Below are 72,089 nucleotides of genomic sequence, written 5' to 3'. Positions count from 1 at the left end.
ACGAGCATTCGAAGCCGTCCTGGGCCTCCCCTAGGACGACGCAGCCTCAAATGAGTACCTGGTGCGATGCATAAACAATTGCCACTTGGGAGACAAAAGCGGCCGAGCGTGGTGCTGGCCACCCACCCCCTCGAACTTCGTAGACGCCACTCGCTGAGATCAATTGCCCTAAGAGTCTGTTACGGCTATACGGGTGGGATCTTTGCCTTTGCATGAGTTAGTGGGAGCTGGTTAACGCCTGTACTGTATATGTTAATGCGCGTGCGTGTTGTAGAGAGCGGTGGTGCAGTGAGATTTTTTTTGCACGCTGCAAAAAACAAAAAAAACCTCCAACCACATAAGTTCAATTCCCGACTACGGCTGACAACAGTGGTGAGGGGACTGGTGGCCCTCTTTATTGACTTCTCGATCTAGATTTAAAAGAGCTATGCACTGTTAAATCGAGATCGAGAACTAATTTCTCAAGAACTGTTTTTTTGTGTGTGTGTGTGTTTCGTGTTTTGTCCTTCCACCCGCACCTCCGATTAGCACGGTTGGTTACGTACGGTGCGAAAGATGTTCGACGTATATATGCATGAGTATAGGTCTCTGTGGATTTCTGTGGGTCTCTATGGTTTTATATGTCTCTGGATCTCTGTAGGTAGCTATGGGTCTCTTCCTTCTGATATTAGGAAGCCGCTGGAACTATGCACTTTCAAATCAAGATTGAAAACTCATGAATTTGTTTTTTTGCATTTCCGTAAAAAAAAAAATTGTCCTTCCCCGCACAAACGATTAGCGCGATTGGCTACGTACGGTGGAAAGGAAGTTCAACATCAATACGCGTGTTGAACTTCTTTCGTACCATACGTACAAAAGCCCACCCACCCCCCTCATCCCAGACTTGAACGCGAGGAGAGGCCGGCTCAGGCACGATTGGACTTGAACGTGACGGCATTCGGCTGTGATGGAGGACCAAACAGGCGCACACACATAGACAAAATGAAGACAAATATCCCCCGTATAGTCTTAACAGACTGTAGGGGCAAGTGCTGTTAGCAAGCTGCACCTATGAAGGCCGGCACGGCACACGAGGGGGTGGGTGGCCAACACCACGCCCGGCCGCCTTTGTCTCCCCAGTGGCGATGTTGACACATCGCACCGAGGTTCTCATTTAAAGCTGAGTCTACCTAGGGGAGGCCCAGGACCGGTTCAGATAATCGTCACCGGTGTTGGCCGTGAATGAGAATCGAACCCGGTTCGCCAAGTTCATAACGCAACGCGCTAACCGCTACACAACCGCTCCCCACAACACAGACACACATACAGACACACACACGTAGACACACAACAACAACAACCGCCATTCGCCACTAAGTGGCGGTGACGTCACCACGACGCTTGTGCCAGGCCATGTGCACCTTGAGGCCACGTGAAGTGTCGAACGCTCGCTGGCAGGAGGTCACGGGGCAGACCCAGGTGCCACGGGTCGACTGACTGAGATGACTGGCTGATACACCACCTGTGCCCCCTACTGTGCCAACCTGTTGTGCTTTAGCAACCCGGCGCTCCGCTCGTTGTGAGCGTCGCTCCTCTGCCCTCCGTTGCTGTTGGAGTGCGACTGCCTCCAACTGCCCAGTAGCGTTCTTCACGAGCCTCCTACACAGAGGCCGATCTTGACACCGCTGGTACCAGTCATCGGCAAGTCCACTCAGCTCCACGTCCTCCTGTACCACATCACTCCATCTCTTCTCTAGTCCGTCCCGCGCCCGTTTAGCCCCCTCGATCCGGCCGAACAAAAGCTGTTCCGACAAGCGGTGGCTGGGCATGCGGGCTACATGACCCAGCCAACGCAGCCTTGCCTGCTCACCGATGAGACCTTGCCCAGATCTTTCAAGGATTTGTGAGCTTCTCACACAATCCAGCCTGGTTAAACCCAGGATGGATTGTAGGCAGGCCAGCCTAAATGTTTCTAGCCGGCGAAGATGTTCCATTAGGGGGGTCCACGTTTCGCAAGCGTAGAGAAGGGAGGGAATGACCGTGGCCGAGAAGACCTGAAGCTTAGTGCGGAGCGACAGACCAGGTAGCTTCCACACAGCGTTACGCAACCGATGAAAAGATATTGCCGCTCGACTGATTCGGAGTGAGACCTCTGCTGTTAAACTGGAGCCGGTCATAAGCACACTGCCCAGGTATGGGAAACTCTCCACTCTCTCCACAACTGCCCCATCACCGATTGGGAGTTGTGGGGGTGGAGTGTCCGATGGTACAAAATACCAGGCAGGTGCTTAGTTTTAGTGGGGCTGATGGTAAGGCCCCATCTCTTAGTAGCACGCTCCAGTCTCAGCAGCAGCGTCTCCAACTCCTCCTCCGAATGAGCAGCTATTACCAAATCATCGGCATACATAACGTGGTTGAGCAATAGGGAGCCATCCCTTGACCGCACCCGGACATCGATCAACCTCCCATTATATCTGTACCATATCGAGATTCCCCCGGTACAGCTATTGAAGGCTTCACGAACTACGTGGTCAAAATAGATGTTAAATAATGTGGGAGCCAGAGGACATCCCTGTCGCACCCCAAGGTGTACAGGGAATGGCTCTGACTCCCGGCCACGTAGTCATACCCGGGCCCGCTCACCATCATGAAGGTCCTTAATGATCGTGAGCAGAGGGTCAGGTACTCCAAAAGCACGAAGAACAACCCAGAGCCCAGGCCTACTGATGGTATCATAGGCCTTGATCAGGTCAATAAAGCAGAGATGAAGGTCTTGCTGGAATTTCCTACACCTCTGCTGTAGCAGACGAACAGAAAATATGGCATCTGTGCAGGACTGCCCTTTCCTGAAACCGCATTGGGGCTCCGCAAGCCTCTCCTCAGCGTGCCTGGCAAGGCGATGTTGAATAATCCTTGCCAGGACCTTTCCCGGCACACTGAAGAGTGAGATGCCCCTGTAGTTGTTACAGTCTGTGCGGTCCCCCTTCTTAAAAAGGGGGACCACCAGGGCATCCTTCCAATCCTGCGGAACCCGTCCAGTGGTCCAGACTGTTGTTATGATGTCATATAGGGCAGTCTGTGCACAAACGCCACCCTCCCTCAGCATTTCGCTTGGGAGATCATCTCTGCCCACTGCCTTTCCTGGTCTCAGACTCCGGATCGCCTTCAGTACTTCCTCAACAGATGGCACCTCAGCCAGCCACTCACAGGGGGTGACTTCTTCCAATATTTGAGGAACCGCAGCCTCAGCAGGGTAATCCTCACTTTGTGCCACGATGTTTTCCTGGCTGAGAGATTTTCCCTCCCCCAGGACCTCACAGAAATGCTCAGAAAATCTGCAAACCTGTTCCTGGGGGTCGGAGATTGGATCACCGTTTTTTCCCCTAATGATGGTAATAGGTGTGGCGCTGCAGGTTACTTTTTTGATGGAGTTAAATAGAGATTTGTGATCGCGGGCCACTGAGGCAGACTCCATCTCCTCAGCAACCCGCGACCACCACCCATCCTTGCAGCGCCTCACGGCTCTCCGAACCTCCGAGCAAAGGCTGCGGTAAGCCTCCTCATTCTCTGACGTGGGATTCTGTAGCCGATGACAGTGGGCCTGTCGCTTTTTCTCAACCATCCTGAACACCTCCTCTGTCAGCCAGGGTCTCTGGGGAGGTCTGGACCGCGTACCCAAAGCAGCCATTGCAGCTGCATGAGTCACAGTCCTAAACCTCGCCCATTTACCCTCGACATCAGGAGGAGTCGGGGACGATGCCAATCCCAGCCGAAAGCGATGATGAAATTCTCGCTTGCAATTTTCATCAGATAACTGAGACTAGGCCACTTTAGGTTGGAATGGGGTCCTGGGTGTACACCCACCACCGGAGTGGAAGAATGGCAGGCGCATCTTACAGATGACTAGTCGATGGTCAGAGGGCAGATCAGCTCCACGGTAGGTCCTGGTGTCAAGGACATGGGCTCGCATCCGCTGGTCCATCACTACGTAGTTCAGCAGATGTTCTTGCTTGGACCCGGCATGCATCCATGATGTTGTGTGGATGCGCCGATGCCGGAACAGCGTGTTGGTAATTACAAGCCCATGGGCTGCACAAAAATCTAGCAGCCTCCTACCGTTGTTATTGAGCTGATCTGGCCCAGTTAAACTGAAATATGTAACAGACACACAGACACACACACAGACACACACACACACAGACACACACAGACACACACACAGACACACACACGCGGGCTGTGTTGCTGGGGGTCGATAAACAGAACGCGCGATTGGTGGGCGGGCATCAGGGTTAAGTGCGTGCCCGTTACACCAGCCCCATACACACACACAGACACACACACACACACGTACACACACACAGACGCGTATACACACATGCACACACGTACACACACATGCACACACGTACACATGTACACACACATGCACACACACAGACACGTACACGTACACACACGTACACACACATACACAGACATGTACACACGTACACACACATGCACATACACAGACACGCACACACACGTACACACACATGCACACACGCGCTCGGTATGTGGCAGTTAAATAAATGACGACGTGAAACAAAGAAGTGACCACCACCACCACCATCCACCCCGCCCCATTCCTCACTCTCAACGCCACCATCATCGCCTCTTCCTGCTCCTCCTCCTCTCGCTTTCACTGTACCGCTGTGTGTGTGTGTTCACGTGTGTGTGTTCACGTGTGTGTGTGTTCACGTGTGTGTTCACGTGTGTGCTCACGTGTGCGTTCACGTGTGTGTTCACGTGTGTGTGTTCACGTGTGTGTGTGTTCACGTGTGTGTGTTCACGTGTGTGTGTTCACGTGTGTGTTCACGTGTGTGTGCTCACGTGTGTGTGTTCACGTGTGTTCCCGTGTGTATGTTCACGTGTGTGTGTTCACGTGTATGTCCCCCGTGTGTGTGTTCACGTGTGTGTGTGTTCACGTGTGTTCACGTGTGTTCCCGTGTGTGTTCACGTGTGTGTCCCCGTGTATGTGTTCACGTGTGTTCCCGTGTGTGTGTTCACGTGTGTGTTCACGTGTATGTGTTCACGTGTGTTCACGTGTGTGTGTTCACGTGTGTGTTCACGCGTGTGTGTGCACGTGTGTGTTCACGTGTGTGTGCTCACGTGTGTGTGCTCACGTGTGTGTGTTCACGTGTGTTCCCGTGTGTGTGTTCACGTGTGTGTTCACGTGTATGTCCCCCGTGTGTGTGTTCACGTGTGTTCCCGTGTGTGTGTTCACGTGTGTGTGTCCCCGTGTATGTGTTCACGTGTGTTCACGTGTGTGTTTACGTGTTTGTTCACGTGTGTGTGTGTTCACGTGTGTGTGTTCACGTGTGTGTGTTCGTGTGCCGTGCCGGCCTTCATAGGTGCTCGCGAGCAGCACTTGGCCCAGCAGTCTGTGAAGGCTATAGGGGGATCTTTGCATGCCTGTATATATCTGCATGTGCGTGCATGCATGTGCGTGTATGTGCATGTGCGTGCATGCATGTGCGTGTATGTGCATGTGTGCGTGCGTGTGCATGTGCGTGTATGTGCATGTGTGCGTGTGCATGTGCGCGCGTGTGTGCATATGCGTGTGTGTATGCATATGCGCGTGTGTGCATGTGCGCGCGTGTGTGCACGTGCATGTGCGTGTGCATGCGTGCATGTGTGTGCGTGTGTGCATGTGTGTGCGTGTGTGTGCATGTGCACGTGCGTTTGCATGTGTGTGCGTATGTGTGCATTGCGCGTGCGTGTGCATGTGTGTGCGTGTGTGCATTGCGCGTACGTGTGTGTGCATGTGTGCGTGCGTGTGCATGTGTGCGTGCGCGTGTGTGTTCTTCCTCCAGAGGCTTTGAAGTTTACTATCACTCCGCAGTAAAAGTTCCGGGCCCTGCACGCCTCTGTGTCTGACCGCAGGGGGGCGGTATTCATTCGCGTCGCCGAACCACCCGGAGCCGGAACTACTTCCCGTGCGTCGTTCCATCCATCCCCTCCTTGTTGTTACAAATCGGTGGCGGGGGGGGGGGTCAAAGGTTGTACTGTAGCCTCGGCTATTGCAAGTTCAAAGACATCACAATACGTTGAAAGTGTCCTTCCGCGGAAAGTTAGGAACTATTTTTCCCCCTTTTTTTACACAGGATTTTTTTTAAACGATGATTTGGACGACGCTATTTTTTTCTTTCTCGCAGAGAGAGAGAGTGAGTGAAAGAGAGAGAGAGAGAGAAAAAAAATAGGCGGTAAGCCCCGTGCGGTTTCAGTCAATTTGACTCGAGGTTGCTCGTGAAAGATTGCGTTGATAGAGTTTGGGGTGTTGGTGTCAAACTGAAAAAAAATAATTCTCTATTGTCAAGGAGCAACTGTCGGAGGAAGAGCCGCATGCATCAATTTTACTACGTCCCCTCTCTCTCCTGTCCTCGTCTAGACAACTTAATGACAGCAGCAGCAGCACCACCACCCCACCCCTTCTCTATCGTAGTAAACAACTTGAACATGCACTTAAGTGTTTTTTTACAATTTGCTTTGGTGTACCCCACCCCCCTCTCCCCCTTTTGTTTGTGTTTGAAAGAGGAAGAAATTGCAAAATATGTAAACAAAAAAATATATATTTTTTAAACCCTTTCGAAATTTACGTTACTCTCGCTGCTTTATTATTCGATAGTGATATAATAGGTGTCATTTACAATGGAATTATTTAACCGGTTCAGGATTGCCACCTCCACCCCCGTGACCAGCGTGGTGAAGTATGGCCAGGCAACGACCCACGTCCATGAGCGAGACGCCACTTGGGGAGGCCTTCATCCAGCGGTGGATAAAAAAAATGTTATTATTGGGATTCTTAAATATTGAACACACGCTCATAATCGTAGAGATATATGTATCAGGCCAAAATATGACTTTATTCACGTAAAACTCTGATACAGATCACACACACTGACAAAGACAAAGATTTCCCTATAGTCTCAACAGATTGTTTGGGCAAGTGCTGTTAGCGAGCACATATGAAAGGCGGCACGGCACACGAGGGCGTGAGTGCAAAACACCACGCCCGGCCGCCTTTGTCTCACCAGTCTCGATTCTTACTACACACCACACCAGGTACTCATTTGAGGCTGAGTCGACTTAGCGGAGGCCCACCACAGACACACACACAACACACCACATACACACCATATGCACACACACCAGTCACACACAACACACCACAGACACACACACCACACACACAACACCCCACAGACACACACACACATAACACACCACAGACACACCACAGACACACGCACTAACAACAACCGCCAATCGCCACTAAGTAGCGGTGAAAGTCGCGACGGTGCTTGTGCCAGGCTAGGTGCACTGTGGCCCACAGGACGGGTTCCGCAGGATTGGAAAGATGCCCTGGTGGTCGCCCCCTTTAAGAAAGGGGGCCGAGCTGATTGTAACAACTACCGGGGCATCTCCCTCCTCAGTGTGAGGCCAGGAAAGGTCCTGGCAGGGGTTATTCAACACACTGACACACAAAACAAAGATCCCCCGTATAGCCTTAACACACCGTTGGGGAAAAGTGCAACAAGCACTTTGCCCCAACGCAAAGTGCATCTAAGTTGCACGGCACACGAGGCGATGTTTACACCCCGCACCAGGTGCAGATTTGAGGCTGAGTAGACCTAGGGGAGGCCCAGGACCGGTTCAGATATTCGTCACTGTGGTGTTGGTGGCCGTGAGCGGGGACTCGAACTCGTGTGTGACGGGTTTTGTAGCGCAGCGCGCTAATCGCTTCACCACCGCTCCCCCACACCGACACACACACACCGACACACTTCCTATTTGACAAAGACGCCCAGGAACTTGGCCGAATCCCATAATTTTTGTCGTGCTATCTACCCAGCACCACCACCACCACCCCCACGCGCTCGCTCCCACCCCCACCCCCGTTTGCCAGTCGTCTCGTTGTGTCGTTTCGAGACACAGCTTTTTATGGCGCTTGTCTAGACAGTTCAAGTTGGGCTGCAATCAGAGAACGCGACACGCCGGGCTTCGGCGGAGAGGGCTCGGCACCACCGATCGAGACACCTACCACGATCCATACCCGCACGGGGGAAGGGTCGGTGGGTGGGGGGGCCCTGTCATATTTGTTCGAGCAATTACGGCCGCATGACGTTTAATGTGGCGGTGCCCGTCCACGTGTGTGTGCCTCTCTCTCTCCTGTCGATGTGTGCGGTGTGCTGTGTGGTGTATGCGTGCTGTGTATGGCCACGGCACAATGCGTCTCACATTGATTTGCTGTAATCGCTGGCTTTCCTTGGCTTGGCTGGCTTTTTTTGGGGGGTGGGCGGGGTAGGCTGGCCGAGCGAAGGGGGCTCAATGTGTGGCTGCCTTAGGCTGGGATCTCATGCGTGGGCCTGTTTCAAGTTGATTGGTGAATTCGTGAATTTATCTTTGATATGGTTTGTATATACTGTATAGATTTTGTTTGTGGGTACTGTAGAGATATTGTTTGTGCGGATATCCGTTGTCTTTGTACTGCACCACTGGACAATTGATTTGAAGCTTTCGTGTGTTCTGTGTTTATCTGTGCGTCTGTCTGTGGGGGGGGGTACGCTTCGATACGAACCCGGCCACCCGAATTCGATTCCTGCCCACGGTCACCAACACCGGTGATGATTGTCTGAACCGTTCCTCTGCCTCGCCTAGGTCGACTCAGCCTCAAATGAGTACCTGGTGCGGTGTTGTAAACATCGCCACTGGGGAGACAAAGTCGGCCAAGCGTGGTGCTGGCCACCCACCCCTCGTGTGTCGTGCCGGCCTTTATAGGTTCTGTTCGTTAACAGCACTTGCCCTAACAGTCTGTGAAGGCTATACGGGGGATCTTTGTCTGTGTGTGTGTGTGAGAGAGAGAGAGAGACATGGGGATGTTTTATTTTGGCTTGCGTTCCAAACGTTTGTGCGACTTCAGCTTCCTGTACCGTGGCAAGACATTCATTTCCAGCGCATTGATGATGTAAGTGTGGCATAATGCACTTCATCGCATTTTATACAATACAATATAGCAACATTAACATACCATGCATATATTCGATCTATATACTGTACATACAAATTCACTCAAGCTCGAGGAGCAGTCTTACCAGATGGAAACTCAATGCACGTCAATCACACTGCCGTGGCCTGAGACAGGGAGATATATATAGGCGACGTTGCACACCGCACGTGGCGCTGCGTGCCGTGAAGAAGGGACGTTGCCCGAAACGTCGCCTCGTATATAGCCTTAATTGAAAGGCCACACGCACAGTGTTGTTCCTGACGATCTTTAAGGGTGAATGCCCACCACGAAATCAACGCAGCAGCAGCATCACCACCGCCAAAATAACTCATGATCATCGTCATATTTGCCCGTCAGTTAAACTTGAATAGATAACCAATACGGATGGGTGCGGTGTGAATTTTAATTCGATGCAAGTGCCAGCGTTCAGCGTGTCACCACACACACACACGTGTCACCACGCACACACGTGTCACCACACACACACACGTGTCACCCCCCACACACACATGTCACCACACACACACGTGTCACCACACACACGTGTCACCACACACACAAACACGTGTCACCACACACACATACGTGTCACCACACACACACGTGTCACCACACACACACACGTGTCACCACACACACACGTGTCACCCCACACACACACACGTGTCACCACACACACACACGTGTCACCCCCCACACACACATGTCACCACACACACACGTGTCACCACACACACGTGTCACCACACACACACATGTCACCACACACACACGTGTCACCACACACACACGTGTCACCCCACACACAAACACGTGTCACCACACACACATACGTGTCACCACACACACACGTGTCACCACACACACACACGTGTCACCACACACACACGTGTCACCCCACACACACACACGTGTCACCACACACAAACACGTGTCACCACACACACACACGTGTCACCACACACGCACGTGTCACTGAGAACTGTCGCATCATTTTGCTTTTGCTTCTCGAGTGCTCCGTGCTGCCTGCCCGTCGTCCCTCTAGCCCGCGACGCGAGGTCGTCGTTTGTCTCGCTCGTGTGTGTAGCCAAGGCGGTGGTTTTTACTCAGCGATGTAAATGACATTTTGTTGCATTTGACGCGACGCGTTGCTGCTGCATGCGACGTTGTAGCCCTCTGTTTGAGTGCTTCTTCGTGAGCTCCTGCATATGGAGAGCGCGCGTGTGTGTGTGTAGGTGGATGAGTGTGTGTGTGTAGGTGGATGAGTGTGTGTAGGTGGATGAGTGTGTGTAGGTGGATGTGTGTGTAGCTGTATGAGTGTGTGTGTGTAGGTGGATGAGTGTGTGTGTGTAGGTGGGTGAGTGAGTGTGTCTAGATGGATGAGTGTGTGTGTGTAGGTGGATGTGTGTGTATGTAGGTGGATGAGTGTGTGTGTAGGTGGATGAGTGTGTGTAGGTGGATGAGTGTGTGTAGGTGGATGAGTGTGTGTAGGTGGATGAGTGTGTGTGTAGGTGGATGAGTGTGTGTAGGTGTATGAGTGTGTGTGTAGGTGGATGTGTGTGTATGTAGGTGGATGAGTGTGTGTGTAGGTGGATGAGTGTGTGTAGGTGGATGAGTGTGTGTAGGTGGATGAGTGTGTGTAGGTGGATGAGTGTGTGTGTAGGTGGATGAGTGTGTGTGTAGGTGGATGAGTGTGTGTGTGGATAGATGGATGAGTGAGTGTGTGTAGGTGGATGAGTGAGTGTGTGTAGGTGGATGAGTGTGTGTTTAGGTGGATGAGTGAGTGTGTGTAGATGGATGAGTGCGTGTGTAGGTGGATGAGTGTGTGTGTAGGTGGATGTGTGTGTAGGTGTATGAGTGTGTGTGTAGGTGGATGAGTGTGTGTGTAGGTGGATGAGTGTGTGTGTAGGTGGATGTGTGTGTGTAGGTGGATGTGTGTGTGTGTAGGTGGATAAGTGTGTGTGTGTAGATGGATGAGTGTGTGTGTGTGTAGGTGGATGTGTGTGTAGGTGATTGAGTGTGTGTGTGTAGAGACTGCCCTATATGACATCATAACAACAGTCTGGACCACTGGACGGGTTCCGTAGCATTGGAAGGATGCGCTGGTGGTCCCACTCTTTAAGAAGGGGGACCGCACAGACTGTAACAACTACAGGGGCATCTCACTCTTCAGTGTGCCGGGAAAGGTCCTGGCAAGGATTATTCAACATCGCCTTGCCAGGCACGCTGAGGAGAGGCTTGCGGAGCCCCAATGCGGTTTCAGGAAAGGGCGGTCCTGCACAGATACCATATTTTCTGTCCGTCTGCTACATCAGAGGTGTAGGGAATTCCAACAAGACCTACATCTCTGCTTTATTGACCTGGTCAAGGCCTATGATACCGTCAGTAGGCCTGGGCTCTGGGTTGTTCTTCGTGCTTTTGGAGTACCTGACGCTCTGCTCACGATCATTAAGGACCTTCATGATGGTGAGCGGGCCCGGGTATGACTACGTGGCCCGGGAGTCAGAGCCATTCCCTGTACACCTTGGGGTGCGACAGGGATGTCCTCTGGCTCCCACATTATTTAACATCTATTTTGACCACGTAGTTCGTGAAGCCTTCAATAGCTGTACCGGGGGAATCTCCATATGGTGCAGATATAATGGGAGGCTGATCGATGCCCGGGTGCGGTCAAGGGATGGCTCCCTATTGCTCAACCACGTTATGTATGCCGATGACTTGGTAATAGCTGCTCATTCAGAGGAGGAGTTGGAGACGTTACTGCTGAGACTGGAGCGTGCCGCTAAGACATGGGGCCTTACCATCAGCCCCACCAAAACTAAGCACCTGCCTGGGTATTTTGTACCATCGGACACTCCACCCCCACAACTCCCAATCGGTGATGGGGCAGTTGTGGAGAGAGTGGAGAGTTTCCCATACCTGGGCAGTGTGCTTATGACCGGCTCCAGTTTAACAGCAGAGGTCTCACTCCGAATCAGTCGAGCGGCAATATATTTTCATCGGTTGCGTAACGCTGTGTGGAAGCTACCTGGTCTGTCGCTCCGCACTAAGCTTCAGGTCTTCTCGGCCATGGTCATTTCCTCCCTTCTCTACGCTTGTGAAACGTGGACCCCCCTAATGGAACATCTTCGCCGGTTAGAAACATTTAGACTAGCCTGCCTACGATCCATCCTGGGTTTAACCAGGCTGGATTGTGTGAGGAGCTCACAAATCTTTGAAAGATCTGGGCAAGGTCCCATCGGTGAGCTCCTCCGGCAGGCAAGGCTGCGTTGGCTGGCCCATGTAGCCTGCATGGCCAGCCACCGCATGCCGAAACAGCTTTTGTTCGGCCGGATCGAGGGGGCTAAACGGGTGCGGCACGGGCTAGAGAAGAGATGGAGTGATGTGGTACAGGAGGACGTGGAGCTGAGTGGACTTGCCGATGACTGGTACCAGCGGTGTCAAGATCGGACTCTGTGGAGGAGGCTCGTGAAGGACGCTACTGGGCAGTTGGAGGTAGTCGCCCTCCAACAACAACGGAGGGCGGAGGAGCAATGCTCATAACAACGAGCGGAGCGCCGGGTGGCTAAAGCACAGCAGGTTGGCATAGTAGGGGGCACAGGTGGTGCATCAGCCAGTCACATCAGTCATCTTAGTCAGTCGACCCGTGGCACTTGGGTCTGCCCCGTGATCTCCTGCCCGCGGGCGTTCGACACTTCACGTGGCCTCAAGGTGCACATGGCCTGGCACAAGCGTCGTGGTGACGTCACCGCCACTTAGTGGCGAATAGCGGTTGTTGTTGTGTGTAGGTGGATGTGTGTGTAGGTGGATGAGTGTGTGTGTGTACGTGGATGAGTGTGTGTGTGTATGCTGATGACTTGGTAATAGCTGCTCAGTCAGAGGAGAAGTTGGAGACGCTGCTGCTGAGACTGGAGTGTGCCACTAAGAGGTGGGGCCTTACCATCAGCCCCACCAAAACTAAGCACCTGCCTGGGTATTTTGTACCATCGGACACTCCACCCCCACAACTCCCAATCGGTGATGGGGCAGTTGTGGAGAGAGTGGAGAGTTTCCCATACCTGGGCAGTGTGCTTATGACTGGCTCCAGTTTAACAGCAGAGGTCTCACTCCGAATCAGTCGAGCGGCAATATCTTTTCATCGGTTGCGTAACGCTGTGTGGAAGCTACCTGGTCTGTCGCTCCGCACTAAGCTTCAGGTCTTCTCGGCCACGGTCATTCCCTCCCTTCTCTACGCTTGCGAAACGTGGACCCCCCTAATGGAACATCTTCGCCGGTTAGAAACATTTAGGCTGGCCTGCCTACGATCCATCCTGGGTTTAACCAGACTGGATTGTGTGAGGAGCTCACAAATCCTTGAAAGATCTGGGCAGGGTCCCATCGGTGAGCTCCTCCGGCAGGCAAGGCTGCGATGGCTGGGTCATGTAGCCCGCATGCCCAGCCACCGCATGCCGAAACAGCTTTTGTTTGGCCGGATTGAGGGGGCTAAGCGGGCGCGGCACGGGCTAGAGAAGAGATGGAGTGATGTGGTACAGGAGGACGTGGAGCTGAGTGGACTTGCCGATGACTGGTACCAGCGGTGTCAAGATCGGCCTCTGTGGAGGAGGCTCGTGAAGGATGCTACTGGGCAGTTGGAGGCAGTCGCCCTCCAACAACAACGGAGGGCGGAGGAGTGACGCTCACAACAGCGAGCGGAGCGCCGGGTGGCTAAAGCACAGCAGGTTGGCACAGTAGGGGGCACAGGTGGTGCATCAGCCAGTCATCTCAGTCAGTCGACCCGTGGCACCTGGGTCTGCCCCGTGACCTCCTGCCAGCGGGCGTTCGACACTTCACGTGGCCTCAGGGTGCACATAGCCTGGCACAAGCGTCGTGGTGACGTCACCGCCACTTAGTGGCGAATGGCGGTTGTTGTTGTTGTTGTGTGTAGATGGATGAGTGTGTGTGTGTGTAGGTGGATGAGTGTGTGTGTGTAGGTGGATGGGTGAGTGAGTTTGTTGTGGTGACCTGCAGCGTGGTGAGTGAGTGGGTGAGCGAGTTGGTGGTTGAGTGAGTGCGTTGTGGTGACCTGCAGTGTGGTGAGTTGGTGAGTTTGTTGTTGTGACCTGCAGCGTGGTGAGTGGGTGGGTGAGCGTGTGGGTAGATGGGTGAGCTATTGTGACCTTCAGTGTGGTGAGTGGGTGGGTGAGCGAGTGGGTAGATGGGTGAGCTATTGTGACCTTCAGTGTGGTGAGTGGTGTTACACACAGCGTGAACGATATAACACAGTCTGTTTGCTTGACATAGTCCTCAACGTGGTACATCTGTGTGTGTACTCGTGTGGGGAGCAGTAACGATTATCTGAACCGGTCCTAAGCCTAGATCGACTCAGTCTCAATTGAGTACCTGGTGCAATGTGTAAACATCACCACTGGGGAGACAAAGGCGGTCGGGCGTGGTGTTCGCCGTGCCGGCCTTTATGGGTGCTCCTCGCGAGCAGCACTTGCCGCAACGGGCTCTTAAGGCTATACGGGGGGGATCTTTGTCTTTGTGCTCGTGTACGCTTACGTACCTTATTTATACACACGGCGTCATCATTGTCGTCATCAATGTCGTCATCATCGTCGTCATCATCGTCGTCATAATCAACACGCGTCCTATACTCGACGCCTCGCGCGTTATTTCAGGAAGTCGTCGACCATGTTGCTGCAGACTTGGCAATGCGACGATCGTAGGCCACAGCGTCCGTCCCAGCCACAGCCCCATCATTCTTTCCTTGAGATGCAGTTGATGAGACGTTCGGCGATTTCTCCCACGTCTGTGCTGTTGGTGTAAGGTGGGCGGGGTGGGGTGGGTTGAAGGGATAGATTTTTTTACTTAAAGCTTTCGTTACTGCAGGAATTCATATTTTTTGGGTCTTTCGGTAAAGTCACGTAGGTAGGTTCAAATTAATGAAATAAAAATACTGCGATGTTTCGATCACAACACAAGCGATCGTCATCGAAACGTCGTAGTTTTATTTTTTATTTGTATTAATTTGAACCTATCTACGTGACTTTACTGAAAGACCCCAAGAATATCGATTGATTGTGGATAAGCGCTGACGAGTTGGGGTTAGACTTTAGAAGGTTATGCATAGCGCCGAGGTTAAGAGTTGGAATTTAAATAAAAATAACAATTCAAGGGTATATGTAAGGGTGTTATAATTATAGTTAATATTTAGGGCTTAGGAGCTAAGGGTTCCTCTTTCAGATTACGGTTTCGGGATTTGAGTTTAGGGTTTGGGTGCATGATTATGGTTTAGGGTTCTGGCTGTGGGTTCAGGTTTAGAATTAAGGGGTTAGGGATTGGAGTGTATGGGTTAGGAATTCGGGATAGATTTTAGGGTCAATGTTTATGGGTTATGGTTTTTAGAGTTAAGAGTTACGGGGAAGAGCTTATGGTTTAAGGGATATGGCCAGCGATTAGTGTTAGGAGTTCCGATTTAGATTTCAGAGTTTAGGGATAATGTTTTGAAAGTATGTATGTTGAATTGCATTCGCGCCGTATGAAGCCAACCATGCTAATCGGAGAAGCAGTGTTGAGTCGATGGTCGTGTTGAGTCTATAGGTAGTTGTTAGTCTATGGGCTGTATGGTTGAACTTCCTTCGCGTCGTATGAAGCCAACCTTGCTAATCAGAGGTGCGGGGGGGAGACAACAATACTAAAGACAAAAAGCATTTCGAAAGAAACGAGTTTTCGACGTAGTTTTTTTGTAGGTTTGAGGTTATAAGTTATGGGGTAGGACTTAGGGCCTATGGTTTGAGGATTAGGAGTCATGGCCAGGAGTTAGTAGAGTTACGAGTTAGACTTGAGATTCAGGGGTTAGGGTCTATGTTTAAAGGGTTAGGGTTATGGCCAGGAGTTAGTAGAGTTGCGAGTTAGGCTTGAGATTCAGGGGTTAGGGTCTATGTTTAAAGGGTTAGGGTTATGGCCACGACTTCGTACGGATAGTGTGCAATATTTACACGTTGTAGGCTCAGTTTAACAGTTCTCTCTTGCATTGTCTACTGCACTAGTTGAATGTCTGTGAAGAGTCTGGGACATCGTGCGGCGGCATTGAGTTCCGAGCTGATGGACAGCTGAGTAGATAAGTGGGTGAGTGAGTAGGTGAGTGAGTGGGTGAGTAGGTGAGTGAGTGGGTAAGTGAGTTCCAGGCCGATGGAGTGCTAAGAAAGGTGAGTGGGTGGTGAGTAGATGAGTGAGTGGGTAGGTGAGTTCCAGGCTGATGGACCGCCGAGTAGGTGAGTAGATGGGTGAGTGGGTGGGTGAGTTCCAGGCTAATGGACCGCTGAGTGGGAGAGTAGGTGAGTAGGTGAGTGGGTAGATGAGTTCCAGGCCGATGGACCGCCGAGTAGGTGAGTAGGTGGGTGGGTGAGTAGGTGAATGAGTGGGCGGGTGAGTTCCAGGCTGATGGACCGTTGAGTATGTAAGTGGGTGAGTAGGTGAGTAAACGGGTGGGTGAGTAGGCGAGTGAGTGGGAAAGTGAGCTCCAGGCCGACCGCTGTACGAGTGCGTGGAACCATCAGCGTCGCCATGAGCGAAGATCGGAGTTAGGGTTAAGGGGTTAGGGCCTACGGTGGTGAGGGTCTAGGGCCCCAGAGTTCAAGGGTTAGAGGCTGGGAACAGTTGGAAGTTTGAGGACCACTTCTCTCATCCAGAGAACAGGAGTCTCGCCAATTCTGGCGAATCGCCTGATGTAGCTAGCTGTTGCAATCACCAGCATAACGTCACAGGACCGTACTGTAATTGTAAATGTTGTGGGTTTTACTCTCCAACACACAACCGGTTAGTTTGAAGTGCAGTAGTCACTAATTGTACACGCTTTGTTCATGCGACAAACCTTTCCTCATTGGCTGTGTCGGGTGGTGGTGGGCTTAACGACACATTTATATTTACGCGATCTAACCCACCCCAACATTTTTGTTGTATGCTGTTGTTTGTTGTATGTTGTTGTTGTTGGTTATTTGTTGTGTATTTGTTGTTGGATGTTTGTTGTTTTCTGGTGTTGTTTGATTTGTCGTTGGTCGTTGTTGTTTGTTATTGTTGGTTGATGTTTTTTGTGTTGGTTATTGGTGTTGGTTCTTCTTTTATGTTTGTTGTTGTTGGTTTTTGTTGTTTATTATTGTTGTTTTTGTTGTTGTTTGTCGTCATCACCGCCAAACAGCGAGGCAGCAGACCGGACCCGGGGGGCTTCTTTGGTACCGTTTAATGAGCCATCGAACCCGGGACGATTCACGAGCGAAACGTAACACTCGCGTCCCGTGCAACAACAAACAAAAAGAGAAATCTCTTTACAAACAATCGGTCACGAACAGTTTCGAGCGATGGAACAACACCCCCACCCACCACCCCCACCTCTCTATTGGACGCTCCAGAGGCCCGCAGATAATTGTATTGACAAATACGCGCTCGGGTTTTGAAAGTAATGATTCAGAGCGACAAGCAGAGATCTTCAGCATGGAGAAAACGGCTGAAGCGCGGACGGTCAATTCGTTTATATATTGTAAAAAAAAAAGGTGTAAATAATTAATAGTAATAACGTAAACAAATAATTTACGGTCCTTTGTGGCTACTGGAGGTTGGCACGAGCCATATTACTTCACCGCGCTGGTAACGCCTAGCGTGCAGGTTGGGCGACCCGGCTTTCTTTAAGATAATTAATAATCACTCGCCATCGATGTCAGTAGAATCGAACTTCCAAGCAGGCCCCCGGGGTTCAGCGTCACTGGAGCGTCGTTGCAACAGTGCGCTAACCACTGCGCCACTCCTCCGTAGCACCAGAGTAAGAATAATAATAGTCGTCAGTCGTCACTAACGACGAGGATATTTTTTTTGTTATTTTACAAACAATTAAAAATAGCTTATAATAACTCGTTAAAACTCGGGACTATATTCATCGGAGTTATCCATGCACATTTGTCGACTCACGTTTGTACATTTAAGAACACAACTGCGTCTTCGCGTGTGCAGTGTCTGTGGTCGCATCTAGGGTCAAATCAATGGTGAAAAATGCACGTGTCGCGTTTGTCTTGTGAGTATTCTGCATCTTGCAGACAGTCGCTCGTACGTATATGTACTGCTTTAAACCACAGATAAGATGTGGAGATGCGCAGACGTACAGAAAGAGACGGAAGTTTTTTTTTTTTTAAAGAGACTTAGGTCCCATGTATAGCCTTGACAGCCTGTCGGGGCAAGTGCTGTCTATGAAGCCCGTCACTGGACACACGGGGGGGTGGATGGCCAGCACCACTCCCGGCCGCCTTTGTCTCACCAGTTGCGATGTTTACTGCACATCGTGCCCAGGTACACACTTGAGGCTGAGTCGCCCGAGGGGGAAACCCCAGGATTGGTTCAGATCATCGTCACTCGCGGCGGCTACCCACCAACGTAGCGCAGTGCGCTAACCACTGCGCCACCGCTCCCCGCACAAACGACAAATACAAAGATCTCCCGGATAGCCTTAACAGACTGTAGGGGCGAGTGCTGTCAGCGAGCACCTCACACACACGCGCGCGCGCACACATGCTTGGCCTTTGTACACGACACCGAGAACGAACACACAGACAGAAACACAGCCATACGCATAAACACGGGCACACACGTGCACGTGGAAACACACAGACACTCAAAGACAAAGAACCCCCGTATAGCCTTTGACAGGCTTTTGGGACAAGTTCTGTAAGCGAGCAGCTATGAAGGCCGGGAGGGCCCGGCCGCCTTTGTCTCCCTAGTGGCAATGTTTACACACCGCACCAGGTACTGTACTAATTTTGAGGCTGAGTTGACCTAGGTCGGCACAGACACCCACACACACAGACACCGACATAGACACATGAAAAAAAGGAAAAGACAAAGATCTCCCCGTATAGCCTTAACATGTTGGGGCAAGTGCTGTTTGCGAACACATACACATATACACAGACTCACACGCACACAGACCCACGTACATAGACCGACACATAAAACACAAAGACCACCGCATAACCTTTAAAAGGCTGTTGGGGCAAGTGCTGTTGATATAGACACACAAAGACAAATATCCGTCATAGGACCATGCCAGACTATTGGGGCAAGTGGCGATGTTGGCACATTGCACCAGGTACTCATTTGCACAGACACACACCAACATACATACACACACACACGCCGCGACTTACACAAACAACAGATTCACACACACACGCAAATTTACATCAACCAGTCCCAAGATGGTTCTGAAAGATAGCGGCCTATGCTTTTAATGTAAGCGTTTCCATGGACACAACATCACAGCCGCTGTCTCATTAAAATCCAAAGCACTCACACACACACGTTCACACGTAGATGTGTGTGTGTGTCACTGTACAACCGCAGTATCCGTCAGTGAACGCGTATTTGTACATAGACTACAATATACAGCATCTTGTGAACGAAACGTGTGCATAAGAAATATACGTGCGTGTTGATATGAAGTGTGTGTGTATATATATCAGGGGTGCAGACCCGTTTCCTTAAAGACGAGAAAATGACTTTCATATATTGTACCATTGACCGGCAACCTCACGTAAGACAAAGATCCCCCGTACAGCCTTTCATAGATCGCTGGGGCAAGTGCTGTTTGCGAGCACCTCTGAAGGCCGGCACGGCAAAGCACACGAGGGGATGGTGTGGTCGGTACACAGAGCCACTCCCGACCGCCTTTGTCACCCCCAGTTGGCGATGTTTACACACCGCACCGAGTACTCATTTGAGGCTGAGTCGACCTAGGGGAGGCCCGGGACCGGTTCAGATAATCGTTACCGGTGTTGGTCACATGTGTCACTGCAAGTTGGCCTTGCAGTGATAAAAATATAAAATCTGTGAATTTAGCACAGCGCTAAACATCAGAGACGCCGGTAGAGAATGTCGCCCTCGAACGCCGCATCAGTGCGGACAAGCGGGGTGGTGGTGGTGCTGGTGGTGGTGCTGGTGGTGCCTTTGCAGTGACTGATGAAGCGCGGTTTTGTGCGTCGTTTCGAAGTTGTGGCCTTCCTTGTGGCCGCGGGTCCGTCTCGATTTAAGTCGACGATTCCTTACCCCCTGCTCTGTGTGTGTATATATACACGGTATATAATGCCGTGTATATGTGTGTGTGTTTGAACGATTCATAATGTCAATGGTTTGCGATACACAGACTCACGCAACCTCAAATATTGATTGTCCACATTCTCCACCGGTGGCAGTGCTGAGCCAGAGGTTGGAAATTCCACATTACCACGGCGGGAGCAAAGTTAATTCGCGGAACAACCGCTGTTAGTAAAGTATATACAGTACATAAAATGAAACTCGTTACGCGCTGCAGTGGAGGGTCATTGGCAATTGAATAAATATATACCTTCGTTCCTTATCTCGACGTACATAGAATTTAGTCCAGCAACCCTCGGTGGCCTTCCACGAAGCTCGCAATTCACCCTAAACCGCATCCGCACAAACCATGGCTGCAGTAGACGCCAATGATACACTATTGGAACATTTAAAACAAGAAAACAACCCTCCCGTAAATTTTGATGTAAAGCTTTCGTGACTGCAGGGATCCATATTCTTGGTTCTTTCGGTAAAGTCACGTAGAAGGGAAACAATAAAATAATAAAAATATAAAACGATAACATTCTCACGACGTTTCGACTGCAACACAAGTAATCATCAGATCATCAGGTGATGATTTTTTTGTGTTGCAGTCAAGAATGTTATTGTTTTATATTTTTATTATTTTATTGTTTCCCTTCTACGTGACTTTACCGAAAGAACCAAGAATACATAACCCTCCAGTAGTGGTAGTGTGCGACTGTGTGTGTCATCCAGAATAGAGACCGTGACAAACGTATTGCGACGACGCGAGTAAGCCCCCGATGCACAAATTGCGAAGGCCGACGTCGGAGCCATACACCTAATTCAGCCGCTCACGCTGGCTGTGGGTATGTCTGGGCTTGACCACCTCAATTGTGCGATCACAGTTGTCGCTCTGCGTTCTACATCGTACGGAAGCGGACTTCCAGCCCCTTTTGATGAACCGGTCACCATTTGTTTAAAACACGCATGCTTCTCGATGGGGTTTCCACCTTCCTGGACTCATCAGGATTGTTAGAAGAAGAAAAAAAAACGCTCTGCATCTGTCACCGAATGTTATTTGGTAAGGGCACTTACTCGCTCTCTGTACGTCTAGGTAGCGACTAAGCTGCTGCTGCTGCTGCCGAGAGAAAAACAATGTCTGAATTACGATAACACCGTTCGTGACTTTGCCACAGCATCATGAAACGAGGGATTTGTTTTTTTTTACACCGTACGTAGCTAACCGTGTTCGTCGGCGGTGTCGTGTTGAGTCTATGGGTAGTGTTGAGTCTATGGGGCAGTGTTAAGTCTATGGGGTAGTGTTAAGTCTATGGGGTAGTGTTGAGTCTATGGGGTAGTGTTAAGTCTATGGGGTAGTGTTGAGTCTACGGGGCAGTGTTAAGTCTATGGGCAGTGTTGAGTCTATGGGGTAGTGCTAAGTCTATGGGTAGTGTTGAGTCTATGGGCAGTGTTAAGTCTATGGGTAGTGTTGAGTCTATGGGGTAGTGCTCATCGGGGGTGTGTTTGCAGAAATGAACGCAGCGGGCGATTTATGTTTGATGATTTTACCTTGAGTCCATTAAATGTGTTCATTTTATATTTGCGAATGAGTACGGAAAAATAATTTGATGCCTTCAATAAGCATATTTTTTTTTGCAAAATGTAGAACACATAACTTGGGCCCCTCCCTTTACCTACTAGACCGAGGCCTCTCATCGCCTTAAATCCGGCCGTGATAATTCATCAACCGCGATCGATCCACTGCTGGACGTCTCCTTCGGCCGGACGTCACCATACGGGCGTATTCCAAGCCCCCCACCTTGTCCAAAAACCTCGTGGGGCTGTATCGGACGAGCCGATGGGCACCAAATCGGGTTCGAAGGTCGGCCAAAGATTTAAAAGCGGTTGCAGAAAAAAAATTGACGGTGTGTGTAAGAGGGTTATTAGGTCGATGGACTAAAACATATTTTTTTGTATCCACGTGGCGATACATAACGGAGGTTTACTTATTCGTCGTTCATTTATATATATGCAGTCCATATAATGGGTAAACATTATATATTGTGTGGATATATATAGAGACACAGATCCCCCGTTTAGCGTTTTAACAGACTTCTGTGGGCAAGTGCTGTTAGCGAGCATCTATTAAAGGCCGGAGCGACAGACACCCACACACACAGACAACAGAAATTTGGTATGGCCATCCCTAAGCCTGCCCCGACCCCGCCTTTGTATCCCCCCCACCGCCCCCAGTGCTGATGCTTCGTTTAAAACACCGCACCACGTACTCGTTTAAGGCTGAGTCGACCTAGGCGTTTAGTGCCGTTGTTTATAAGACTGCTACTGCTTATAGCGCACGTGCTGTAAATTGCACACGAGAGGATAATCTTAGTAAACACACAACTAAAATAATCTTCACTATCTCCCCCCATTGATATTTCTCTCTCGTTCCCCGCCCACCATCTCTCGCTCTCTAGTCCCTGTGAAATGCCTTTAGCGTTTAGAATAGCTGTGATACTAAGCCTAGATGTGAGGTTGGGGTAAAAAAGTTAACTCGTTGCGCGCGTGTATAGGAGCCGTAATCTGTGAAGTCGTTTTTGTGTTTATTGGTATCGTATTTATCTGCTCAAACTCACTCGCCTAAAAGTGCTCGACACATTTAGCAGAGGTAATACACACACATACACACACATTGTATTATACAAAGACACACACATGTACACGCGCGTGCGTGCACAGTATAGCAAAAGCGGAAAATTGCAATGTATCAGCATTCTTTGCATTTCAAGATGTTATCGAGATTACTTCGCAATATGTACATTGATTTTTTTGCAGTGCGAAAGGATTTTAACACCCCCCCACTCCCCCCACACCTCTATTTGTCTCGTCCCCATCGGAAAATCAATACATTGTCACGATTCGATTAAAGAATCGATTACGATCATTATTACTACTACGATGTGTAACATTGCGGTGGTATGTTACGTAAACAATTTCGTAACGAGGACAACAAAAAATGCCAATCGAAAAGAACAATCGATAGCGAGTCGATTAATCGATTCAACTCTTAAAGGCTCTATTCATAATGTCGGTTGCACTTGATGCCAAGTTATTATGTACAAAAATTCAACTTACACGCAAAACGAATAGCGCGATGCTTGGGCCTTATTCAATCCCCTCCTATAAACACTTCCGACTATGACTATAAGTTCTTGTTGTTGTTTACCCGATGCTTAATGTTGTCTTGGTTGTTGTCATGGAATCCATGGGGGCCGTCCGTCCAAATGTGGCGGAACGCTCCTGAAAACCAAATAGTCTCGAGGCTTACCTATGTCAATAAAGGCCATTGCAATTATAATGCTAATGATTATTACCGAATGCGTATAATTTACGCGACCCATATGCATTTGCACCGAGCTCAGTTACGAAATGCTCTGGAGAGATGATGTATGCGGCACTCCACAATGTGTCTCCTTATACAGCGGTGGTTCTTCTCAGCGTGGGGTGCATCACGCCACCCTCTGGGGATGCGAGATGCCCTTTCTGGGGGGGTGCGAGACACACGGGCAGAGTTTATTTTGTAGGAGGTAAATAATCGAAGCACACTCGTTAAGCACGCGGGCACGTGAGTAAAACTTGCCTTGTTTCATCATACCCTACGCAAGTATAAACGTTATACTTTTGTAACGATTGAAAACCACAGCGAAGGTGAAGAACCGCTGACTTACAGTATATATAGAGACTGCATGTATGATACGTACGTTATGATACGTAATTACATTTGTTTCGGTGATTGATCTCGCCACGTTTCTTCGTCGTCAAAAGCCTCTGCCGCCCAACGTAGCCCGAACTCAAGCACACACGTGGCAATTCGTTCGGTAGCGTCGGGTGGTGCGGGGTTTGATGACAACAATGACTAGCACGCGCACACACACACGAAAAAAATAAAATATTTCTAGTCATAGTATTGGCGGCTAAAAATCTATACGCGCTAAGGTTACACGTCAGTTATGCGCTGTGTACATGTATACATCGTAATACATGTACGCAGTATTGCATGTGTATACCGCATATAACACAATGTGTATGAGAACACAAGTGCAATACGCGTGTGTGCTCCGAGAAAAAAAATGCAGTATATAATTACTGTGTTTATACATATACAGTACACACACAACCTGTACACACACACATTGTGTATACAAGGACACGTTGCAGCAGTCACTGCGCCCGTGCGTTTCAAACACAGATTCACATTACACACGCGTGTACTGCATAAACATTCAGTACATGCTCTCTGTGAATGTATATAACAGTAGTGCGCATAATACTACAAGGCCTGGATTGTGTGAGCTGTGACAGAACTACTGCAGCAGCCGATGTTATTGTTCCAAGTGCTGCATACACTTTCTGCGATGTAATCTATAATCGCTGCTCATAAGAGGGGGTTTGTTTTTTTGGGTTCGATCGCGTAAATACTTGAATGTGTGTCGTTAAAAACCCGCCACCACCCGACACAGCCAACTAGTAAGGGTTGTCACGTAAACAGAACGTGGCCAATTCGTCATTAGTACAGCGCACCGGTGTGTTGGAGAGCCAAGCCACAACATTTACAAACGCCGTATTGTATCGTTCGCCATCCAGCAGACGATACAATAAACAATTAGCGGCGCGTTCCGCGTGGCGGTTCAAAATGTTGTTGCTTTTGGCCACGCTGGGTAGAGTTGGAGGGGATTTGACGACATAATCACGGTGGGTCTAACCATCGAAATAAATAATGAATCGTCGTTAAATTCTTCCACCGGCATGTGTTTCACTTCAACGGCACACACACACATATATGTAAATATCTCCAGAGTTTCATTTCATCTGGGGTCGGCAAGCAGTAACACATTTCCACACCCGATACACGGCATCCATCATTCCTCTCTCGCTGTCGTTGCTATACACGTGCCACCTACCCCAGTCAACCAGCGACCTGGTACATACGCATGAAGTCCTGTGTGTGTCTGTATATATATTGATACGTGCATACACGTGAACATAATGTACACATACGCACGCACACGAATTAACACACATACCATAAACACTAACAGATGCACACATTATGAACGCACACATGAACACACACGTATGCACAGAGGCAGACACATATATAAATATGCACACAAACAAGAGTCAGACACAGGAACACATGGATACATACACAACACGAATGAGCACACAAAAAGATATAGCCTTAACAGACTGTAGGGGCAAGTGCTGTTAACACCGATGAAGGCCGGAACGGCACACGAGTTGGTGGGTTGCCAGCACCACGCCCGACCGCCTTTGTCTCCCCAGTAGCGATGTTTATACACCGCACCGGGTACTCATTTGAGGCTGAGTCGACCTAGGGGAGACCCACGACCGGTTCAGATAATCGTCACTGGTGTTGGCCGTGAGCGGGAATCCGAACCCGGGTCGCCGGGTTCATAGCACAGTGCGCTAACCTCTGCGCCATCGCTCCCCAGCAAACACACGCTAATATAACCGCATACACAAGACATAAAGACATACACACAAATACACAGCCGCACACAAAGATGCAGACAGAGGGACGCATACACACAAAGACATATATACACAGACATACACACTGAAACACACGAACCATCAAGCTCAAAGGTCTGTGGCCACTCCACATTACCACGACGGGGACCAATCTATCCATAAGTCAAACCACCCTTGCCCAAGTACACACACAGCAAGGACAAAGATCCCCCATATAGCATACACAGGCAGTTGGAGCAAGTGCTACCGTTGTCTCCTCGGTGCTGATTGATGTTCGCCTACAGCGCCGCCGGTTCCTAGACACCCCCCTCCGCCGCTGAGATTGACCGTGGCCCGGGCACAAACTTAGGTATCGCGGTTTCGCAGTGCGCTAAAACCACTACGCCGCACGCACGCTGCAGCAGGTCTCCTTAAAAAGACAAAGATCTGTCCACCCCGTATACCCTTTCGAGCAAACTGTGCAGAGCAAGTGCTGTTTGCGAGCACCTATGAAGGCCGGTAACGGGCGCACGATTGGTTGCGCGAGTGGCTGGGATAGCCAACAATCACGGCCCCCTTTGTATCCCCCGCGCCGACGTTTTACACACCGGCACACGGGGTGCTCATTGCAAGGTTGAGTGGAACCATACTCGACTCACTAACTCATACAAAGAGACAAAGATTCCCTCGTATATATTATAGCCTTTAGCAGGCTGTCGTGGGGGCAAGTGCTGTTAGCGAGCAACTATGAAGGCCGGCACGGGTTGGGGGTGGGGGGCAGCACCACGGCCACCTACCTCGGGTTCGTAGTGCCAGTGCGCTAACCACTGCTCCACCGTTCCCCACACACACACGCGCGCTCGCGCGCACGTGCACACGAAAACAGCAAAGCCACGCACGTCCATGATATCAATCTCGCCGGCGTCTTGACGCCGTACAAAGAAGTCACAGTGCCTTTCGTAAACATACACGGTCCTCGTTAATGAAGTGCGTTGACGAATAACAACAGCGGGTACTTATTGACACTGATAGTTGTTTATGCAGCAGGTCTTTTTTTCAGAAGGGTCCCGCTACATTGAGGTTTTTTTTCTAAAATTTTATTTAGTACCAAGATGCTTTCAGCCAATTAATGAGTATTTAAAATAATGATATGATAATTATAATAATCATTATGATTATACGAGAGGGGGAAACTGGAGAACATCCGGAAACACTCCCCCCCCCCCCCCCACTGCGCGAGGGAGCAACACTATATCCCCATACACAAACAGATGGCCGATTAGTCCCTCTCGCTATATACCTCCTTCTTCTGGCGAGCCAGAAGGGGGGGGGGGCAAGAAGTGGAGGCACGGCAAACCTCACCAAAGCCCACCCACAAATCCACACGACTTCGGGGAAGCTTCAAAGCGACATCTGTGCTGGATAACAGGCACCACGTGGAGCAGCACAGCAACGTCAACCACGGCGCTCGTGCCAGGCTGGGTGCACTTGGAGTCCACGCGAAGGAGTCGATGCATCACCACCACCACACTGTGCCCGCTGTTCAGGAAGGTTCACGGAACAGACGCACGTGTCATGAGTTGACTTGAGATGAGATGACTGGCAGATGCACCAGCGCTGTGCCGAACCCCCTCTCTGCATGTTAACCGCCCGGCGCTACGCTTGTTGTAGTTACAACCAGTACTGTCCATAGTTAAGGGGGGGGGGGGGGGTTGCGGGGCCCGGGCCCCCCCCCCCCCCACCACCACAACAACCCAACGCCTTTAAACTCCCCCCCCAAAGCGCGGGGCCCGGGGCGAACGCCCCAATTTGCCGTGCGCTAGAGACGGCTCTGAGTACAGCCACCAACACCACCAACAGCGGTGGCGAGGAAGCGATCAGCCCCTGGCCGACCACTCACACCACCCACACCACTCCCCTTGCTCCCTCTATAAAAATGGGTTCCCTGCGTAGTACTGCAGACGGTCCCGGTTCAGCTTCTTCTCCTTCATCCGCCGGTTCTGGAACCAGATCTTGACCTGTCGGTCGGTGAGGTTGAGGAGGCGCGACAGTTGCAGGCGCTTCTCCTTGTTGATGTAGACGTTGAAGAAGAACTCTCGCTCCAGCTCGCGGATCTGGAACTTGGTGTAGGGGCAGCGCTTCTTACGCACGCGGACAGCAGCTGTGGGTTAGGGGTGGTGGTGGTTGTTGTTGGTTGATTGGTCGTTTGGTTGTTTTGGTTGTTCGTGTGGATTTGAGAGGTGGTGTGTGTGTGTGTGTGCGGTGGGAGACGTGCGTAAGTGGTGTGCGCAGCGTGGTGGTGTGGTGAATGGTGTGTAGTGTGGTGGTGGTGGTGTGTAGTGTGGTGGTGATGGTGGTGTGTAGTGTGGTGGGGGTGATGGTGTGTAGTGTGGTGGTGGTGATGGTGTGTAGTGTGGTGGTGGTGTGTAGTGTGGTGGTGGTGATGGTGTGCAGTGTGGTGGTGTGTAGTGTGGTGGTAGTGGTGGTGATGGTGTGTAGTGTGGTGGTAGTGGTGGTGATGGTGTGTAGTGTGGTGGTAGTGGTGGTGATGGTGTGTAGTGTGGTGGTGGTGTGTAGTGTGGTGGTGGTGGTGTGTAGTGTGGTGGTGGTGTGTAGTGTGGTGGTGGTGGTGTGTAGTGTGGTGGTGGTGTGTAGTGTGGTGATGGTGGTGATGGTGTGTAGTGTGGTGGTGGTGATGGTGTGTAGTGTGGTGGTGATGGTGTGTCGTGTGATGGTGCATATCGTGCGGTGGTGGTATGTGTTGATGTATATAGTGTGGTATGTATTGTGTGGTGGTAGTGGTGTGTATAGTGTAGTGGTATTGTGTGGTATGTATAGTTTCATAGTGGGGTGTGTAGTAGTGGTGTGTATAGTGTCGTGGTAGTGTGTACAGCGTGGCAGTAGTGTGTATCGTGTGGTAGTAGTGGTGTGTATCGTGTGGTGGTGTGCTGTGTGTTGTTGTTGTTGTTGGTGTGAAGAGGGAAGAGACAGAGAGATGATGCGCGTGTGCGTTGAGTAGTGTGTGTGGTAGTGTGTAGAGGGGGAGCGGATATGGTGAAAGAGCGGAAGATGGAGAGAGAGTGAGATGGAGAGAGAGGGAGTGTGTGTGTATATTGGGGGAGGGGGTGACGTACATTGTGGGGTGGGGTGGTGCGTGTGTGGGGTGGTGAGTGTTTGTGGGTGGGTTTGGGTGTGTGTGGTGGTGTGTGTGTGTGAGGTGGTGCGTGTGGGTGGGTGTGTGTGGGTGTGGTGGTGTGGGTTGCGAGGTGGTGCGTGTGGGTGTGTGTGGGGTGGGGTGTATGGGGTAAATGTACAGTGTTGGCGTGGTGTAACATGTACAGTGCGGTGTGCGTGGGGTTGTGTAGGGAGGGCACGGGAAGGAAGAGGAGAGACAGATTAAGTGTGGTGGTGTGTGTTGTGTGTGGTGTGTGTATGGTGGTAGTGTGTGGTGGTGTGTATGTGTGGTGGTGTGTATGGTGGTAGTATGTGTGGTGGTGTGTGTGTGTGGTAGTGTGTATGGTGGTGTGTGTTCACGTGCGACTGAATGCATGCGTGATGTAATAACAGTTTGTGTGCTAGTAATATATAGATGGGATGGACGGGAATAGGGGGGGGTGAAACGTGGGGGCGGAGATAGTGTGTGTGCATGTGTGCGTGTGTGTATGTGTGACTGAGAGTATGTGTGAGATGATATTGCAAAGTTGTATATAATGTGTGCGTGGGACAGGAAAGTAGTATATTATATTGATATTGTGTTGATGTGTGGAGTGTTGTGTTCATGCATGCGTGTATAGTTGTGTGTGCGTGTGCAGCTCTGTGTGTGCGTGCGTGTGTGTGTAAGGTTGTGTGTGTGTTTGATGTAAACGTTAAGTTATTGTATACGTGTGTGCATGTGTATTGTATGTGTGAGTGTGTTTACGTGCGTGTACGATTGTGTGTGCATATGCAAGAATAACAGATTGTGATTAGTGCAAGAAGGTACGTGCATGCGTGAGTACTTGTGCATGAGCCATCATGTATGTTACGTGCGCGTATGTGTGTGCGAGAGAGAGAGATGGTACGTGCATGAGATGATACACACACACGCACACACACGCGCACACACACACGCGCGTGCACACACACACGCGCGCACACACACACACGTTAAGCATTATCTGTATTACGGTCAAACAGCATCAACAACAAACACTCAATTCGCAAGCGCAGCCGTGAGAAAGGCTCAATCTGCCGATTGGAGATGTATCTTTAGCAACAAATAATAATTACACTTTATAAAATGGTAACTTTAATCATCGTTATTCGCAGTCGTGGACGTTCGTAGGATGTTATGGTTAACGCACGTGCACGTTCCTTACTTAATAGGGTAATTGATCCTTATTTAATGTAATATGTTAAGTGACGAGATCGCCTCTGGGTCGATATCTAACTACGTAATTAAGCAATAGACCGATCGCATGTCAATCAATTAATTACGTGATCGGCCTCTTGATTAATTAAGTCACGAATCAAGCAATTAATTCCTTGATTAAGTAATGTATTAACTAATACGCTAGATCACGATTATAATTTCGTGCAATGCTATTGCTTTCAACATATTTACAGATACGTTCTTTGCATTTTTTTAAAATTTACAATATGGTATTCAATTATCGAAAGTTCTTGACACTACTAACCGGCATTGTACACACACACACATAACAACAATTATAACAATGATGTAAGTACGGTATATATACTAGCCACATTATTGTAGATAATAGTTGTTGTGCCTGGTTGTACTTATCGATATTAAACCGTACACTGTTAAAGTTCGTTATGTCGGTGTCTGATCATTCATCACTGGGGGTAATTCGGCACGGCTGCGCTTTGGGTATATACTGTAATTGCTCATTTGTAATATATACATACGTATATTAAATACACACATTAACAATTATAACAATGATGAAGGTACCATATATAAGCCATATTATTGTACTTAGGAATTCTGTACCTGGTTGTATGCGTCTACATTTAATGGTATAGTTACAAATGTGTACTACTAAGTTCATTCATAATTGTAATACACCATGTTCACGACCATCTCACAATCCTCCATTTAAGCAATATCGGAGCTCAATATAAAATGCCAAGAGACTACATATTGCGAGGTGGTTTATTTCGTATGTTCTTCTAGGATTTCTAGAATATTCTGGTGAAAAAATAACATTCATAGGAGCACACAGTATACAGCTGGAGCGATTTTACGTGAGCCGTGGGCAGTCTCCCTGTGTCCGTTAGTCCCAACTCTTCAGTGTCGCTATCTATAATAATTAATTGTTATTAATAATGTAATTAAACGTGTTCCGAACTTTTTCTTCTTCTTCCGCAATTTCAACTCAACCCTTCCACGTTTATTTATTTCCACGGAAAAATCCCGTGCAGCCAGCTACCCAGCTAGCTTCCGCGGCATCGGCCCCGCGGCAGCCGCCACCAACAGCGTTACTGTTGCGACGGTGGAGAGGAGCCCAGTCAGCAGCCAGCCAGCAAACTCGAAGCATGGATTATTTTTTACACACAGCCCTTTGTCGATCCACTGCTGGATGAATGCGTGGCGATCACAGTGGGGAGGGGGGGGAGGGGGTTGTTTGACCATACTTCACCACGCTGGTCATTATGGTTTGGCGGAGTGGGTGCCGTGGCTAACCCGGTGCAGATGTAAACTCGCCACCACTGGTGTTGGCCGTGTCCGGGAATCGAACTGACGTCGCTGGGTTCAAAGCGCAGTGCGCTAACCACTGCACCACCGCTCCCACTCCAATAGTCTATTGATATCGACTCTTAATGGCTACCATTCATTTGTTGTGCGCGCAACAATGACCGTGTTTTGATTTTATTTTATTTACGTATGAAAATTACGATTACGACGTCGAATATCCAGCGCGCTGGCGAATGAGGTATTGAGCGGATAAATGGAAAGGTCAGATGTGTGGACACGTGGACACGTGTGACATCACGGGACACGAACACGAACGTAATCTACGTCCGGTGTTCCAATTGGAAATTCGCCCGCAGACGTGAAAATCGCGGACTCGGCGAGCGAGTGAAAGAGCCTCATGACCACGGTGCTTCATGCACGCAGATAACTCATATTGCAATCTGGAAATGACCGGAGAAACAAACCCCTTCCACCCTCCCTACCTCCCACCTATAACACGAGCAGCCGATAGACTCGTGGCAACAGATTTAGATTAAAGTAAATAACATAAAAACGACGTTTTGATCACAACACAAGCGATCGTTATCGATCGCTTGTGTTGTGATCGAAACGTCGTAGTTTCTTTTTTTCTATCTACGTGACTTTACCGAAAGAACCAAGAATATTAATTCCTGCAGTCACGAAAGTTTTAAGTAAAAAAAATATCAAAGACAAATATCTCCCCTCCCCTGCCCCCCTCCCCCCGTAGCATTTCAGAGACTCGTGGGGCACGTGCTGTGACGTGGCCAGCACCATGCCCGGCCGCCTTTGTTTCCCTCGTGGCGACGTTTACAAATCGCACCAGGCACTCATTTTGAAGGCTGAGTTGACCTAGGGGAGGCCCGGGACCGGTTCAGATAATCGTCAATGGTGTTGTTGCAATTTCAACAACAACCGTCATTCACCACTAATTGGCGGTGACGTCGCCACGGCGCTTGTGCCAGGCTACGTGCACCTACAGGCAATATCACACGAAGGCACAGTGAGAGTCGGTGGATATTGCTGCACTGATGAGGCCCAAGTATGGTGAAACAGTTCCGCAGTTTTACCTATCATCGCCGTCACTGCTTCTGCAGCTGCCGTTAGTTTGGTCAACTTTTCTCGAATCGATATTGACGTGGACCTAAGACAACAGGAACCACACAAACTGCACTGAAACTATAAACTATTTTTTTAATTATTATTTTACCGGGGTAAGGCCCCACTGAGGTATGTAGCTCTTTTTCAGAAGCGACCTGGCTGGCCATCACAAATGACACGCTCAACGAAGTGGGGTCATCACGTGGAAATTTATAGCAACCAAAGTACTCTTAAGCGCACGTTTCTAAACGTGCAGGCAAAACTTCCGGAGGACCCGGTTTAAAAAAGCCACGTGACCACTTCTTTCAGAGAAATCATCAGACTCGTTGGTTCTTTCAGGGAAATCCGACGGTGCGTTTTTGTTTTGTTCACGCGTTCACAGACGCCTGCGTTGTCTTTTTTTTTCACACGCACACACACACACGTGTTCGCGTCTTGTTTGAAACACACAAAGGTGGTGTGCGTTACTGAATGTACAGCAGCTGTTGGGATGGCGACATTTTCTCAACCAAACTCCCCACCCCCCCGCACCTTTGAGAGTAAGTTGATGATTCTAAACGACACGCGTTCAAGTTCTGTCGAAGTGGTGGTCTGGGATGAGGCGGAGAGGCTTTGTTTGTCACGTACAGTACTGCACGCACCGCTGTGTATCGTTAATATAATATCATGCGTATTTATATAGGGCGCCTTCACTCAAGGTGCTTGACATAGCTTCCGGAGCGAAATGGAATAAGTCAGAATATGTATTTAGACTGGAGGAATCCAATTATCTGTATAGCTTTTGTGTTGTGGTTATTGCAAACATGCCTTGAATAAAGGTGTCAGTTTTTGTGCCAGTTAAAAGGGTAAAACCTATTCCTATATCTTGTTTCTGGCAAAGGAGGTCTGATAACGTTAATGCTCACCCCGAGCCCTCAATACTCTGATAGTGTGCTGTTTTTGAGTTGTACGCCTTTTGGCGTCTTCTGGTCCAACACCAATGGAGACTAGGCTCTAAGAAAAGCTGTCTCGGGTGTGGACCAATCAAATTCAAGGACAGTGCATATTATTATCAGAGTTGTCTTTTTTGTTTGCATTTTGACTGCTTGTGTTGTGGTTATTGCAAACATGATGCCTTGAATAAAGGTGTCAGTTTTTGTGCCAGTTAAAAGGGTAAAACCTATTCCTAGATCTGTATAGCTGTTCGTCACAGATGTCCAGTAGAATGATGTAGATGTCAGGGGCGTGCAACGAGAATTGAGGAATGATTGACAGCGATCGGGGATACTTGGGGATCACGAAAGGGCAGGGGAGGGACGGGAAGGAGTGAAGGGGCGAGGGAAGAGGAAGGGAATGGAGAAGAGTTGAGGCTTTGAGAGGAACGGAAGGAGGTTAACAAGGGGACTGCTTTATGTACAGGGGCAGTGCTGAGTCTATGGGCAGTATTGAGTCTATGGGCAATGATGAGTCTGTGGGCAGTGCTGACTCTATGGGCAGTGCTGAGTCTATGGGCAGTGCTGAGTCTATGGACAGTGCTGAGTCTATGGACAGTGCTGAGTCTATAAACAGTGATGAGTCTATGGGCAGTGCTGAGTCTCTGGACAGTGCTGAGTCTATGGGCATTGCTGAGTCTATGGTGCAGTGCTGAGTCTATGGGCAGTGTTGAGTCCATTGGCAGTGCTGAGTCTATGGACAGTGTTGGGTCCATGGGCAGTGATGAGTATGTGGGCAGTGCTGAGTCTATGCACAGTGCTGAGTCCATGGGCAGTGCTGAGTCTATGGACAGTGCTGAGTCTATGGGCATTGCTGAGTCTATGGTGCAGTGCTGAGTCTATGGGCAGTGTTGAGTCCATTGGCAGTGCTGAGTCTATGGGCAGTGTTGAGTCTATGGGCAGTGCTGAGTCTATGGGCAGTGTTGAGTCTATGGGGAGTGCTGAGTCTATGGGCAGTGTTGAGTCTATGGGTTAGTGTGAGTCTATGGGGAGTGCTGCTTAATTTTCACGGGAAGTCCATTCCAGTGGAGGAGTGCAAGGAGTGAATATGGTAAATGCATATAAACTTAATTAATTGTGCAAACCTTGTGAACAAGTTTCTCTACAGCTCATCGGATTGCTGCCGTAGGGTGAGGTGGTTATCACGCAGGCCTCAAACATCCAGAGTTCGCCGGTCAGATTCCGATCGCCCGGAGCGGCAGATGAAACAATGATCAAGTTGTCCTAAATACATCATCCCACGACTCGCATCTTATCTTATGTCGGTATGTATAGAAGCTTATTCCAAGGCGCTGTACGCTAATTATAACATTGTACTTAACATGATAGTGGTTGAGATCATAAACAGTGGGGCTGTTCTTAAAAGTGTTGGTGGTGGTGGAGATATGGTGACCAGTTAGATAAGCCGGAGGGAGTGATTAAAGGGGTTGGGGTAGTGATAGGGGTCGTGATTGGGGTAGTGATATGGGTTGGGGTAGTGATAGGGGTAGTGATATGGGTTGGGGTAGTGATTGGGGTAGTGATAGGGGTAGTGATTGGGGTAGTGATAGGGGTAGTGATTGGGGTAGTGATAGGGGTAGTGATATGGCTTGGGGTAGTGATTGGGGTAGTGATAGGGGTAGTGATTGGGGTAGTGATAGGGGTCGTGTTTGGGGTAGTGATAGGGGTAGTGATAGGGGTATAAGTAGTGATGGGGTAGTGATATGGGTTGGGGTAGTGATGGGGGTAGTGATAATAGTTCGCGTAGCGATAGGGGTATAAGTAGTGATCGGGGTAGTGATAGGGGTTGGGGGTAGTGATAGGGGTTTGTGTAGTGATAGCGGTCGTGATGGGGGTAGTTACAGGGGTAGTGGTGGGGGTAGTTATAGTGGTAGTTATAGGGGTAATGGTAAGGCTAGCTATAGTGGTAGTTATAGGGGTAGTGGTAGAGCTAGTTCTAGCTGGGGGACCGGTGCAGGAAGTAGGAGTAGCAGCAGGATGATGGTGGGGCTAGCGGAGAGTCAATAGGATTTAATCCGTCTTCAGAGCGCGTCGATTCGTCGACAAAAAGTAACCATCTAGAGGGGCTCTCCAGTGGAGGCTCTCCGGGCAGGAGTGGCGCGGCCGAGACATTGCAGGGGCTGCGCCTTCATCTCTGTATTGGAACTCGCGCGATGGGGAAGTGGTCGCATCTGCCGAGCTCATGGCGGGACCCTCCTCCGAGACGTCACAGGAGCCGTGAAGCTTTCCTGGCGATGTTAATTTGGGATTGGTATTGTCAGTTTAACACGTCGGCTTTCGCGACTAATATCACCCATAAGAGGTGTTTTGGGTTAGATCGCGTAAAAATGCGTCGTTAAAACCCGCCACCACCCGGCACAGCCAACTAGTAAGGGTTGTCACGTAAACGGAGCGTGCCAATTCGTCACTAGTACAGCACCCCGGTGTGTTGTGGCTTGGCTCTAATGTTGTGGCTTGGCTCTCCAACACACCGGTGTGCTGTACTAGTGACGAATTGGCATGTTCTGTTTACGTGACATCCCTTACTCGTTGACTGTATCGGGTGGTGGCGGGTTTTAACTACACATTTATATAGTTACTCGATCAAACCCAAAAAACCTCGATTATGGATGATATTGTTGTTCAGAGTGGAGTTGATGACATTGGTTCGGACCGCACTGCGCATTGTAAACCCGCGCGGACTAAGTTCGATTCCAGACAACGGCCTACATCAGTGGCGAGTGTAATATATATACAGGTTCCCGAGTGGTGAAATATGGTCACGCAACCCCCATGTGGCCAACCCATGCCTTTGGGGCGGCTCATCTAGCAGTGGATAGACACGGTGTGAACTGGCGAGATGTTAACGCCCTCGCCTGGCTTACAGGAGGTCGTGGGTTCGATCCGTCACCTGCTGTATATTTGGAGTTTGCGTCTCTCTCTCCCTGTTATCGCGTGGATTTTTTCCTCCGGGTCCTCCGCTTTTTCCCTCCACATTTTAAATCAGCGCGCGTTTTTTTGAGTATTTGGCTGAGATACATTTCCACGCTATAATCAGCCATTTCGTTGAGCTATCATCTGTGGCCAGGTCGCTTCTGAAAAAAGAGCTCGCTATAACTCAGTGGGGTCTTACCTGGTAAAATAAAAAAGCAGTATAGAATAAATTACGATAGGCGAATGCGATCATTATTGATAATACATTGCCACCGTACGTTTACACACATATATAGCTACTATTTTATAATTTACACGCATATATATTTATATGCGTGTGAATTTAAATAGGCGGTATGAATCGCATACTTTGCACCAATGTACAATGATTAATTACCCGGTGTGCTGTTTGAATATCAGCACTTTGGGGAGACAAAGGCCGTGTCGGCCTTAATAGGTGCTCTCTAACAGCACTTGCCCCAACAGTCTGTTAAAGCTACACGGGGGAGCTTTGTCTTTATCTGTAGTCATTATGTAATCAGAACATCCTCTGTGTACAGATGCACACACGTGCATATATATTCAAATTAAGAAACACACACACACATGCTCACATATATATTTTATAGTCTATGCATTAAATTGTAAACTTAAAACATCTAAATCATATGGCGTTCATGTAATGAATTATTAACATGGCATAATATATATTCAACAAATTCAACTATATTTTGGAATTGCTAACTAACGCCATTATCTGCATTGTGTCTTGTTATATTATCTGACCAATAATAATAAAATATGATTTTTAAAAACACCATGAAGTTAAATAATAATGATGACAAAACGTTATTCCCAACCCTCTTTCAATCCACTGCTGGATGAAGCCCGTGCCGGTTGGGAGGCTTGTTTGGCCATCCTTCACCACGCTGGTCAAAAGTGCGAATTTGTGAATCTGTTCTGATGTATAGATATCACTCGCCACTGATGTAAGCCGTGGGTAGGAGTCAAACTCGGGTAGCAAGGTTTCATAGCGCTTCGCGCTAACCTCCGCTTGATACGTATCGTTTATATATTAATTAGTGAATTCGTTCATTCACACGTGAGTGTAGAGTGGGTGTGTGTGTGTATATATGTGTGTTCACGCACTCGATACGTATAGGTCCAGGACCGGTTCAGATAATCGTCACCGGTCTTGGCCGTGAGCGCGAATCGAACTCGGGAGTCCCCTGGGTTCGTAGCGCAGTGCAGCAGCGCTAACCACTGCGCCACCGCTCCCCACGAGTCCAAACGCGCACGTACACACACACAAAGATCCCCCGTATAGCCTAGAACAGACTGTTGGGGAAAGTGCTGTTCGCGATCACCTATGAAGGCCGGCACGGCACACGAGGGGGTGGGGGTGGCCAACACAACGCCCGGCCGCCTTTGTCTCCCCAGTGGCGATGTTTACAACACCGCGCCGGGCACTCATTTGAGACCGAGTCGACCTAGGGGAGGTCCAGCACCGGATTCAGTTAATCGTCACTTGTGTTAGTTATTTACGCGGGCGTAAATATGCACAGAAATATATAACGTATATACGGACATATATCCCCTACAGAAAGAACTAGACAGTCAGAGCAAAGCTGTTACCACCGAGCCACGCCACGTCTGTAGTCTGAGTGTGAACCACGCCCGGCCGCCTTTGTCTTCCCAGCGCCGAAACTCACACCGCACAGCGCCAGGTACTCGTTTAAATGCGAGTCGGCCTGTAGAAGGCCCAGGATCAGTTCCGATATAATTCGCTCTCTCAGCTCCGGTCGGCAATTTAACTCAGCTGTGGTAGGTAGGTGGGTAGGCAGTGCGCCAACTACTGCGCCACCACTCCCCGCGTATCATTCCCCGTGTAGCCACAGATACTTGTTAGCTAGCGAGTATCACTTAAGCACACACACACATGCGTTTAGACAACGAGTAAAGCTTCTATAATGACAGACAAATATATAGTTTACACGGCTAGCTACTCACAGGTATACACATAAATACACACGCGTACATAGTCACGAAGTGTATTTATAATATCCCTCATTCATACATATATACATAAATAAATACAGAGATCCCCCGTATATCCTTAACATCCTTTCGGGAAAGTAGTGTTTGCGAGCACTTATGAAGGCCGGCGCGGGACACGAGGGAGTTGGGTGGCCACCACCACGCCCGGCTGCCTTTGTCTCCCCAGTAATCATTTGAGGCTGAGTCGACCTAGAGGAGGCCCAGGACCGGTTCAAATTATCGTCACTGGTGGTGTTGGTGGCCGTGGGCGGGAATCGAACTCGGGTGGCCGGGTTCGTAGCGCAGCGCGCTAACCACTGCGCCGTATATACAGACACACATATAACCACACATATAACCACACAATTATATATGTGTACAAACACGTAGACATATAATCAAACACACAACCACACCTGCGCACGCAACTATAGTCACACACAACCACCACTCACATGGCTGCACACACATAACCACACACTCACAGACACAACTACACACAATTGCATGTACACAGATCCGCTCAGACAATGACACGACTACACGCACGTGTGTATATCCGTGTGTGTGTTAAACTTCTGTCGCATTGTACGTAGCCGACCAGCTGCAATAAATACTTAGAATGTCACACGTACATATGCACGCACGCTGAACCATCCCCGTCACACACACACAACCACACCCATATGACCACAACCTCACACTCCACCAAATGACAACCACACACATCTACAACCTAACACTACAGTGACAATCACACGCTCGTGCAAACAAACTTACAACCTACACATAGGACGGTAAGCAACCACACAACTACGCACACACACAGATATAGGCATGCACACAGACACACAACCACATGCATAAACACACACACACAACTACACACACGAGCTAAACACAGACACGCACAACAACTACACACACGAGCTAAACACACACACACAAAATGCGCGCATTAGCGCTATACACAACATGAACTCCCAGATGCGCAACCATACACAGCCACGTATACACTATGGCACACGGTTGGCTACGTACGGTGCGAAAGAAGTTCAACATACATGCATACATACAGAGCCACACATTCACAGACCCATGAACACGAAATCAAATACAGTGATGCATAACCACGTACACAACAAACAGATCATAACCACTCACATAAGTGATAACACTCAACCGCACGCAACATTACTACATTGGCACATTCAACTTCATACAAAGATCCCCATATAGCCTTTACAGACTGTAGGGGCAAGTGCTGTTAGCAAGCGCCTATGAAGGCCGGCACAGCACCCGAGCGAGTGGGTGGCCAACACCACGCCCGCCTTTGTCTCCCCAGTAGCGATGTTTATACACCAGGAAACTCATTTTAAGCCGAGTCGACCTAGGGGAGGCCCAGAACCGGTTCAAATAATCGTTACTGGCGTTGGCCTTGAGCGGGAATCGAACCCGGGGTCGCTCAACTAGACACAACATTGATGCACACACAACCACACTCAACTACACACACACCAGTGATTCACACACAACCACACTTAACTACACACACCACAGTGATGCACACAACCACACTCAACTACACACACACCACAGTGATGCACACACACCACAGTGATGCACACACAACCACACTCAACTACACACACACACAGTGATGCACACAACCACACTTAACTACACACACCATAGTGATGCACACACAACCACACTAAACTACACACACAACATTGATGCACACACAACCACTCAAATACACACACACCACAGTGATGCACACACAACCACACTCAACTACACACACCGCAGTGATGCACACACAACCACACTCAACTACACACACCGCAGTGATACACACACAACCACACTCAACTACACACACCACAGTGATTCACATACAACCGCACCACAACCACACTGATGCACACACTCAACTACAGACAATAACACTGATGCACACACAACCACACTCAACTACACACAACCACACTTATATACACAGAACCGCAGTACAACCACTCGACTAAACACAACCGCATTAATAGACAACCACATATTATGAGAATTCAGACACACAACACTGAACCACACACAATCGTGGATGCAAATCCACACACAACCACACAAAGACCCCCCGTATAGCCTTAACAAACTGTAGAAGCAAGTGCTGTTAGCGAGCACCTATGAAGGCCGGCACCGCACACAAGGGGGTGGCCAACACCACGCTCGACCGCCTTTGTCTCCCCTAGTGGCGATATTCACACATCGCAACAGGTGCTCATTTGAGGCTGAGTCGACCTAGGGGAGGCCTGGGACCTGCTCAGATAATCATCACTGGAATTGGCCGTGAGCGGGAATCGAACTCGCCTCGCTGAGTTCGTAGCGCGGCGCGTTAACCACGACATTACCGCAACTACAAAGACGAGCATACAACAATCACATATACACAGAACCACAACAACAACACACAGGCGCAACCACAAATACATATACTGTACCAAGGACAAAGATCCACCCACCCCCCGTATAGCCTGAATAGACTGTTGGAGCAAGTGCTGCAAGCGAGTAGTACCGATGTAACGACGTGCACACAAACACAAAATCACACACACAACCACACACACAACCACAAAGACAACCACACACACAAACACACACAATCACACACACAACCACAAAGACAACCACACACACAACCACAAAGACAACCACACACACAACCACAAAGACAACCACACACACAAACACACACAATCACACACAACCACAAAGACAACCACACACACAACCACAAAGACAACCACACACACAACCACACACACAACCACACACACAACCACAAAGACAACCACACACACAACCACACACACAACCACAAAGACAACCACACACACAACCACAAAGACAACCACACACACAACCACACACACAACCACAAAGACAACCACACACACAACCACACACACAACCACACACACACAACCACACACACAACCACAAAAACAACCACACACACAACCACAAAGACAACCACAAAGACAACCACAAAGACAACCACACACAACCACAAAGACAACCACAAAGACAACCACACACACAACCACAAAGACAACCACACACACAACCACAAAGACAACCACAAAGACAACTACACACACAACCACAAAGACACCCACACACACACAACCAGAGAGACACAACCATATATACATAGAACCACTACAACAACAACACACAAATGCACACAACCACACACACACACAACCACAAAGACAACCACACAAACACACAACCAGAGAGACACAACCATATATACACAGAACCACTACAACAACACACTCGGAACCACACACACAACATGCACACAACCACACACACAGGCGTAAATACACACACATACAATCAAGACATGCACAACCAAAACAAACGACACGCACAATCACACAGCTACACACGCACACAACCAACAACACGCACACACAGATCCACATACACACAGCCGCACGCACATTTCCAAATGCACACAGCCACACACACAGCCGCACACGCACACAGCCACACACAAAGATCCCCCGTATAGCCTTAAACTGTAGGGGCAACGCACACAGCCGCAAACACCCACACACACCCCCACGCACACACACACGCCCCCACACGCACACACACACACACACCCACACACACACCCACACACACAGCCACACACACAACCACCCACACCCACGCACACGCCCACGCACACACAGACACACCCACACACCCACGCACACACACAGACACACCCACACACAACCACACGCACACCCACGCACACACACACGCACACACAGACACGCATACACACAACCACACACACACCCACGCACACACAGACACACACACCCACGCACACAGCCACACACACGCACACACCCACACAGACACACAACACGCACACACACACAGACACACACCCACAGGCGCAACTCGCACGCACACACACCCACGCACACACACACACCCACAACCACACACCACACACACCCACACCCACGCACACAGACACACACACCCACGCACACACCCACACAGACACACACCCACGCACACAGCCACACACACACAACCACACACCCACGCACACACACACCCACACCCACACAGACACACACACACGCACACCCACCCACAGTCGCAACTCGCACGCGCGCACTCACGGGCGGGCGCCGCTGTCCCCGCTGTGTCGGAGGCGGCTCGCGAGTGCGGAGCGGGGCTCGCGTCTCCCCCGCTCGCCGCTTCGCCACCTCCACCGCCACTCCTGTGCCCCGGCGAACTTTCCCCCTCGCCCTTCCTCTCTCCTCCCTCTCTCTCGGCTGCCCCCTTATGATGATGATGATGCTGCTGCTGCTGATGATGACCACCGCCACCCACCTCCCCGTGCTCCCCACAATGATTCAAATCGTGCAAATGCATTTGCATCGCTCCAGCGCCACCACCGCCAGCAGCAGCAGCAGCAGCGATGCCCTCCATCACCCCGTCGTACGACGCCGCTTCGAAGAACTGATCGAAGCCCTGCGGCAGGACCCCGTTGCGCCCCACCGCGCTGAAGAATCCCGTTCCGCGCGAAGCCGCCGCCGCCGCCGCTGCCGCCGCATGAGCAGCGGCCGCGGCTTGCGCATAGGCGGCGTGTGCCGACGTCGGCGATGAGAAGTAGTGTCTGTACAGCTGGTCGCCACCACCACCACCACCACCGCCACCCGTGGCAGACGCAGCAGCAGCGGCGGCGGCGGCGGTGGTGGTGGTGGTGGCGCTGCCGCCCTTCAACATCGCCAGTTCCGCGTGTGCGGCGAAGTCTGCGCGCTGCTGCGGGTGCAGAAGGTCCCCCGAGGGGCCGTGGCCGGAGAACGAGTGCGCCGCCACTTCGTCGCTGGCTGCTGCGACGCTGCTGTTGTTGCTGCTGCTGATGCTGTTGTTGCTGATGCTGTTGTTGTTGCTGCTGCTCCCACCGCCACCACCACCACCATCAGCGCCAGCAGCAGCAGCAGCGCCGTTAGCCACAGCTGATATTGCCAGACCACCGTCACCATCACCGCCGCCGCAACCTCCTGCAGCAGCAGCAACAGCAGCAGCACCGCCAGCACTAGCTGTGCCACCGACCCGTCCAATGTACTTGTGGTGGTGGTGGTTGTGGTTGTCTTGGACTGATGTGCCTCCATACGCTGCGCGATACGGGGAGAAGTGCTCTGGCCGGTGGTGGTGGTGGTGTGGATGGTGATGGTGGTGAGGATGGTGGTGGGGATGGTGGTGGTGGTGGTGTCCACTCTGCATGTAGTACGCGGGACAACTGGGCAGGTAGACACTGGAGGCGTTTGCACTTCGCTCATCGAACTCGGCGGCAGCTGCAGCTGCTGCTGCAGCCGCTGCAGCCGCCATTCCGTCTTGCATCAAGTGAGGGGATAGGCGGACCCCAGCGCCCGGATAAACGAGATTGAGCGACCCCAGCATCGATCGGCTGAGTTCCCACCCACCCACCACGACCACCACCACCAGCAACACACACACACAGCGTCAAGTCGTGTTTGTCTCTCTCCCCCTCTCTCTCTCTCTTCGCTCTATCTCCTTCTCTCTCTCCCTCTCTCGCTTCGCTCTCTCTCTCTCTCTCGCCGCCCTATCTGTTGTCGTGTCGACTCGGAGCGAGGTGGACGCTGATGCCGAGGTCGCAGCCGTGGGCCCCCCCCACCTCCACGCGCGCTTCGTCTTGCTCCGAGGCGCTCGAGTGAGATCACTTTTCCTTGCACTTTTCTTCAGCTCTCTCGACGTCTCCTCCTTCTTCTGACGTCTCCCCCCCCCCCTCTGCCCCCCCCCCCCGCTTTCCTCCACCATCACCCCCCCCCCTCCCCCTTGCCTATCTCTCCCAAAACGACCACTACCAGCCACGCAATCTGTAACTCACTACTCACTCAAGCAGGCGGGCCACCCTCCACACACGTAATCAACAACCACCATTGTCACCAACAACAACAACAACCACCACCACCATCACTACGTACGTCCTCTCTATACCACCACATCCTCGGGTCACGTGACACGAACAAGTACTCGTGTCATGTATCAATGACGATACGGAGAGAGTCGATGGTGCTGTGTGTGCGAGAGAGAGAGAGAGGCTGTCGTGTGCTCTCGCTCTCCCCTCCATCTCTCATCTCTCTCTCCTCCTCCTCTCTCTCTGTCTGTCTCCCTCCCTCCCTCAACACCAAATCCACCAAACGGCCCCCAACGCCTCTCCCGACTCTCCCCCCTTCGCCTCGGAACAAACCACCTCTCTCTATCTTCTAACAAATCATTTAACACGTGGGAATCGCGTTGATGCTGTTTTCTCGCTGCTGTCGATAGCCTATGCGGCGGTGTTAACATAGCCGGATATTATTATTATGTTGTTGTGTATTGTTTTGGCTTTGTGCACATTATGTATGTGTGTCACTTTCCTTCGACAATCTACTGCTGGATGAAGGCCGACTCTCCCACCTTCCCACCGCAATGGTGGGGAGTGGGGGGGTCATGCTTCCCCGCTTGATTATTCATTTAGATGTGTGTGTATACGTGCGTGTGTGTCTGTATACGTACATTATATGTAGAGTATATAGATCATGTACATGTTGAATGTATTTGCAAATTTGACTGGTATATACAGGTCGTGCAATACACGATAGATTGCATAACCAAACAATTGTTTGCAAACTTTCACCTATATATTCTTTCATAACAATAAAATGCTGGCTTATAGAAGACCAGTCGTCCGAAACGTCGTGATAATGTTCAAGTCATTTATTGTTTTACGTTAAATGCATCCGGTTATGCAATGTCATTTGAGTTGACTGAATCGTATAGACTTTCACGCAGAGACAAAGATCCCCCGTATAGCCTGGACAGACTGTAGGGGCAAGTGCTGTTAGCGAGCACCTTTGAAGGCCGAAACGGCACACGAGGGGGTGGGTGGTCAGCACCACGCCCGACCGCCTTTGTCTCCCCAGTGGCGATGTTTACTACACACCGCACCAGCTACTCATTTTATGCTGAGTCGACCTAGGGGAGGCTCAGGACCGGTTCAGATAATCGTCCCCGGTGTTGACCGTGAGCGGGAATCGAACTCGGGTGCGCCAGGTCCGTAGCGCTACGCTCCCGCACCCCCCCCCTACACTTGACCACTATCACGCGCGACAGCTCACAGTTCACACGCAACACGACGGCACAAACCAACAATCAGCGCAGGGTGTAACATTCACGGGCGGGGTAATTGACTCTGCGTTATGCCTCGAACGCGGTAGATACACGGGGTGGGGGGGGTAGGGGAAGCAACTCATTAACGAAACAAGAAGCAAATAATTCGTCACGACCACCGTGGCCCTGAAAGAAAAATAATAAAACGCGGAATAAGTAGGCGACGTTGCGGGCAGCGAGCCTCTTCACAAACTCCTCTCCGCGTGCTATTAAAATATGTATTTATTGTGACCAATGTACGTGTCGAGTTTTTTTTAATTGTTAATTATGTATTGTTAATTATTATTATTTGTACTCGTGCACCGCTGCCAACGCTGTAGGCAGGATATAGCAAGCACCGAATATGATACAACATGAAGAAAAATTGGACAATTGTTTATTTCATTTATTTACTTCCATCACAACAACTTAAATCCGAAATCCAAAAAAGCACTTACCACGCACTCGATTTCACTCGCAGAACCCGAGACGGAAACCTTCACGGTGGAATATTTTTTTTTGTAGCCACCCCTGAAACAAAAAAAAACCCGTGGCAGCATTCAAGCCAAGATATTTTTTTTACTTTGAAAAGGAAGCCTCCTTTTAACCCCCCCCCCCCTTCTTTTACTAGGCTTTAATAGAGCGTTCGTGTTGTTACCATATAAAGCGTTACAAGTTAAAACAGCTAGTAATAATTTTATACACAAATAAAAAAATATATAAAATCACCATTGAATATAGAGCGAGCGAACGTACGTACACGTGTAGCTTCCTCACAGCAATCCAAGGAAACCCTGGTGCAACACGCTGAGTTTGTAATGTGTATGTGTGTGTGCCTCCCCTAGGTCGACTCAGCCTTGAGTGAGTACCTGGTGCGGTGTGTTACGAATTAGCAAAACATCGGCGGCTGGCCCGGCGTGGTGTTTGTCCACTCAACCCCTTTCCTGTGCCACAGTGCCGGCCTTCATAGGTGCTCGCTAACAGCACTTGCCCCCAACAGTCTGTCGCCGGCTACACGGGGGATCTTTGTCTTTGTGCGGGCAGTGGTAGCGTGGTGGTGAGCGACGCGCTGGGCTATGCAACCCGGGGCTACCCGAGTTCGATCCCCGCTCATGTCCAACCATCATCCGTGACGAATATCTGATTCGGTTCTGGGCCTCCGGCTAGGTCGACTCAGCCCAAAATGGGAACGTGGTGTATTTAAATATCACCACTGGGGGGAGACAAAGGCGACCGAGCGTATTGTTGTCGACGCCACTCCTTCACGCGTTGGTACTTATAGGTGTACACATACCAAAGGCAAAGATCGCCCGTATAGCCTAAACGGACTGTTGGGGCAAGTGCCGCTAGCGAGACCCTATGAATGCCGGCACGGCACACGAGGGGGTGGGTGGCCAGCACACACACACACTTGCTTAACACATGTAGATACTCATCGGTACAGTGTACATGTAGGCAACACGTTCTCACACACTTGCTTAACACGTTTCGATACTCATAGATATACACATAGGTGCACACTTACACTGGCATACATACATAGACGCATATATGTACAATATTCCGTACAGACGTAGATACACACACACGCAACTTAACACACTCCAAGATGCCTCTATAGACACATTTGGGACCTGTTGTATGGCCTTAATAGGTAGTTTGACCTCAATAGATGATCACTAACAGCACTTGCCCCAACAGTCGGTTCAAGGCTATACGGGTGTTATTTGTCTTTGTGAGTGAGTGTCGGTTTGATTCGATGATTGGCGATCTTTGTGTTTTAGTACTTTGTGAGTACGCATTTGTATCTATATACGTGCGTGTATTTGCCTTTCCATGTGTCTTTGTGAGTGTGTCTTTGTGAGTGCGTGTGTCTTTGTGAGTGTGTGTGTCTTTGTGGGTGAGTGTGGGTGTCTTTAATAGTGTGTGTGTCTTTGTGTGTGTCTTTGTGAGTGTGTGTCTTTGTGGGTGTGGGTGTCTTTGTGGGTGTGTGTGTCTTTGTGAGTGTGCGTGTGTCTTTGTGAGTGTGCGTGTGTCTTTGTGAGTGTGTGTGTCTTTGTGAGTGTGTGTGTCTCTTTGTGGGTGTGTGTGTGTCTTTGTGGGTGTGTGTCTTTGTGGGTGTCTTTGTGAGTGTGCGTGTGTCTTTGTGAGTGTGTGTGTTTTGTGTGTGTGTGTGTCTTTGTGAGTGTATGTGTCTTTGTGAGGGTGCGTGTGTCTTTGTGGGTGTGTGTCTTTGTGGGTGTGTGTGTCTTTGTGTGTGTGTCTTTGTGGGTGTGTGTCTTTGTGGGTGTGCGTGTGTCTTTGTGAGTGTGTGTGTGTCTTTGTGGGTGTGTGTGTCTTTGTGGGTGTATGTGTGTGTCTTTGTAAGTGTGTGTCTTTGTGGGTGTATGTGTCTTTAATAGTGTGTGTGTCTTTGTGGGTTTGTGTGTCTTTGTGAGTGTGTGTGTCTTTGTGAGTGTGTGTGTCTTTGTGGGTGTGTGTGTCTTCAATAGTGTGTGTGTCTCTGTGAGTGTGTGTGTCTTTGTGGGTGTGTCTTTGTGAGTGTGTTTGTCTTTGTGGGTGGGTGTTTTTGTGAGTGTGTGTGTCTTTGTGAGTGTGTGTGTGTGTCTTTGTGAGTGTGTGTGTGTCTTTGTGAGTGTGTGTGTCTTTGTGAGTGTGCGTGTGTCTTTGTGAGTGTGTGTGTGTGTCTTTGTGGGTGTGTGTGTGTCTTTGTGGGTGTGTGTCTCTTTGTGGGTGTGTGTGTGTCTTTGTGAGTGTGTGTGTCTTTGTGGGTGTGTGTGTGTCTTTAATAGTGTGTGTGTCTTTGTGGGTGTCTTTGTGAATGTGTGTGTGTCTTTGTGGGTGTGTGTGTCTTTGTGGGTGTGTGTGTGTCTTTGTAAGTGTGTGTCTTCAATAGTGTGTGTCTTTGTGAGTGTGTGTGTGTGTCTTTGTGGGTGTGTGTGTCTTTAATAGTGTGTGTGTCTTTATGGGTGTGTCTTTGTGTGTGTCTTTGTGAGTGTGTGTGTCTTTGTGGGTGTGTATTTTTGTGAGTGTGTCTTTACGAGTGTGTGTGTCTTTGTGGGGAGCGATAGTGTAGCGGTTAGCGCTACGCTGCGCTATGAACCTGGCGACCCGGGTTCGATTCCCGCTCACGGCCAACACCAGTGACGATTATCTAAACCGGTCCCGGGCCTCCCCTATGTCGACTCAGCCTCAAATGAGTACCTGTTGCGATGTGTGAATATCGCCACTAGGGGAGACAAAGGCGGCCGAGCGTTGGTGTTGGCCACCCCCTTGTGTGTGGTGCCGGCCTTCATAGGTGCTCGCTAACAGCACTTGCCCCAATAGTCTGTTAAGGCTATACGGGGGAACTTTTTATTTGTCTGTTTGTATGAGCGGTGTGTGCGTGTCTTTGTTTGAATTACGTCGACAAATAATTTGAGTGTACGTGTGTGTATGTCACTCACCCCTCATGCGCCCTGCCGGCCTTCATAGGTGCTCTCGAACGGCACTTGCTCCTGCAGTCTGTTTACAGGTTATACGAGGGATCTTTGTCTTTGTAGGCATGCGAATATTTGCGTGTAAAGAGTATGCACGCGCGTGTGTGTATGGGGGTGGTATGTGTGTGTGCATGTAAATTCGCATGTATCATATACATTGTATAGTGGGGAGCCGTAGTGTAGCGGTTAGCGCGCTGGGTTCGATTCCTGCTCACGGCCAACACCAGTGACGATTATCTGAACCGGTCCCGGGCCTTCCCTAGGTCGACTCAGCCTCAAATTAGTACTTGGTGCGGTGTGTAGAACATCGCCACTGGGGAGACAAAGGCGGTCGGGCGTGGTGCTGGCAACCCACCCCCTCGTGTGCCGTTCCGGCCTTCATAGGTGCTACTCGCTAACAGCACTTGCCCCTACAGTCTGTTAAGGCTATACGGGGGATCTTTGTCTTGTACGTATGCGTGGGGAGCGGTAGTGCAACGGCTAGCGCGCTGCGCTACGAACCCGGCCACCCGAGTTAAGATTCCTGCTCACGGCCACCAACACCAGTGACGATTATCTGAACCGGTCCTGGTCCTCCCCTAGGTTGGCTCAGCCTCGAATGAGTAACTGGCGCGTGTATGAGAATATCGCCACTGGGGAAACAAAGGCTGTGGGGCGTGGTGCTGGTCACCCACCCCACTGTGCCGGCCTTCATAGGTGCTCGCTAACAGCTTGCCCCAACAGTCTGTTAAGGATATACGGTGGATCTTTGTATGTGTATTGTGCATATATATAACTAACTGTTGGAGCAAGTGCTGTGAGCGAGCACCTATGACAAAGGCCAGCACGAGGCAGTGGGCGCCCAGAACCTACAGTCTGTTAAGGCTATACGGGGGTTCTTTGTCTGTGTGTTGTATATATATGTGTTACATTTACAGAGGGTGTATTACTTGTTCACTACATGCTCTTCTCGAGGGAGCGGTGGCGCAGTGGTTAGCGTATCGCGTTGTAAACCCGGCATTTTTTTGATGTTAGATTCCCGGCCCACGGCTCACATCAGTGGCGAGTGAAAAGCCTCCTCCCCGTCGCCTACCGCTGCACCAAGGTGCACTGACCGACGTGGTGAAGTATGGTCAAAGCACTTCTCATGAACCCTGCTAGAGAGAGGTCTCGGAACCTCTCTCTAGCAGCGGAGGGTATAATAATAATAATGATACATTTTAATTACAAAACACTTATCATTTATAGGACTCACGTACACTGCGCAATGGATCTGCGCAACTATTCTAATGCCACTACATACGTGATTGATTATCAAGAGTGCGGCAAAAATTAAACCCATGCCCGACGACGTGTCGAGACGTCTTTAACGTCCGAGTGTGCTTCGGTAAAGTGTAGCGAGTGCGGCATGGCACTTGTGTATATGGGGAGCGGTGGTGCAGTGGTTGGCACACTTCTACTCTACGGATAACGTCAGTGGCGAGTGACAATCAGAATCTATCACCACCCCCCCCCCGCCCGCCTCTCTCAGACCCCATCTACATCAACCCAGCATTGACCATCGTGGTGAAGTATGGTCAAACAATTCCCAGAACCGTATAGGCACGGCTGTGTGGGGGCAGCCCTTTATCCAAGCGGTGAGCTGGCAAAGAGCTATAAATCCACTGCTTCTTCTTCCTCCTCCGTATGGCTGCTGATGTAGACGCAGCAGAGCAATAACTTGAACAGCGTCACATTCAGGTGGTCAAGACAGATAACAGCGTGAGAGCGGCGGAGTTTGCTTATCGCCGCGACGTCTAACCTTCGTGTTTCGTTGATCGGGGAACATTTGCGCCGTCACACCACGTTGCGTTCTGGATGACCCAGCAGTCGCACACCGCTGCTGCTGGAGAGTTTTACTGGTTTCCACTCTTGTGTGCATCATCAGGTATATCCGCGATTGCAGCCACGGTTTTGGTGCAGCGGGTGCGGTTTAGTTGGTGGAACCACGAGCTTTCGTGGAAGCTAAAACCCCGGGGATCTTTGCCTGCCGTCTCGGCGTCTTTCACAACAAGGTGTTGTTCGTCTGTGAGTTCTTTTGAACTCCATTCGTCGTCGGCCATGGTCGATCCACTGCTGGACGAAGGCCTCGTTCAAAGCCGTCGCAATCTCTCAATGTGGAAATGCACCCGGGGTTAAATGAAACATGAGCAGAACTCCAAATATGTCTCTCCACGTGCGTGTGAATAAAACACGTACCGCACACGTACCGGATTGCATCCGCTCCATCTCCCCTGTGGACGTGCTCGCGGACAATTAATAACGCGTTATATAGGGTGGCTCAAAAGTCACGACTCCACAGGGTTAATATATATTTTTTTAAATACATATATATTACAGCGGGCGATTTCATTTATTTTGAACACGTGTTCAAAACTGACTTCCGCTAACATAGCACGATTGCTTGAATTCCCTTTTAAAGTGAATTGGGGAGCGTTTTATTGTTAAAGATGACAACGTGTCATCTGTTGAACATTAATCGATTATGTTTTGTTGTCTCAATTCATTCGCGGGGATCTTCTTTGTCCGAGCGTTAGTAAACAACGGGGGTTGAGGTGACGCCCACAGGAATAACTAAAACATGTGTTAATAATGATACAAGATAAAACAAAAAAAACATTAACTCAAAGAATAAACAATACCAATTGTGCTATTACCAGTGTTAAAATCAATGAAATAACCCTATGTGCCCTGACTTTCGGGCCACCTTGTACATGCGTACTACACCCCGTGTTAAGTGAGATGACAACCCACACTCACCAGCGCGGTGAAGTATGGTCAAACACCCCCCCCCACACACACACTCTCCCTCAACCAATAACAACGGCGTGGGATTCATCCAGCGGTGGATCGCTGCGGCAATGCAACAGACGGCGATGACGCGTGAAGGTTGCAGCAGAACTGTGCACGCGCGTTGAGTTGGCGCGGACTGACAAGGGTTCTGACATTGATCCATTGCCCTGTGCGTGTGTAAGCGGCGTTCGTGGAGTTCCATTCTCGCTCAGGGCCACCACCGACACACACGCGTGGGGTGTCCTTTCCCCCAACCCCGCACCTCACCGCCGATTAGCGCGGCTGGCTGCGTACGGTGCCAAAGAAGGTCAACGTGCGTGAAGGCATGCACACATCTGAGCCGGTGCCGATCGTCGGCCACCCCTAGGTCGACGCAGCCTCAAACTAGGGAGACAAAGGCGGGTGGGTTTGGTGCCGGCCACCCACCCTTGTTGTGTGCTGTGCCGGCCTTCATAGGTGCTCTCTAAAAGCACTTGCCCCAGCAGTGTTAGGGGCTATAGGGCGATCTTTGTACTTGAAATTTGTGCAAACATTAGCACTGGGTGAGACAAAGACGTCCCGGCGTGGGGTTGGTCACCTACCCTCCTTCGTGTGCCGTTCAAAACGTTGTCTATCGTGTGTGCATGCGGGAGTGGTCGTGTACAGCTGGTTCGCGCGTTGCGCTACGAACCGCGGCCAACACGAGTTCGAATCCAGCCCACGACCACCAATAACACTGACCAATTTCTGAACCGGTTCTGATCACCACCCTCGGTTGACTTAACCCTAAAGCGAGTACCTGGGGCGGTTTGATAAGATCAGCATTGGGGAGACAAAGGCGGCCGGGCGTGGAATCGGCTATACCAAGCCCCTCTGGGTGCTCGTCAATAGCACTTGCTGCAGCAGTCTCTATGAAGGTTATACTTGGGGGATCTTTGTACTTGTCCCGTATATTACATTTAAATTATTATTACGATTAAATGTGTGCACCATACATGAAGTACTTATGCCCATATAATAACGTACATTCATTTTCATGCATACCCATACATGATTACTGTGTGTGCATATACATGTGTAGTATATGCACAGATACGTACACTTACAATAATCGTACTTGTGACAATCAGTGACTAATTGGTATTATATATGAAGAATTATATCTATTTAGAAAACTCCATCCAAAGCATGACCCAAACAAGCATACACACGTACAATTGTGTTTCACAAACATACACTTACATAATTTACATATACGAATACATATACAGAAACAATTACAAAACAACTCACATTCGTTATAACACTGCGGCCTAAACAAGAAAAAAACACAGTTGGTGACTACTCTTTGGTTTTTTCGGTAAAGTCACGTAGAAATAATAAAAAAATAAAATTATATAATAGCATACGACGTTTCGTCTCTCTCTGTGTCCCCTGGTGTGTCTGTGTTAATTCCCTCTTCTTAAGGTCTGTATATATATCTGCGGTTATGTGTTTCCTCTCTCTCTTAAATTTAGCACTTCTGTACCTAATGATGATTGCTTGTGTTGCAATCGAAACGTCGTATGCTATCATGTAATTTTATTTTTTATTATTTCTACGTGACTTTACCGAAAAAAACAAAGAGTAAAAGAACAGTCGGTGGACGTTTCGGGGAATTAACCTTCTTCACAGCACATAGTAGAGAGGTCAATACATACATGTAGTTACTTAAATGTACACACATATGCTCGACAAAGACCCCCCCCCCTCCTGGTATAGCCTTAACATACTGTTGGGGCAAGTGCTGTTGTTAGCGAGCAGCACCTATGAAGGCCGGCACGGTACACGAGGGGTTTAGTGGCCAACACCTCGCCAGACCGCCTTTGTCAGGGGTAGTAAGTACTCCGGGAAAACTGCTGCTTCCGCAGATTTCTATTTACTTATTTTCAAACAAAGTTGCATTGAAAATGTATAAATCCGCAGGATCGCCCGGGGTCTACTCATCTCTGGCTCTGATACTCGAGGCGAGTACCCCAGGCAAACACCCACTTCCGCAGATTTTTATTTATTTATTTTAACTCTTCTTCTACTTTGTAGAAGAATTAGAAATCTGCAGGAGCTTGCCTTCCCCGGAAAACTCATGTCTGGCTCTGTGAACTAGTGGCGCAGTACTCCAGGTAAACTGACGGCCACCGCAGATTTCCTTCTCACGAAGGAGCCCCACTTGAGCTGCCCGGGGTGAAGCACGCCGTGTAAACATCGTCGCTGGGGAGACAAAGGCGGTCGGGCGTGGTGCTGGCCCACCCATCCCCTCGTGTACCGTGCCGGCCCTTCATAGGTGCAATACTCTGTCTGTTAAGGCTATACGGGGGATCTTTGTGTGTCTCTCTGTATCTATTTATGCCTCTCTGCGCCACTCTCAAATTCAAACGGAATTTCCTGGCAAGTTGCGAGCAGAATTATCCGGTGGTTGCGAACACATTTGAGCAAAACAAATCAACAGCGACACCTATATTTGATAAATGCAACTCTTAACAAGCTAACCAATAGCCCCCGCCCCCCGCATTCCTTATATAAACAGTCCCACCCCTCTCTGTCTCTCTGAATTTCTCCGTCTCGATATTTCTGACTTTCTCTTTCTGTTGTTGTCTTTCACGACGGCGAGATGTCATCTCCCGCTTGGGTTCGATCCCGACCCTGACGCCTGCTGTATATTTAGAGTTTGCGTGTCTCTCTCTCTCACCATCATCACCGTGGCTTGGAGATGTTAACTACCTCGCCTGGTGATCAGGGGCGCGTGGGTTCGAACCCGACTCTGACGCCTGCATGTCACTCTCTCTCACCGTGGTCGCGTGGATTTTCCTCCGGGTCCTCCGGTGTTTCCCTCCACCTATTAGAATGAACATCGTGCGTTTAGAGTCAATTGGCTGCTATAAATGTCCACGTAATAAGCCACTTCGTCGAGCAATCATTTGTGACCAGGTCGCTTATGAAAAATAGCCACCACAACTCAGTGGGGCCTTACCTGGTAAAACAAAAATGTAAATACAGTAAAACCTTGGATTGCGAGTAACTTGGCCTGCGAGTGTTTTTCAAGACGAGCAAAAATGTTAAATAAATATTAATTTGATAAACGAGCGAGGGTCCTGCAATACGAGTGGTGTACGTATACTCTTGTCTGCCGAGCGTCACGTGATCACAACTGATATACGAGTGCTTTAGATTACAAACACGTTTCCGGAACGAATTATGCTCGCAAACCAAGGTTTTACTGTAGTTTCTCTCTGTTGACGTCTCACTCTTTCCGTGTATCTCTCTTTCATTCTCTCCGCATCTCTGTCTGTCGTCTCTCCGTGTCTCCAACCCCTCGCTTTGTCTCGGCGCTTTCCCTCACCGCTTCTCCGTTGCTGAACGTTCGTCTTTAACATTCTTATCACCCTCTCGCAGGCTATATGTCTGTCCCTCTTTATGTCGTTTTCCCCGTCTATCGTTCTCTGATTATCTGTGTCTCTCTGCCTCTCTCAGTCTCTCGCTCTCTCTCTCTCCCTGTCGATGTCGTTGTATCTATCTCTTTCTCTCCAGTAAGGGTTACTTCGCCAGACGAGTTAGTCCACCGCTCAGCCCGAGACATCGGCAAGATGTGTTCTGATCTTCTTCATCATCATCATGATGATGATGATATATTGCGCTGCTCAGTATAATGTGATGTACAGTACTGACATTTTTTTGTGTGAGAGTCGTGAGAATTTCATTGTGTTATTTAATTTTATTAATTTATTATTTTATTATTTTATTCTCATTCTACGTGACTTTACCGAAAGAACCAAAGAAGATGAATCCTTGCAGTCACGAAAGCTTTAAATCGAAAAGTACTGACATTGTAGCACAAGCCTGACGCTGCTGATGAGACCCTGAGGGCCGAAACCGCTCCTGAGTTTTCTTGTTCAACAAATGCTGCTGGCACGTTATTGGTGTGGTCAACCAACATCCGGCTGGACTATAATGTGAATGTACGGTTGCGTAGGTTGGTTATGCTATACATGAGTTGTCGCTGATGCAGCTGCTCACCCCGAGCTCTCAATGTCTTGATTGTGGCATTGTCTTTGTGCTGTTCGCCTTTTGGCGTCCTCTGGTCTCGCACCGTTTGAGACGAGGCTCTAAAGAAAGCTGTCTCTGGTGTGGATCAATCGGTTTCAAGGACAATGCATCATACACTGTCAGAGCATGTTTTATTTGTTTGCATGTTCACCACAAGCACATGTGGTTAATGCAGACATGATTCCTTGCAAAAGGTTTCAGTTTGGTGTTTTAACATCTTAACACAAACTGTTTTATTGCCAGAAAAGGGGAAACCCCTATTATCATGATGTAATCATTGCTTTGTAAATTGCCATTGGTTTTTAGAGTGGTTCTTTACGCACGAAGATCTCCCAAACAGCCTTGCCAAACCGTGCAAGTGCTGTTCGCGAGTAGCCACCTATGAAGGCCGGGAAGGCACACGAGGGGATGGGTGGCCAGCACCACGCCCGGCCGCCTTTGTCTCCCTAGTGGGCGATGCGTACACAGCGCATCAGGTACTCATTTGAGGTTGAGTAGACCTAGGGGAGGCCGGGTTAGTAGTGCAGTGCACAAACCACTGCACTACCGCCTTCCCCACACACACGTGCACGCACTCATACACACACAAGTGCACACGAATACACACACACACTCTCACACAAGCGCTTGCATATCAGTTGCCTATTTTTAAAAGCTTTGATCTGAAATACTTGGCGTGCTGCTATGTATCATATTATAGTGTGTAATAATAGTTTAAGCAAACTGGTAACAAAAACACGTTTTAAACTTTACACATGTACGTGTATAAACATGCATCATTTGAGTCACACATATAAAACAACCACCATTCGGTACTAAGTGGTGTGTGCCAGGCTAGGTACACAAACAAATACACGAGCAAAAAAAACTTGTACTTACGCACACGAGGCAAAGATCCCCCGTAAAGCCCACACATGCTGTCGGGGCAAGTGCTGATAGCAAGCACATGTGAACGCAACGCGGCACACGATGGGGTTGACAGCAACCACGCGCAGCCGCCTTTGTCTCTCCAGTGCTGACTGGAGAGACCTACACTCCGCATCGGTTGTATGCATGCTGTTGAACCTCTTTCGCACCGTACGTAGCCAACCATGGTACTCATTTAAAGGCCGAGTATACCTAGCGGAGGCCCTGAACCAGGTATTCCGGTGCCGATGATAGTTAGTTGGTTCGTGACGGGAAATCGAACTCAAGTGGCCGGGTTTCATAGCGCAGTATGCTAGCCACTGCCCCACCGCTCCCCACTGACACACACACACGAGACTGGATGCTGACTTTATGAATGCTGGTAAAAGTTGACGGCGCTGTAAAACATAACATGGTTATAAAATCATGAAAAATATAAAATAGACTTCACGCGGTTCCCATGATGTTTCTTTTTTACTCAAGCGCACTTAGTTAATTAATTATAACGTCATCGAGGCAATATATAGGGCGTATACCTTACGATATTAAATCAGCGTAAGATACGAATTAATCGTAATATATCACCCCCCCCCCCCCCCTATATTGACGCGGATTACTTTAGGAGTAGTTGTTTAGCGATGAGCGAGCTGTGCGTGTGTGTGCTTGATGTGTGAGTGTACTTGATGTGTGAGTGTGCTTGATGTGTGAGTGTGTGCTTGATGTGTGTGTGTGTGTTTGATGTGTGTGTGTGCTTGATCTGTGAGTGTGTGCTTGATGTGTGAGTGTACTTGATGTGTGTGTGTGCTTGATGTGTGAGTGTACTTGATGTGTGAGTGTGTGTGCTTGATGTGTGAGTGTACTTGATGTGAGTGTGTGTGCTTGATGTGTTTGTGTGTGTGTGTTTGATGTGTGTGTGCTTGATCTGTGAGTGTGTGCTTGATGTGTGAGTGTACTTGATGTGTGTGTGTGTGCTTGATGTGTGAGTATACTTGATGTGTGAGTGTGTGTGCTTGATGTGAGTGTGTGCTTGATGTGTGAGTGTGTGTTTGATATGTGAGTGTGTGTTTGGTGTGTGAGTGTGTGTGCTTGATCTGTAAGTGTGTGTTTGGTGTGTGAGTGTGTGTGTTTGATGTGAGTGTGTGCTTGATGTGTGTGTGTGCTTGATGTGTGAGTGTGCTTGATATGTGAGTGTGTGTGTGTTTGGTGTGTGTGTGCTTTATGTGTGAGTGTGCTTGATGTGTGAGTGTGTGTGTGTTTGATGTGTGAGTGTGTGTGTTTGATATGTGAGTGTGTGCTTGATGTGTGTGTGTGTGTGCTTGGTGTGTGAGTGTGTGCGTGTAGGTCGACTCAGTCGTAAATGGGTTGCTGGCGCAGCGTGTTAAACATTACCGCGGCGAGAGACAAAGGCGGCCGGCCGGCCGGCCGGCCTGGGAGGTGTGTTGGGCTACATTATCCCTCTCGTGTGCCGTGCCGACTTTCACAGGTGCACGTTCGCTGTCGGCGCTTGCCCCAATGATCTGTGAAGAGGCTACAAGGGGACCTTTGACTTTGCTTGTAGGGGGGCCGTGGTGTGGTGGTGAGCGCACTTGCGCTGCGAACCCGGCGAGCCGAGTTCGATTCCCGCTCACGGCCAACACCCGTGACGATTATTATCTGAACCGGTCTTGGGCATCCCTTCGGTCGACTCAGCATTAAAGTGAGTCCCTGGTGAGGTTCTGGCCACCCATCACCCCCTCTCGTGTGCCCTGTCGACCATCATTGGTGCTCGCGAACAGCACTCGCACACAAAAAAATTGATGAGGCTAAAGGGGGCGATCTTTGTGTATGTGTGTGTGTGTGCGTGCATCTGCCATTCGTATAAGCCAGCTAAGCCATAACACCTGGAACCAGGCCCACGAGCTCCTACCGGCGAGCCTCTGACATTTACACGTGGCATCTGAGTGCGTACACCAAGCCTGGCACAAGCGACGTGCCGACGTTGCCACCACGAGACGATTGTTGTGCATGCGCGCGAGAGGTTTTTTTTTTGTTTGCGTGTGCGCGTGTGTATGTGTGCAGGAATGTTTTTAGTGTGTGTTTGTGTGTAGTGGGGAGCGGTAGTGTAGCGGTTAGCTCATGGCCACCAACACCGGTGACGATTATCTGAACCGGTCCTGGGTCTCCCCTAGGTCGACTCAGCCTTAAATAAGTTGCTAGTGCGGTGGGTAACTCATTGATCACTGGGGAGACAAAGGTGGGTAGGACGAGGATCTGTTGGCGCGAATAGGTGCTCGCTAACTGCACTTGCCACAACATTCTGTTCAGGCTATACGGGGGATCTTTGTATTTGTGTTAGGTGCTCGCTAACAGCACTTGCCCCAACTTTCTGTTCAGGCTATACGGGGGATATTTGTATTTGTGTTAGGTGCTCGCTAACAGCACTTGCCCCAACATTCTGTTCTGGCTATACTGGGGGATCTTTGTCTTTGTGTTGATTTGTGGGTATAGGGATATGTCGAGGTTTATGGCTACTTGGATAAGATTGCGTATCGTTTTGTGGGTGTATGTTTGTGCGTGTAAATATGTGTTTGTGTGTATCGGTATGTGGGTGTATAGGTTTGCGAGTATAGGAATATGTATAGGTTTGTGCGTATAGGTTTCTGTGTGATGCATGGACTCGACTTTCCTTTCTTAGGTGATTTAAATCGTGACTACGTAAAATCCACTCACAAAATAGCTCTAAAATAATAATAAAAACGCAAAGTGATATTTTAAAATATCAATTTTACTTTTAATCTGAACTGATCACTGCCCGATCTGAAATACACCCCACTCAATACAAAGATCTCCCATATATCCTAAACAGAGCCTTGGGGCAAGTGGTGTTAGCGAGCACCTATGAAGGCCGGCACGGCACACGACGGGGAGTGGGTGAACAGCACCACGCCCGACCGCCTTTGTCTCCCTCGCGGCGATGTTTTCCACACGGCACCAGGTATTCATTTGAGGCTGAGTAGACCTAAGGGAAGCATAGAACGGGTTCCAGATCATCTTCACCGGTGTTGCTGGCCGTGAGCGGGAATCGAACCCAGGTCGCGCGAACCACCGCTCCCCACGCACATGCACACACACACACACAGAATGTACACACACAGAGTGTACACACACAGAGTACACACACACGTTGTGTACACACACACAGAGTGGGGGGGGGGGAGAGATGGGGGCTCGTGGTGGGGGGGGGGAGGGAGAGATGGGGGCTCGTGGTGGTGGGGGGGAGATGGGGGCTCGTGGTGGGGGGGAGATGGGGGCTCGTGGTGGGGGGGGGGGAGATGGGGGCTCGTGGTGGGGGGGGGAGATGGGGGCTCGTGGTGGGGGGGGGGAGAGATGGGGGCTCGTGGTGGGGGGGGGGATGGGGGCTCGTGGTGGGGGGGGGAGAGATGGGGGCTCGTGGTGGGGGGGGGGAGATGGGGGCTCGTGGTGGGGGGGGAGGGCTCGTGGTGGGGTGGGGGGGAGAGATGGGGGCTCGTGGTGGGGGGGGGAGAGATGGGGGCTCGTGGTGGGGGGGGGGGGGGGAGATGGGGGCTCGTGGTGGTGGGGGGGGGGGGAGATGGGGGCTCGTGGTGGGGGGGGGGGGGGTGAATCTTGTAAAATTAAAATGGGAAGGGCCGTGCTATAATGAGAGGATATTTAATTGCAATCTCTGCTCCTATATAATCGCGCGCTTTCAGACGCGCTTCTGCGGCCGTCTGGAACGCTCTTCCTTCCGATATTAGGAAGCCACTGGGAGGCCATGCACTTTTAAATCTAGATTGAAAACGAATTTATAAAAAACTGCTTTTTTAGTGTTTAGTTGTCCTCAGATTAGCACGGTTGGCTACGTACGAGGTTCAACGTACATCGAACTTTCAAACAAAACTAAACTATTTTTTTTTATTTTACCAGGTAAGGCCTAGTGAGCGATGTAGCTCTTTTTCAGAATTGATAGTCAAATGAAGTGGCTTATCATGTGGAAATGTATAGCAGCCAAATACTTTTAAGCGCAAGTTTATAATTGTGGAGGGGAAAACCCGGAGGACCAGGAAAAAGAGAGAGAGAGGGAAGTGCAATCTCAAAATATACAGCAGCAGACCTCCTGTGTACCAGGTGAGGTAGTTAACATCTCCAAGCCACGGTGGTGATGGTAAGAGAGACACGCAAACTCCAAATATACAGCAGCAGCAGGCGTCAGGGTCGGGATCGAACCCACGACCTCCTGTATACCAGTCGAGGTAGTTAACATTTCCTCGCCACCGCGTCGCGCATTCCAATTCCATCTATGCGCGTGCTGTGTGGTGGTGTGGTCTTGCCCGCGCTGCGTTTCCCTATGCCCGGTTAACTAACAACGGTGGCGAGCGGTGTCTGAACCACGAAGTGACGGCGACAACCCCCTCCCTACCCCCACTCCACCAAACCAGCAGCGACCAGCGTGGTGAAGTAGGGTCAAACGACCCTCATGGACTTTCATCCAACCGAGGGATTCACACACGAACATAAAGTGGCACTGTTGTGTCTATAGTATGCGTAATATATGGATAATGATTTTAATATTAAATAATGCTAATAATCATTGTTTGGACTATTAACTGTAGAATTCAATATATGTCGTACTGCTTATCTTAATACGTAGATGCAAAGGTGACTGTGTAGGTGAGTGATGTGAATCCTAGCGATGTCCTAGAAGGGCCAGAGAGAGAGCTGGACATTCGGCACGATTATAGCCCCGAGTCTGTGCTTTGTAATCCTCTAGAACGATCTGACAACACAAACAACACCACCAACAACAACAACGGAGGTGTTTAGAATGTTGGGGGTGGCTAAAGCGGAGGCACGCGGAGGTCGCCGATTTGGTTTTACTCACGGACGGGGGGGGGGGGGGCACAGCCTCACTCAGCCTGGAGCCCCCCAGCGCTGCTCCGAGTCTCAACACTCACGCGGGATACGAGACCCGTCAGCAGCAGCATCATCATCATCAGCAGTGGTGGTGGACCGAGTAATTCGCCACATAGCCCGTGGAGTGTGACGCTAAAGCCGAGAGAAAGGGGGAGAAGCGCGCTACTGTTCACTATAAATACTCCCATATATACACTCCTATATATACACTCCTATATATACACTCCCATATATACACTCCCATATATCTATACACTCCCATATATGCAAACATATACTCCCAGATCCGGCTGCCGCCTGATTAAGCTAGTTGTAATTACTGGCGAGACGTCGTACTCTGATTGTAAATGTTGCGGATTTGCTCTCCAACACACAACCGGTGATCTGTACTAGTGAGGAGTTGGCCACGTTCTGTTTACGCGACAAACCTTACTAGTTGGCTGTGTCGGGTGGTGGCGGGTTTAACGACACATGTATATATTACCGCGATCTAACCCAATGGATGATATTGGTCGCGAAAGCCTACGTGTTAAACTCCCATATATATTATCCCATATATATACTCCCATATATTATCCCATATATATACTCCCATATATTATCCCATATATATACTCCCATAGATAACCTTACGTACACGCACATATTACATGCGTTATAACATACACACAGGTACGCGTGTGATATGCACACGCACGTAATGTGACATATCTTCAAACATACGTGCTATTTATATATGTGTGTGCCAGTGCGTGATGGTGCCGGTGGTGGAGTGGTGGCGCAGTGGTTAGCGCACCGTCCTTTCAACCCGGCCACATGGATTCGATTCCCTGCCGCGGCTACCGTCAGTGGCGAGCGATATCAAAACCGGTGCTGCGCCTCCTCTAGGTTTACCCATCGTGACGCGACTGCCCGATGGAGAGACAAAGGGGGCCTGGCGTAGTTCTGCTTAGTTGGTGAAGGAAGGGGCCAGGCGCCCAGGACCGGTTGACCATACTTCACCACGCTCGTCAGATGGGTAGACAAAGGCCTGGCGCGGGATCGAACTCGGGTGGGTCCGGGTTACAACAGCGGAAATACGCTCACCACTGAACCACCACCGCTGCAGGCCCTGTATACATATAGTATACATAATACAGTATACATATATATAGTGTGTGTGTATATATAATATATACATATGTGCATTCAAGACAAGACGAAGATCCCCCGTATAGCCTGACTAGACTTTTGGGGCAAGCGCTGTGAGCGAGTAGCACCAATGAAGGCCGGAACGGCACACGAGGTGGGAGGGGGGGGTGGTACGGGTGGACAGCGCCGTACCCGGCCGCCTTTTTCTCCATAGTAACAATATTTACGGATCGCACCAGGTTGCTCACACGAAGGCTGAGTCGACCTAGGGGGGGTTCCAGGACCGGTTCGGATAACAATGCCCGGCAGCTGGCCGTGAGTGGGAATCGAACTCGGGTCATCGTTGGGCTTTCGTCTGGCGCATAGCGACTGTGGTGTATGAGGCCAGAAATCCCAGAGACACCCAAGAGCACTTTACATATTAAAGAGGGTGGAATAAATAACGCGGGCAGCGAGGATGTCTTCGGGATCCTCGCGACACGCGGATTGAATAAGACGCATCGCGTAAATACACACACACGACTGCAGAGACAAAGCTCCCCCGTGTAGCCTTGAACAGACTGTTGGGGCAAGTGCTTTGGGCGGCGAGCCAGCACCTGTGAAGGCCCTCTCGCGGTGGCACACGATGGGGGTGGTGTGGACAATATCCGCCCCTACCCCGGCCGCCTCTGTCTCCCTAGTGGCGATGTTTACAGAGCGCGCCAGGTACTCATTTGAAGGCTGAGTCGACCTCGAGGAGGCCCAGGACCGGTTCAGATAATCCTCACTGGGTGCTGGGGCTAAACGGGCCAGAACGACACACGGGTGGTTTGGCCAACGCCACGTCCGGCCGCCTTTGTCTCCCTTATTGGCGATGTTTATACATCGCAGCAGGTACTCATTTTGAGGCTGAGTCGACCTAGGGGAGGTCCCACGACTGGTTCAGACTTTCGTCACTCCGTGCTGGGGGTGTCGTAGTGCAGCGCGTTAACAGTTACACACGGACACAGACACAGAACACACACACAAAGACAGGCACGAGGCAGACAGACACGCAAACGCAATTCGTACATTTAATTGTGCGACAGCAAACACTGACAATTCCCATAGCGTGCGGTTGCAATGGTGCACGTCTGTATGGTAGAGTGGGGGTAGAGTGAATGGCAGCGGGGGGTGTGGAGGGAGATTGAGGGGAGGGAGAGAGAGAGGGGGTAGGGGGAGGGGTGGAGGGGAAAGGGAAGGGGGGGGGGCGTTTTCCAGGGCGGCCTGGCGAGCCTCCAGTAGAATTGGTCCCCGCATGAGTTGATGCTTTTGTGGTCACGTTCGATGTTATTGTCATGCGTCACGTGGTCCGGTCTATTCCAAAACGATGGCGTGCGCGCGCGCGTATCTCTCTGTGCGTGCACGTGGCGCCGATCTGTGCGTCTCTGTGTCGATGTGCGCATGCGTTGCCGGCCTTCGCGCAGTGCTTCCTCGCCGGCGGCGCTCTTACTTCTGCAGCCTGTTGAGGCTAACACGAAGGATCTTTCACGCGCGTTAGCCCACAAGCGTTCGCGCGGGGGCATTCACCGCAGCCTCGCGTCGCATTCCGACGTCGACCCTTGCTGCCCCGTCGGGGCAAGCGCTGTTAGCGGGCGCCTGCGAAGGCCGGGGCAAGGCCCACCCGCACCCCGTTTCCCCGGTGGCGATGTTTGCACAAGCGCATCAAGTTTCCGGACTTGTTCGAGGCTGAGTCGACCGCCGCTGCCCACGCGCAGCCACGCACTCACCACCTCACCGACTCAGCACCTCACCAACTCATCAACTCACCACGGCATCAACTCACCACCTCACCAACTCACCAACTCACCACCTCACCAACTCACCAACTCACCACCTCACCACCTCATCAACTCACCACCTCGTCAACTCACCAACTCATCACCTCACCAACTCACCACCTCACCAACTCACCAACTCACCACCTCACCAACTCATCAACTCACCACCTTACCAAATCACCACCTCATCAACTCACCAACTCACCACCTCACCAACTCACGACCTCACCAACTCAGCACCTCATCAACTCACCACCTCATCACCTCATCAACTAACCACCTCACCAACTCACCAACTCACCACCTCACCAACTCAGCACCTCACCAACTCACCAACTCACCACCTCAACTGACCACCTCATCAACTCACCACCTCACCAACTCAGCACCTCATCAACTCAACACCTCGTCAACTCACCAACTCATCAACTCACCACCTTACCAACTCACCACCTCACCAACTCACCACCTCACCACCTCATCAACTCACCACCTCGTCAACTCACCAACTCATCAACTCACCACCTTACCAACTCAGCACCTCATCAACTCACCAACTCACCACCTCATCAACTCACCACCTCACCAACTCACCACCTCACCATCTCATCAACTCACCACCTCACCAACTCACCAACTCACCACCTCACCAACTCACCAACTCACCAACTCACCACCTCACCACCTCACCAACTCACCACCTCACCACCTCATCAACTCACCACCTCGTCAACTCACCAACTCATCAACTCACCACCTTACCAACTCAGCACCTCATCAACTCACCAACTCACCACCTCATCAACTCACCACCTCACCAACTCACCACCTCACCACCTCATCAACTCACCACCTCACCAACTCACCAACTCACCACCTCACCAACTCACCAACTCACCAACTCACCACCTCACCAACTCACCAACTCACCACCTCACCACCTCATCAACTCACCGACTCACCACCTCACCACCTTCCATCTCTTCCCCGAACTCCCAACACAAAAGACCCACACATGGCACGGCTCCTGGCTTTTACGTTCCTCCTCCTCCTGTGCCCCCTCGAAGCCACCGGTGGAACCATCAACCGCATCCGAACATCAGCATCATCATCAGCAGCAGCATCATCATCATCAGCAGCAGCAGGAGGCCGATGCGCCACATCCCCTCCCTCCGTAAATTAAAGGCACGAACCGCGGTGGTGCGACTGGGTCCATGCAGCCAAAACTACGGACCTTAAAATAAACCCATAGAGACACGTCGAGGCTCATGCACACCTTAAGTTTAGATATATTACAGACACGAGCCATAGCAGTGTGACTGTGTCCATGCAACCCAAGCTATGGACCGCACAGTAAATCCAGAGAGCCACATAGAGATACATAGAGACACACAAGACACCCATAGAGATACAGAGACACACAGACACCTATAGAGATACGTAGAGATAGCTTCAAGACACGAGCCACAGCGATGCTACTGTGGCCATGCAACCCGCCAGCTACTGACCGCACATTAAACCCACTGTGGTGGTCTGCGCTGCTTCAACGGAGGAGGAGGAAGAGCGACACGACACGAACTCTCTCTCTCTCTGATGAAGCCCTCTCGTCGTGGTGGCGAGCAGCAGCAGCAGACCTCGACATCGAGCTCGTGAACCATCAATGCTGCTGCTGCTGTTATCATCATAACGTGTAAGAGTCGAATAGCAGCACCCCGACACCAATCCAGAAGGATTCCCACACGTATTCCACAAGGACGCATCTCATACGCGAGATGTTAACTACCTCGCCTGGTATACAGGAAGTCGTGGGTTCGATCCCGACCCTGACGCCTGCTGCTGCTGCTGTATATTTGGAGTTTGCGTGTCTCTCTCCCTCCGTGGTTGCGTGGAAGTCCTCTGGTTTTTTTTCCTCCACATTTAGAAACAACGTGCGTTTAGAGTATTTGGCCGCTATAAATTGCCTCGTGAAAAGACAACACTTCGTTGGGATATCACTTGTGGTCAGGTCGCTTCTGAACTCGAGCTATATAGCTCAGTAGGCTGGTAAAAAAAAAATAGTGTTTTAGTATGTTAAACTTATTTCGCACCGTACGTAGCCAACCGTGCTAATCGGAGGTGCAGGGCGGACAACAAACTGAAACACAAAAAGCAGTCCTTCAGTAAATCATCTCGTGGTGGATGAGCACTGCAGATAGGTGTGTGTGCGTATGTGTGTGTGTAAGTGTATGTGTGTATGTATGTGTATGTGTGTGTATGTGTGTGTGTGTGCCGATGACTGGTACCAGCAGTGTCAAGATCGGCCTCTGTGGAGGAGGCTCGTGAAGGACGCTACTGGGCAGTTGGAGGCAGTCGCCCTCCAACAACAACGGAGGGCGGAGGAGCGACGCTCACAACAACGAGCGGAGCGCCGGGTGGCTAAAGCACAGCAGGTTGGCACAGTAGGGGGCACAGGTGGTGCATCAGCCAGTGATCTCAGTCAGTCGACCCGTGGAACCTGGGTCTGCCCCGTGACCTCCTGCCAGCGGGCGTTCGACACTTCACGTGGCCTCAAGGTGCACATGGCCTGGCACAAGCGTCGTGGTGACGTCACTGCCACTTAGTGGCGAATGGCGATTGTTGTGTATGTGTGTATGTGTGTGGGGAGCGATAGTGTAGCGGGTTCGTATCCCGCTCACGGCCAACACCGGTGACGATTATCTGAACCGGTCCTGGGCCTCCCCTAGATCGACTCAGCCTCAAATGAGTACCTGGTGCGGTGTGTAAACATCGCCACTGGGGAGACAAAGGCGGCCGGGCGTGGTACTGGCCACCCCACCCCCCTCGTGTACCGTTCCGGCCTTTATAGGTGCTCGTTAACAGCACTTGCCCCTACAGTCTGTTCAGGCTACACGGGGAATCTTTGTCTCATGTATCCAAGGTCCTTTAAGAAGCGCTCGATAGATCAAGCGGCACGATCCGTTGGGGACGCTAACGAGACGCGATCTCTGCGTTGTCCGTGTGTGCGTCTCTGCACGATTAACCCCCCACCCCCACCCGCGTCGCCTTCCCGTTCCCCAGCCAAAGACGACGCTGAAGTAAAGCGTTTAGTATACCTCAGCCGATCACGCGCATCCATACGTAGTAGTAATAATAATTAATCAACACAACGCAAACTCTGCGATGGGGTAGGGTCGTTGCCAAAAACGTCGCCTATTATTTTACACGTGCAGTAGTTTTGTTTATTATGACGAGGGCAGTGATTTTTTTTTTACAGACTGCTCAAATGCGATGTTGAGACACGTGTGTGTGTGTATTTTTTTGTGTAATGGTTATTTTTTTTTTCAGTATTACGTGGGGAGCGGTAGCGTTGGGGTTAGCGCGCTGCGTTACGAACCCGGCGACCCACGTTCGATTCCAGCTCACGGCCACCGACACCCAGTGACGATGATCTGAACCGGTCCTGGGCCCTCCCTAGGTCGACTCAGCCTCAAATGAGTACCTGGTCAGCCACCCCCTCATGTGCTTGCTGCCTGACTTTCATAGGTGCTCGCTAACAGCATTTGCCACAATCGTCTGTTCAGGCTATGCGGGGGAACTCTGTCTTTGTATATGCATATGGGGAGACGTGTGGCGGGGTGATTAGTGCGCTGCGCTAGGCAGACGGCAACCTAAGTTCGATTCCCAGCCACGGCTAATATCCGTGACTGATAAAAACAAAACAACAACAACTGGTTTTGGCCATGGGGCCTCCCCTTGGTTCAACTCAGCCTCAAATCGTCAGTCCCTGGTGCGGTGCAAGGTACAGTGATGGCATGATGATTTACATAGAATCACAGGGGCGTTATCATCTTAACTCACTGCGGGGAGACAAAGGCGGTCGGGCGTGGTGCCGCCAGCCCCGCCCACTAGTGTGCAGCGCGCTGGCCTTAATAGGTGCTCGCTAACAATACTTACCCCAGCATATTGTAGATGTGCTACGCGCGAACAGCACTTGCCCCTACACACACGGTGGGGGTCTTTTGTCTTTGTCTTACACCAGACGATGTCTTCACACTTACGCGCGATGCGTGTGTCTCGCGATTGGCGCGCTGTGGTTACAATGCTTGATGTGTAGACTGTCTATATATATATTTTTTCTATGACTTTAAAAACGTATTTTTTTGTTTTGTTTAACTGGATGATCTCTGGGGATATCATCTCGTTTGCAAGCGGTGTACATTCATGCCATCGCTGTCACAGCGATCTTTGTAATTGATCAATTAACAAACACACATTACATTCGTCATTAACACACAGAGAAGACAGCATGACTGTGCGTATATATGATAGGCGACGTTTCGCGCAATGTACCCTGTTCATAGCTACGAATAACTCTCTATCCTCACACAGAGGTTAGCGAGCGCCTACGATGTAAGGCTAGTGCCGTTCAATGCTGAGTCGACCTAGGGGAGGCCCGGGACCGGTTCACAAGTTCGTCAACGATGTTGGAGGTGATCGAGAAATCGATCTCGGGTCGCCAGGTTCGTAGCGCAGTGCGCTCACTGACGGCAGCCCACCTGGTCTCCACACAAAGACAAAGGATTCCCAGCCTCCCTATAGCCTTAACAGACTGTTGGGGCAAGTGCGGTTAGCGAGCGACTATGTAAGGCCAGTGTCGTGCAAACGAGAGCGGAGCGTGGCGCGAAAAGTCCCTTCTTTTCACAGCTTTACGGGGCTATCGCCCGAAACGTCGCCATCGGTTTGTGTATATATTTGTTTATTTTTGTAAAGGCAGTGTTGAGGGTTTTTTTCGCATTCTGATCATTATGCTTGGAAACCGCCGACAATGATGCGGCAGCGGCACCGCAAGCAACACTTGAGACGGTCTATGCTTAATTAATCGAAATGTATCGCGGCAATTGACTTCGAAATGTGGAAAGTGGCCCGTGGGGGGCAAGGAGCGGTTCTTCTTTTTTGAGTAAGAGACAGGGAGATTGTAAATAAAAAATAAAAATAAATATTCACTTGATTGATTGTGCCGGACGTTTAAATGCATGGGATGATTTAATTCAATCCGCGATTTCGCGTGTTGACGTGGTGATTTATGAATACTGCACGCGCATGGATGTGATACGTGTTAGCGTGTGTGTACATGTGTTAGCGTGTGTGTACACGTGTTAGCGTGTGTGTAGATGTGTTAGCGTGTGTGTACATGTGTTAGCATGTGTGTACACGTGTGTGTGTACACGTGTTAGCGTGTGTGTACATGTGTTAGCGTGTGTGTACATGTGTTAGCGTGTGTGTACACGTGTGTGTGTGTACACGTGTTAGCGTGTGTATACACGTGTGTGTGTGTACACGTGTTAGCGTGTGTGTACATGTGTAAGCGTGTGTGTACACGTGTTAGCGTGTGTACACGTGTGTGTGTGGGGAGCGGTAGTGTGGCGGTTAGCGCGCTGCGCTACGAACCCGGCCACCCGACTTTGATTCCCGCTCACGGCCAACACCGGTGACGATTATTTGAACAGGTCATTGGCTTCCGCCTAGGTCGACTCAGCCTCAAATGAGTATCTGGTGCGATGTGTAAACGTTGCCCAGCCCCTCGTGTGCCGTGCCGGCCTTCAGCGGTGCTCGCTAACAGCACTTGCCCCAACAGTCTGTTAAGGCTACACGGGGGTCCTTTGTCTTTGCGTGTATTTCTCACGGGGAGCGGTAGTGCAGTGGTTAGTGCACTGCACTATACATCCGGAGACACGGGTTCGATTCCCGCTCACTGCCACCACCACCACCACCGATGATTATTATCGGAATAATTATCGCATAAGGTGCACGCGAAAACGCACGTACACACGCCATTGCATTAGCACACATCCTGTACATATATACATCTAAACTTACATTTACATATGTAAAATGACGCACAGATATACACGCGTACACGAACGAAGACGCACAAAAGCAATAACCTATCCTTGACTGGAATCGCCACTGCGAATCTGACAATTAACCGTACCGTCTGGACGATGCTTTGCCGATTTTATTTTTATGTTCGCCGCAAGAAAACAATTTGTTGGAACTCTCACGAGCACCTCTTTTTTTTTTAAACCACTGCGGCGTTTTTTGCTTCCTACGAACAATCGTTCACGGGCTGTGTCCGCTTTTTATCGGCTCCAGCGTCACACTCGACGGGAGAAGGCGAATTACTCGGTCCACAACTGCTGCCGATGATGATGACGATGGGGACTCGTGTCCCGCGTGAGTGTTGAGACTCGGAGCAGCGCTGGGGAAGCTTCCAGGCTGAGTGAAACCAAATCAGCGACCCCCCGCCCCCCCCCCCCCAACATTCTAAACATCTCCCGTTGCTGTTGTCAGATCGTTCCACGTAGCACACAGACTTGGGGCTTTAATATCCACAGCTCTCTCTCTCTTTCTCTCTAGCCCGTATACAACATCGGTAGAATTCACATCAAAGACAAAGATCCCCCGTGTAGCCTTAACAGACTGTTGGGGCCAAGTGCTGTTAGCGAGCACCTATGAAGGCCGGCACGGCACACGAGGGGGTGGGTGGCCAGCACCACGCCTTTGTGTCTCTAGTGGCGATGTTTTTACGCACCGCACCATTTGAGGCTGAGTCGACTTAGGGGAGGCCCAGAACCGGTTCAGATAATCGTCACACACACACACTCAAGTTTGCATCTACGGAGGTATTGTATGTTCGTAGAACTTCGTTCGCACCGTACGTAGCCAACCGTGCGAGTCGTGATGAAGAGCCCAATATATATTGAATTCTACAGTTAATAATCAACACAATGAACATTGATCATAACTAATCAGTAGATGTTGCATCACTCACACAGTCACGACAATCATTACGCATTAACAACAATGCGTACGAGTCCTTAATATGGTTGCAGGAATCTCTACTTAACATCGCAGTGAATAAACAAGGACACTGATAACCGATTATATATCAGGTTTTGCTTCCAAGTATTTCTAGAACGTAACACAAACGCGTAACGTCTGTTGTGTACATTCCGCGTGTGTTGTGTAGCATATGTGCATAATGTACGTTGTCTATTGTGTGTGTTGTGTTCGTGCGATTCCTGTGTGGTGTACTGTGTATATTGCGTGTGCATTGCACGTGTTGTGCGCACGTTGTGTGTACTGTGTGCGAGTGTATATAATTTGCTTTGTGTATATATTGTACCTATACTGTGCGCGTTGTGTATATTGTGCGTGCAGTGTTGTATGCATGTATTGTGTTTTGTACACTGTTTTGTGTTGATCGTGTTGCGTGTACTGGATTGGGTATATGATGTGTGTACTAGTTATTGAATGTGTTGTGTATATCGCATTTGTGTAAATCGTGTATGTTGTATGTCTTGTGCATATCGTGTTTATGTATAT

At 50.0% G+C, this 72,089-nt stretch overlaps 1 protein-coding gene across 1 annotated transcript; it reads right to left on the bottom strand.

Moving 5' to 3' along the window:
- Nucleotides 1–17,118: 17,118 nt before the first annotated feature.
- LOC116948661 (uncharacterized) lies at nucleotides 17,119–43,875 on the bottom strand. Its single transcript, XM_032965563.2, has 2 exons — nucleotides 42,589–43,875; nucleotides 17,119–27,809 (listed from the first exon to the last, which is right to left on the bottom strand). Exons 1-2 carry the CDS (start codon nucleotides 43,814–43,816, stop codon nucleotides 27,577–27,579), a joined length of 1,461 nt encoding a protein of 486 aa, XP_032821454.2. The 5' UTR covers nucleotides 43,817–43,875; the 3' UTR covers nucleotides 17,119–27,576.
- Between the last annotated feature and the right edge of the window lie 28,214 nt (nucleotides 43,876–72,089).

The sequence above is a fragment of the Petromyzon marinus genome, chromosome 34, assembly GCF_048934315.1.
Source record: "Petromyzon marinus isolate PM22_M1 ecotype Great Lakes invasive population chromosome 34, UKy_Petmar_22M1.pri1.0, whole genome shotgun sequence".
Taxonomy (NCBI): domain Eukaryota; kingdom Metazoa; phylum Chordata; class Hyperoartia; order Petromyzontiformes; family Petromyzontidae; genus Petromyzon; species Petromyzon marinus.
The sequence above is the reverse complement of the archived record's forward strand: the minus strand, read 5'-3'. Positions and strand labels throughout refer to the sequence as shown.

What these genes read in the sequence shown, in the direction of transcription:
- LOC116948661 (XM_032965563.2), bottom strand. Translation starts at nt 43,816, where the DNA reads ATGCAAGACGGAATGGCGGCTGCAGCGGCTGCAGCAGCAGCTGCAGCT. An exon ending in GGGGACAGCGGCGCCCGCCC is followed by an intron (nt 27,810 to 42,588) that starts GTGAGTGCGCGC and finishes CCTAACCCACAG; the next exon opens with CTGCTGTCCGCGTGCGTAAG.